The sequence below is a fragment of the Peromyscus eremicus genome, chromosome 8a, assembly GCF_949786415.1.
Source record: "Peromyscus eremicus chromosome 8a, PerEre_H2_v1, whole genome shotgun sequence".
Lineage (NCBI taxonomy): Eukaryota > Metazoa > Chordata > Mammalia > Rodentia > Cricetidae > Peromyscus > Peromyscus eremicus.
This window is the reverse complement of record NC_081423.1, coordinates 56479129-56547785: the sequence shown is the minus strand read 5'-3', so window position 1 is coordinate 56547785 and position 68657 is coordinate 56479129. Positions and strand designations below refer to the sequence as shown.

General features: G+C 53.2%; 3 protein-coding genes across 7 annotated transcripts in view; all 3 read right to left on the bottom strand.

Annotated features, from left to right (window-relative positions):
• The window catches only part of Camkk1 (calcium/calmodulin dependent protein kinase kinase 1), a 22990-nt gene extending 10552 nt beyond the window's left edge, over positions 1-12438 (bottom strand). The window contains exons 1-9 of the mRNA XM_059271145.1: positions 12333-12438; positions 5537-5937; positions 4851-4898; positions 4193-4246; positions 3779-3830; positions 3436-3569; positions 2951-2987; positions 2015-2036; positions 321-409 (exon numbers count right to left, since the gene is read on the bottom strand). Of these exons, the coding sequence (XP_059127128.1) occupies positions 321-409; positions 2015-2036; positions 2951-2987; positions 3436-3569; positions 3779-3830; positions 4193-4246; positions 4851-4898; positions 5537-5896 (796 nt within the window). The 5' untranslated portion in view covers positions 5897-5937; positions 12333-12438. The remainder of the gene's footprint in view (positions 1-320; positions 410-2014; positions 2037-2950; positions 2988-3435; positions 3570-3778; positions 3831-4192; positions 4247-4850; positions 4899-5536; positions 5938-12332) is intronic.
• A 3480-nt stretch (positions 12439-15918) lies between these two features.
• On the bottom strand, positions 15919-30908 carry P2rx1 (purinergic receptor P2X 1). 2 transcript variants are annotated; one of them, XM_059271143.1, is made up of 12 exons: positions 30503-30908; positions 22389-22536; positions 22071-22142; positions 21609-21678; positions 21359-21455; positions 20970-21050; positions 20593-20734; positions 18536-18663; positions 18130-18220; positions 17690-17755; positions 17194-17295; positions 15919-17060 (listed from the first exon to the last, which is right to left on the bottom strand). In XM_059271143.1, the coding sequence occupies exons 1-12, from the start codon at positions 30637-30639 to the stop codon at positions 16995-16997; spliced, it is 1200 nt and encodes a 399-aa protein (XP_059127126.1). In that variant the 5' UTR covers positions 30640-30908; the 3' UTR covers positions 15919-16994. The 2 variants fall into 2 exon arrangements, with proteins under 2 accessions (XP_059127126.1, XP_059127127.1); XM_059271144.1 differs by lacking the exon at positions 30503-30908 and adding an exon at positions 30277-30396.
• A 6179-nt stretch (positions 30909-37087) lies between these two features.
• Atp2a3 (ATPase sarcoplasmic/endoplasmic reticulum Ca2+ transporting 3) lies at positions 37088-68219 on the bottom strand. Of its 4 annotated transcripts, XM_059271139.1 has the most exons (23): positions 67968-68219; positions 59634-59651; positions 59292-59374; positions 57863-57967; positions 57569-57707; positions 57219-57299; positions 57042-57127; positions 54871-55335; positions 53230-53318; positions 52972-53074; positions 52037-52168; positions 51556-51681; positions 49925-50143; positions 49493-49828; positions 48156-48376; positions 47913-48044; positions 47247-47449; positions 46545-46630; positions 42470-42603; positions 41952-42069; positions 41390-41507; positions 40953-41025; positions 37088-38311 (listed from the first exon to the last, which is right to left on the bottom strand). In XM_059271139.1, the coding sequence occupies exons 1-23, from the start codon at positions 68083-68085 to the stop codon at positions 38248-38250; spliced, it is 3249 nt and encodes a 1082-aa protein (XP_059127122.1). In that variant the 5' UTR covers positions 68086-68219; the 3' UTR covers positions 37088-38247. The 4 variants fall into 4 exon arrangements, with proteins under 4 accessions (XP_059127122.1, XP_059127123.1, XP_059127124.1 ...); XM_059271140.1 differs by lacking the exon at positions 40953-41025; XM_059271141.1 differs by lacking the exon at positions 47913-48044.
• Between the last annotated feature and the right edge of the window lie 438 nt (positions 68220-68657).

Here is a 68657-nt window from a genome sequence, read left to right as displayed (position 1 = left end):
AGCTGGACACAAATCTCTTCCAGCCCACATCTCCTGAAGCCCTTCGGAGAGGGGAAGCTTGGCTAGAATCCAGCAGAAAAGACCGGGACAGAACACCCGGAGACAACACAGTGGTGAACGCGAAGCACGGAGAAGGACCTAGCGCATGCCTAGTGAAGCGAGCTATGGCCCCGCCCACACCTCCCCGCCCCCATCCCCACTAAAGCGGATTGGTAGACCAGCGCTGACTGACAGGAAGGGCTCAATGGCTGTTTAGCGTGGGCACAGCCCGCTCCTATGTCCTCTAGCTCCAGTCCCAGTGGACAGGCTGTCTCACTCACAGTACTCGAGGCCCAGGATGATGTCCCTCAGGTAAAGACGAGCTTGCTCCTCCGGGAAGGGCTTGTCGCAGGGCACTTCCATGACCGGCCTGTGGGGAAAGAGAGGAGGGCTGTTCAGCAGAATCTGAAACAGAGATTGCCTGCCGCAGGAACGGGGAACAGAAGCCCTCCAGGGAACCTGGTGCTCGTGGGTTCAGAGAACTCAAGATTCTAGCTTCTCCCATATGCCCAAAAGTTGTAACCTGTCTATCCCCTTTCAATCATGTTTTCAAGGCAGCTTTATCTCTATTTCCACTGGCTTGTAGTTCTTGCAAGAATTAAGTTTAGCCAAATAATTACAAAGATGCCATTTAACTCAATGGCTTTAAAATTGTGGACCCAGACCCAAGAGTCATGAAATCAATCAGGTGGGTCTGCTTTTCTTTTTCTATTGAAATAGACTGTTTCAGAATGTATAGCATGTGAAAAAGATATACATTCTGTTCCAGATTATCAATCACAGACATGGGGCAATGCAAACTTTTACTTTTTAAACCTAGCGTGGTGGCGCACACCTTTAACCCCAGCATTCAGGTGGCAGAGGAAGGAGGATCTCTGTGACCTGGAGGCCAGCCTGGTCTACAGAGCAAGTTCTAGGCAGCCAGAGCTACATGGTGAAACTCTGTCTCAAAACAAAACAACAAAAAACAGCCTGGTGTTATGGCAAGTGCCTGTAATCCCAGCACTTCAGAGGCAGATAAAGGAGGATCATGCATGAATTCAAGTTCAGTCAAGTCTAAATAGTGAGATCTTGTCACCAAAAACAATAAAATAAAATAAAAATAAATAAACATATACTTGTTTTGAAACAGGGTCTCACGTAGTCCAGGCTGGCCTGGAATTCACTATGTAGCTAAGGATGACCTTGAACTTCTGATCCTCCTGCCTCCAGCTCCTGATTGCAGATGTTAGCTGCCACCCGTGGCTTTATGCAGTGTCAGGGACTGGACCCTGGCTTGGTGCATCCTAGGTACTCTACCAGCTTAGGTACAGACTCAGTCCCTACTGCTTGATTTGAATGCAGGTGGGTTTTTTTTGTTTTGTTTTTGTTTTAATAGTCTTTCAGGTAAGCACTAGCAAAGAGAAAGTTCACAGCCTTCATTACAGGATTGGCAGTGAGGGGTCGGGTCCTGTGCCCACTAGTCTATGTCAGCTGCTCTGCAAGTGGTCTGCTAGATCAAACAGGGCAAACAGACAGTGTCAGAACACCAGGCTTCATCAACAACTTGCTTTGTGACCTCGGGCAGGCCATTTGCCTTCTCTGATTCTCAGGCATTTCCCTCCCATAATCATGAGTTGTAGTAGCTCAAAGACCCCTTGGTGATTTAAATACAAGTATGAATTGTATCCCGTGTGTACACTTTTGCCTGGAAACATTCCCCTCACCCCCCATCCCATCCAAATACCTTCCTGGTTTTTCAAGGTCTGGCTCAAGGCCCATCCCTCTCCCAGCCTGATTCCCCAGCCTCCACAACGCCCACCAGCCTTCACAGAATGGTCCCAGGTCTCTTATTTACCCCTGAGGCAAGAGTTCTGAGGGCAGGTGCACAGCTCTGCTTTCTCCTACACTAGCTGGCCCCTGGGCAGGGAGACAGAGGGGAGGATAGGGAGACCTGGATTAGAAATGACCTGCCTGACTGGGACGGGGAACTCACCCCTTTCTCAGGAGGTCAAACACTGAAAGAAAAGAAGAGAAGGAAAGGTGTTGTAAGGCTGTAGGATGGCCGTGCCAAGGTCCCTCCCTGTTCTGGAGAGGGGCAGGGGGACAGGGCAGACGGAGTGGGCTCGCTGTGGGCCTGCCTGACCTGATCCTTGGGTGCTAGATGAGACTGTCAGCCTGGACCCCTTTCCCAGGGAGGACCTGAGACTTCATGAGAAGGGGCAGACATGTTAACACTCCTGACTAAAGCCTTGCCTCTTGATGTGGAAGCCAGCTCTCCGGCCCCACCCCCCTTCTGTGATGCAAAGGGGGCCAGAGTCTTGCTCATGCTGGGCAATCTCTAGAGCTTCACCTCCAGCCCTCCCTATCCCATTTCTCCAAACCTCCTCCAGGAAGAGCCCAAGTAACAATCAGGATAAGGAACTTAAATAATAACATTCATATTAATAAGGATAATTATAAATGTGCACATTTCCTGACATCAACCTATAAGACACATACCACAATTATCTCATTTTATTATTATAAATATCGTATTTTGAAGGGCTGGGTATTGAGCTCAGTTCCCCAAGCATGCTGGGTAAGTGTTCTACCACTGAGTTACACGCCCAACCCTATTATCCCATTTTATAGGTGGGAAAACTGGGGCAGGGTCCCCAAGCTCACTGACTCAGCCAGCTTCTTGTACCTACTGAGTACAGAACCACGCTGACTGGGACTGGTTCAGGGCAGGGAGTGGGGCCCAGGAATAGGCACTGAATCTGATTAATCTAACTCTCTTTCTGCAGCGCCGCACAATGGAGTCCAGGGCTTGAGAGTACAGGAGGTCAGAGCCTGTACATGGCCACCTGAACATCCCGTGTGTTCCTGGGGAGCCCTCACTGGGACCAGCCCTAGGTAAGCTGCTGTGAGAATGAGCTAGGTTACTCACCCAAATAGAGATTGTCCTCGGCAGGGTCATCCAGGACCTGGTCAGAAAGAGCAGACATGGGCACAGGGCTTGAGGAAGCATGGGGTTGGGGAACCCAGGCCTTCTGTCCTTTCCTGACCCAAGATCTCTACTGTGCCCTGCAGCCACCCTGGACACAGAGCAGGAACTGTACAGGTACCAACAGAGGGGCCTCAGTATCACTGACACCCCACCCCCACCCCCACTCCCTCGAAAGGCCTTCCATGTAACACTGGGTCCTTCTTCCCCCGTGATGGAGAAGGGATTCACAGTTACCTCCAGGACTGCCCCTCACTCTCAGCAAGAACACCCCAGATCAGCCTGAACTGCCTCTGATACCTCCACAGCTCCAGCCAAGGCTGGTCTGTGCCCAGTGCCTCACCCACTTCTGCTCCCTAGGCCCTGGTAAGGCTGAGCACCCGCCTCACCCACCCACCAAGCTCCCGTACCCTCGCCATCCCCCCTACCTCGATCAATTTGACTACGTTCACGTGGTCCAGCTTCTTTAGGATGGCAATCTCCTGGTACACACGATCCAGGGGCAGCAGCTGTTTGGCTGGCCCTCCCTGGGCAGCTTGAGACCCTCTGGGAGGAGGACGACCTTTGACCAAAAAACAAGGTAAGGCCCTGGTCCAGGAGAAAGCCCCTCCCGAGGCTGAGATCTCATTCCAGCTCACCAAGCCTAGTCCATTCCCAGGCCATGGCTCCTGTTTCCTACCATCCACCCCCACTCCTAGGCAAAAGCAGTTAGGGACCGGTCCCTCCCCCTCTGCCCCAAGCCTACAGCTCCCAAAGACAAGGCATACTTACGGGGAAAGCCATACTGCTTCAGTAACTTCTTTTTGGAGAGAACTTTCATTGCCTGTGGAGAAAGGAGCAGAAATATCACACGCGCAGCCACCAGGGGCTAGGAAAGGCTGGTTACATGGGGACTACAGTCCAGATGGGCACACTGGCAGCTGCCACTGGCCCCGAGCATGTGGCCAGGTATGTATCTGCTATGCCATAGCTGAGTCTAGGCCTTCCCTCCCTTCTCCCTTCAGGGGAAGCCAGCCTCTGCTTGTGTATCCCAAAGGAACATTCAAGCTCAATCCCTTAGCGCACCCCAGGAATAGGAACCTCCCCAGTAAGAGGCAGCCCTAACCCCTTCCCCCAGCACTTCTGCCTACTACCCAGGCTTCTGGGGCCTACCTAGGCAACCCCCCTTCCCAACCCCAGACTCACATAGTGTCTGTCTTCACTTTCGTTGTAGGCCAGCCTCACCACACCGTAGGCACCCTGCAGACAGCCACTGGTCAGTCCCACCAAACACAGCCACCTTCACTCTGGGTCTAGCTCAGGAGATGGCAGGCCTGACAGCTCTGGCCCCAGCCTTTGTACCCCAACCCCACCCTATCTCCTGCCACCTGGTTCTTGGGTTCACATTTCAGAGATGAGGAAGGGACCCCTGTGCCCTAGGAACCGCCCTGCCTCACAACTCCAGGTCCTTCTTTCCCTTAATCTCTATCAAGAGCCCTGGGAGTTGGGGGCTGGAGAGATGGCTCAGAGGTTAAGAGCACTGGCCGTTCTTCCAGAGGTCCCGAGGTCAATTCCCAGCAACCACATGGTGGCTCACAACCATCCATAATGATATCTGGGGCCCTCTTCTGGCCTGCAGGTGTATATGCAGACAGAACACTGTATACATGATAAATAAATAAACCTTAAAAAAAAAAACAAAAAACCCTGGGAGTCAGGAATCCAAAGTTATCTCCACCCTCCTCTGGTGATCTCCCAATCGGGCTGGGGTGTTCTTGGCTCTGCTCCCCAGTCCCATCAGAGGGAAAGAAAGATGCTCAGAGAGCACTCTGCAACCCCCTCCCCAATCCTGCCCAGGTCCTACCTTGCCAATCTCGCTCTGCAGCTTGTACTGGTTCAGTTTTACACAGTCCTAGGGGAGAGGGGAGCATCAAGGACAGCTCATTCAGACACAACAGTGCTCCCATCCTGGGAGACCCTTCAGGGCCCAGCCCTACTTCCCAGACCCCCAGCTCTCACCAGCCTTTCAAATTTGGATCGGGGAAGATTGGAGGGTAGCATCGCCACCACGGGAGACAAGAAGCCTGGGGTGATACGTGAAAATATGAAGGGTGGAATCCTGGCTATGCTGCGCTCCCACCAACTACTCAAGTTCACATTCAGATCCAAGCCCGTGAAAGGCCAGAAACTGGAAGCACACTGCAGTTTTTAAGTCAGAGCACTCTTGGGGGCAGGATTATGGCTCGAGCTTGGGATGATGCGGGGATTGGGACGTGCATGATCTATTTCCAAAGCTCTAAGAAGGCTTCTTAGGAACAAGAGAGGGTCCTCTGTCTGGGCTGAAGGTGGGAAGAAGGCAGGAGGTAGCCTTTGCTTTAGATGGCTCTTCTCTGGGTAGGAAGAAACCCTTCTGGCTAGGTAGTGAGCTTCTCTGCTCTCAAAGTATGCAAATCAAAGAAAGCTAAGTATACGGGACAGATGGTGGGCAAAAAATCCCGGGTTTTCCTGGCAGGCCCATGAACAACTCCTACCTAACTCCATCTCACCAACCTCCGTGTCTGAGATGGCCACATGGTGGGACTCGATGGTGGGTCTCCGCCAGGCCCGAGGAGAGATGTGAGTGGCAGGGCCCGTGGAGTAAGGCCCAACCTGGGCCTCCAGACAGCTTCCGGCTGGCCGTTCCTGCAGGGAGAACTTTCTAGCTGAGAGGCTGGGCCGCACTGGGGTGGGTCTTGAAGCACTGCCAGGGATCACAGAGGCAGCTCTGGCCCGGGGTGGAGGGTCCACACCATTCCTGGCAGGCTCTGGGCCCTCATCTGCCTCTTCCAAGTGAGTCACATTGATGGCTGCCACCCGATCTACCAGCTCTGCCCGAGGGTCCTGGCAGCAGACGGCCGGGCCACTCTCCATCACTTCAGTCAGTGGATCCTCTGTATAACCTTGGTGGGAAGCTGAGAGAGGAGAGAGTGTCACTCCTGGCCGGGCAAGTGGATTGGGCCAAGCCACAGTGCTATAGACCCACCTCCCAGTTGTTCCCTGGGCCTGGCTTGCTGGCACATAAATCCAGGGATTCCTAGTAGCTCACCTGGCTCTGCTGCATGCCAGCCCTCTAGCCCCTAGTGCCCCTGCCTGTAAAATAGGTCCAGTCACTTCTACCCTGATGGCTTCATAGAGAAGTGTGTAACAAAACTGATTCAGCAGTCAAGACAGGCAGACGTGGCAGACCTGGAGGTCTAGCCACACTAAGGCACAGAGTCCCAGGTCAGATCAGTCCCAACCATCCAGGCAGCCCAGTAGCTCACCAGTCGCCATACTTGCTGGCAGACCATTACAATATAGCCCCTTACATGTAAGCAGGCTGGGCACTGGAGCTGCAGACCCAGACACCTCCTCCAGGAAGGCCTTCTGGATATCCTAGACCTTCACTCTCGTCCCTCTCACTGTTTTCAAGAGCACTTCCTGAGGTCTCAGGCCTCTGTCACCTCCTCTCACTATCTTCAAGACCCCAAAGCAAAGCTAACCATTCACCTCCCTGCTGCAGTAGAGCTCCTAGCCCAGAGGAGGATGCACTGGGGGCCGTTCTGCCACACAAGACACTAGTGCAGCTTCTGTCTTCCTGTTTTTTCCTCCAGCCTGCCCATGTGACAGAACGTCCCTATGGCTGCTTTACTGCGGCCGACTGCTCCTGGGTCTGGCTCCACACATACCTTGCATCTACTGCTGTCTATGTTTCCCCAACCAGCTAAAAACCCTAGCAGCAGCCCTGGCTTGAGCCTCAAGTCAACCCCCAGCCTACATGCTGAACCCCTGACTTACTCTCAGACCAGGACAACCAGTCTCCGCCACAGCCCACATTCTGGCTCCACCTCCACCCCAGGCTCCCTCCTGGGCCTCACTCTGCATCTTCTCAGAAAAGGAAGTAAGTGGACTCCTGAACCCCTGCCCTTCCGGTCGATTTGGTGACTTCCTCTATCCTGACTGCAACTCAGAGGATACAGGTCCCATGGGCGACATGTGCTCACTCTATCTGAGGCTCTCCATCCTTGGCTGTCAACGCTGTCAAGGTGGTAGGGCTGGCTGGAATACCCTATCCACAGGTAGGGAAGCCAGCCACCTCTGCTGCCAACCTACCACGGGTCTAGGGCAAGCCAGGCTTCCCCCTCTGTACTGTAGATGCTATGCCTCCCTAGCCGCCCTGGCTACCATCAGACTTGGAGGTAGACTGTAACAGGGCAAGGGTCCGAGCCTCTGCTTGGGACCACCTGTGCGGAGTGACTGGGAGCCAGGAGGCAGCAGAGCTGCTGCTGACGTGAAGAAAGGAAGAGGATGGGGGAACTGGTGAGGCTGGAGCCCTGAAAGGCCTCCCTGGAAGAGGTGAGGAGGGGGAGGGGGGCTTCAAGGCTGAGAAGAGCCTCCCCACGCCTGACGAGTCCTCCACCCTCTCTTCCATTCCCCATAGGGCAGGCCTCCCCACCAGGTCCTAAGCACTGAGATTAGCTCTTCGGTCTGCTTTGTCTCCCTGTAAGATCACTTGTGTCTTCAGCAGTGCCTGGCACATAAGAGCTTGATAAATATTTGCTGAATACAAGTGGTCGTCATAGTGATCTCTACAGCCCTGTTCCCATTACATGGATAGGAAAGCAGCCTCAGTGAGGGAACCCCAACTAGCCTCAGGCAGTAGACCACATCAGGGGATGGAAGACAGTCAGAAGTTCCCGCCCTCTGCTCTCAGGGGAGCCCCCAGCAGACAGAAGCCACAGGCCGCCCTGGCCCATAACATTTGCATATAATTTCCCTCAGATTACAACTCCCCAAAACAACTTCCTTTTAGCTCCCTCTCTCCCTTTCCTCAGAATGCTCTGGGGTCACACAGCAAGTGGGTGCAGAAGCCTTCCTGTTCTCGTCTAAAGACTGTTACCTGGCTTGGTACCCGGGCTGGGATGCCAGGCTGCCCACTTCCTGGCTCTTAGAGGTGGGGAGGGCAGATAACTTTGGGTATTTCTCATCAGTGAAACGGGCCACAAGGCAAGTCTCACACTCATGTGGTTGTGAGGTGTAAAGATGCTGATGCCTGGGAGGGACACAGAACAGCGCCTGCCACTAACAAGCCAGAGAAAGAGTTGTGATTGCATGGGATGAGCTGGGGCCCAGATGGATGCGAGGGTGGCGGTGGGAGGAGGCTGTGAGAGCTGACGTCAGGCTCTCCATCCATGCCTCCCTCTTGCCTGGATCAAATTCAGGTGACTAAGCAGGGCTTGGCTGGAGGGAGGCAGCAGGGAAGGCCCAAAGTTCCTGCCGAGTGAGTGTCCAGGAGAAAGGGCCTTGCGCCTGACCCAGAGAGAACATCCTGGAAGAGGCTGGGGGCTGTGCATCCTTGTGCTGTGGCTCTGCACCTAGGAGCACATCTGTGCAGACAAGCAGTTCTTGCTCTCTGAGGGCTCCCCCTTGTACTGGTTGATCGTGTGCACTTCTGGCCCTTTAGACCTGCACATGCGTGTAGCCAGGGCCAGGGGAGCGGGACTCCAGAGGTCAAGTCTGGATTTCCCCACACAGGCCCTGTCATCACCAGCCTGGGACTGGTGATGGTTTGTAAGGCTGGCCTGAGGGTCCACTCCTCCTTGGCAGCTCACACAATGGGTTTTCTCAAGGCCCCACCCAAAACTAAAGCCTTGAGAATGCTTTGTAGAAGCTGACTCAGCAGGTAAGCAGGGGTCAAGCAGACAAACAGAAAGATGGACAGACAGGCTGAGACCCACTCCCAGGGCACAGCAAAGACTCTTGTTAGTGTGGAGGGCGGAATGTCAGGGGGTCAGTCCCTCCACTGACCTAGATAACAGCCCCAGCCACAGGTCTTCTCTCATTAGGCAAAGTTCAAATCCTGTTCTCCCAGATGGGAGCTGTGCTGCCTGGGTTAGGACACTAAGCTTTTTGTTCTTATTTTTATTTTGTTTTTTTGAGACAGGTTTTCTCTGTGTAGCCCTGACTGTCCTAGAACTCCCTCTGTAGGCCAGGGTGGCCTTGAATTCAGAGATCTCCCTGCCTCTGCCTCCCAAGTGGTGGGATGAAAGGCCTGTGCCACCACGCTGGGCTAGGTAGGACACTAAGCTTCTTGAAGCATCAGTTTTCCCACATCTGAGTAAGATAGACCGTTACTGTCCTGTGTTCTCTGGGAGCCCTAGAAGGAAGTGGAGGGATCTGTGGACACAAAAGCAGTTTGTGCCTGAGTAATGTGTGGCTAGAATGTGTGTGTATCTGGAAGCAACTCAGAGTGAGCCCCACTTTACCAAAAACAACCTACTTTAGGTGCTTGGCTCTAGACTGGCCTGGCTCCGGCGTCTCCTCCAAGCTGCGCCCCACCCTCCAAGTGTCTGACACTCCCATGTACACAAGCTCTTGGCTTCAGAAGCCCACTGCGTCTGACCTCCTTTTGAGGACATGCCCCATCCAGCTAGGTCCGAGAGTCTAGAAGAGGAACGAGCCAGGAGACCCTGCTGTCACCTACACGGGCTCAAGCAGCCCTATCTACAGTAACTTCAGAGACCAGTGACTTCAGATCTCATTCTGAGTTCTGTTAGAATGTTCCAGAGCCAGGCTGAACCAGGGACCAATTACCATCCAGGCAGAAGATGAGCAGCCCTCATCAGCAAAGGACTGGTGGGGGGGGGGGGGGGGGGGGGATGCAAGGAGGTAGTAGCCTTGTGGGCTACACACCAAAGTGGTCGTGACATCCCAGGGATGCTTCACTGTAGCCTGTTTATGCTTCTGACAAGGGTCTGATGGCTCTGGCAATGGTGCCCTCTGCAGCTCCCGCCCCTGCCTGGGATGACTCAGTCCCCTTGAGGGAGACCCAGGAGTCTGGTGCCAAGTCATGCTCAAGGATGCCTGCTGTGAGGGTGGCCCTCCCACTACCTCTGGGGATCCCCCGAACACCCAGGTGGGCTCATGACTCCCCCTTTGCGGCTGTCCTCAAGGCATCCCTCGGCCCACCTGTGGAAACTGACATCTGTGGTCCTCCTCTTCTGTGCCAGCTCTCAGCCTCCGCCCTCTTTCCAGAGAGCTCCTCCCCTCCCTGTTCCTGGGTAGCTCAGCTCCGTCAGGGACCCATCCAACTCAAGCATCATCCCTGGACTGTTTATCCTCCTCTGCCCCCATCACAGAAGTGGGAACTCCATTTCCCCAGTTCTCACAGTGCCTGGGCCATGGAGGCAAGAGTCTCAGAAGGATTATTCCCCCTTCTCCCCTCTCTCACCGCCGGCCTACCTCCTGCGGCCCCCTCCGGCTGCATCGCACCACTTCAAGCTTCCCCAACCACAGGCTCTGTGTCACCAGGCCTTTGCACACGCTGTGCCCTTCTGCCAGGAACACGCCTCCCTTGGCTTCACTTCCTGAAGACCAGTTCAGACATCACCTCCTTTGAGACGCCTCTTTGATCTCTCCACTGCTGGCTGGATGAGCTAAGTTGAACCCCACAAACAGCAGAGATTCGGGGATAAAACAGCCAGATCCTGACCTCACTGTTCTTTCCCTACTTCCTGGGGTCTCCCTACCTCCAGATTCAGATCCCACTCCCCTCCTCCACACCAATTGCTAGTGGGAGGATTTCTAACATGCAAATATGTTCAGAGTTTGCCCCGAGTTCTTCAGGGGCCTCAGAATCTGGGGAACAGACAGGCACAGTGACTCCTGACATGCAAATTCAGAGCCATGCATCCTGCCACAACTATTCATTGGGAATTTGCTATATAGGGACTGGGAGATAAACCAGCGAACCTAAAAGACAAAGTCCCTGCTCCCACCGTTTGCTTTCTGATAGAGGCAGGAAGTAACAAATAAGAATGCTAGGACTGAATATGTGATAGGTTACGTGGGATATCCTGGGAGGACAGCTATTGTAACAAGACAGCGCAGGAATAAGACAATAACACTTGATTTCAGATGCAAGATCTAAGCAGCTATGAAAGGACTAAGGCAGTAAACAGTGTGGACGTCTGCGGAAGAGCATCTCTAGTCAGAGGGACTGGCCCATAGAAGCAAGTGCCATGAGGTGGGAAGGTGCTTGCTCTGTGTGAGGGTCCCTGATGGAGGGGTACATCTGGAGAGAAGCCACGGTCTACTTACACTGGCCTCGGGGGTGTTTCCTGGAGGGGGTGACACTGAAGTTCTTTTTTGACCACTAAGCAGGATTGGGGGTTGGGGATTCACCCTCTGCCTAAGAGAGATCCCTTCCCAAAGTGGGACTCAGGGCTTGGTGTGGGGTTGGGCAGGCCTTTGTAGACAGAAACCAGAAGGCCTCCAACACCAGACAGGGAAGCAGTTCTGTTGGATGAGGTTTAAGATGATCCCCATTTCTGCTGTGAAGATTGAGTGTGGAGGGACAGAGGAGCAAGCAGTGGGTTCCCTGAAGTGTGTGGGTCTAGAACAGTCTGACCTGTGCACAGTGTGTGTTGGATGGAGGAGACAAGGATGTGGAGAAGGCCTGGCCTCTTCTCTTTCCCTGGAATTTTCAAGGACACAAGCTGTGTGTTTCTCTCACATCCTGAACCTGGCCAAGACAAAGAGGCACTCACTGGAACACAGTCCTGGGACCCAGGGCATGTGACAGAAAGCTCTGCTCACTCTGCAACACCCTCAAGACAAGCACACACCCCTTCCTTGACATATATAACCCATGTCCTCGTGACCCGTGCTCACACACCACTCCATCCTGAAACGCAACCCCCAAGTACACAAGCACACTCTTGGGTCCACGTGACGCATGCACACCCGCCTCCAAACACCACACACAGCTCCCCGCGCACGTGTGCACCCTCGGAGCCCCAATCCTGTGCCCACCAGAAGCAGAAGCTGCATCGCCCGCCTCCGCCACCCTCAGCCAGGGGACGACTACGCAGCAGCTGAAGCCGCTCGCCGCATCCGTCCCATTCATTACCCCGCCCCCAGCTCTCCACGGAAGACTCACGGGAGGGCCGTGGGAGGAGCGCTCCGCCGAGATCCACACGTGGGTGCACCCGTCCAGGCCCACTCCGCATAGACACGGCCTCCACCCAGAGCCGGGGCCCGGGGCACCATGCGTGGGGCTCCTATGCAGTCCCGCAGACAACATCTGCGGAAGGGACGTAGGTGGCCGGGCGCCCGCATAGCTGGCTTAGACAGACGCAGGCTCGAGGAGCCACCCCGCGGACTTGGCCCTGGAGACACAGTGGGGATCGCTGCACGCTAGGTCCGGGCTGCCCACGTAGACGCGGCCTCGCAGACCACCCCTCTACAACACGCTCGCTGTACAGAGCGGCTCAGCCGTCCGCACCCCAGTTCCCCACTCCAAGTCCCTGCCGCCGCCGACCCCTACCTCGGCACCTCGCGACAGTCTCCACGGTGGGCGCCAGGCTCGCTCCCGCGCCGTGCGCCCCGCCCTGCCCGCTTCCCCGGGCTGGGATCGCCCCGCTCAACCCGCCGGCGCCGCGGCTCCAGGCAGCGCTCGCTTCCCCCGCCCGCCGCCGCGCCGGCCCGCTATCATTGGCTGCGCCGCGCAGCGCCCCGCAGCGCCGTCCAATCAGAGCTCGGTCCTGCCGCCCGCGGGCGGAGGGGGCGGGGTCTCGACGGGATCGGGAGGAGGCGGCTCGGGAGGGGCCCTGCGGTTGGGCCCGGACGCGTCACGCCCCCGGCGCCCGCAGACAGACAGGCTAAGGGAACCCGAAATCCCTCGGGCCACGTCGTGAGCCCCTCAGCCTGGCCTGAAGCGTACGGTGCTTTTTCCCGAGTCTTCAATCCTGTGTCCTGGCCTGTAGAGGCAAGAGCATCCCTTCCTCGGGGCTGATGAGGCCCGGTGCGTGCCAGGGACAGGCTAGGCGGAGGCAGCGGGAGAAGGGCCTGGAGTTGAGTGTTCTCCTGGGGTAGGGAGAAGCCAGGAGCAGGGAGGACCGGCGGAGTGCTGGGGTTGGGCAGCGCTCAGGTTTGGGGAGGAGCAGGAGGCAACAAGCCCCTAAGTGGGGCTGAGGGAATGGAAAAGAGCCCGACAGGACCAAGAGGCCTTGCCTGGGGACTCTGGCCCTCACAGACTCTTGGTTCGATCCTGCTGTTAGTCTCTTGGAGAATCCCACATCACTGCTTGCCTCAAGCCCAGACCCATATTGTTGTCTCCAACTTGGTCTCCCCTGTGTCCCTGTCTCCAGCTGGAGTCCGAAACCGGAAGTTACCACCTGAAAGCTTGCCTGCGTAGCAGGTTTTCTGACCCAACCAGTGTAGCACAAGGTTCTGCCATGCTACCTCTTAAAGATCCCTAAAGTCTACCTACCTCTCTCCACCTTCTGCCCCTCCCTGAGCTCACCCACTAGTCATGTCTCCCCCATCCAGTCTCACTTCCCGCTGGCCAACCTGGACAGGTTTTCAGAAACACCGAACAGCTGCCTCCTAGGATCTTCCATTGTCCCCACTACCTTGAGAATAGGTCTCCCTCAAGCCCTCCACGGTTCACTCCTCACCACCAGCCCCACTTGTCTTTTGGGGCTCAGTACTTCTGCTGCTAGGAAGCCTTCCCCATGTCCTCCTGGATATCCAGAATGGCCAGCAGCCCTTCATAAGCTGGGCACCTCTCAGGGGTCAGGCTGTGCTGGAGAAATCAAGAACAGCCCTTGGTCTCAAGAGTTCCTAGTCCAGATGGGAAAGACTCAGGTGAAGGGCGCTGAGACCCGGAGGCTCCGAGGATCGAGCAGTTGGAGGAATGGATCTATAGGGCAGGGATTCAGAAGAAGGCTGGGCCAAAGAGCCATTTTTGTCCCAGTGTTGGAGATTGAATCCAGGGCTTCCTGCATATTAAGCAAGTGTGCTACTGCTGAGCTACACCTCAACAGGACAGTTTGGAGAACCCTCGAGGACCCACAATCCTAAATAGAGCCATGGAAATGAGCAGATCATCTAAACAAGGCCAAGAGCAAAACACTTGTCCCAAGTAAGATCAAAATTCTGACCTAGGCAACAAAAGTCTCACACGTAAGCCTCGAGAAACGCTTCTGGGTGGATATGATGGCTCTACTCCACAAAAGCCTTCCAGATGTGGCTCTCTCCACTCCTTATACCAGCAAGCTCTGGATATGGTCTCTGTCCTCGTGGTTCTGAATCAGGGCCAGAGCTCCAGTCATCACATACACAATCCAGGTTTTGGAATGGAGAAAAACAACAAAGGATCAACACTAACTCTCTCTTTTTAAAGTTATTTATTTTATGTGGATAAATGGTTTGCCTGTATGTATGTATGTATGTATGTGCACCTGTGTGTGCCTATGGGTGATTATGAGCCACCATGTGACTGAAAACTGAACCTGGGTCCTCTGCAAGAACAGCAAGTGCTCTTAACCACTGAGCCATCTCTTCAGCTCAACACTCTGTTAAAGAAAGTACCCAGAAAGTGCCACAGAACATTCCCCCCATACATCCCACTACCTCAAATTTTGTCATATAACCAGACCCAGTTAAAAGGGATAGAACATGGAAAAGCAACTTCCATTATAGACAGCCATGTGCCCAACCAAGGAGCAAGGGTTGTAGCACCAAGAGGACAATATATATGCATGTATGTATGTATCCAGAGACAATGAGTGATGATAGTGTGTACCAGTGTACCAGGCACTGTCCTGGGCACTTTCATGTGTATCTCTCTTATCCCGACCTTAGCAGAGGTTGCTGAACCCCTAACATACAGAGGAGTCTTGGAGAGAGGCCACTTGCCAAGGACACAGGGTGTGTTGTGTGAGGGCTGCAAGAGGCTTTCTTCCCCTGCTCTCCAGGCCTGCCAGGGAGTCAGGAGAGGCTGCACTGGGCTACCACTGTAAGGAATCTTTGAACAACGGTTAAATGCTGGGAGCCAAGCAAGACGCAAGCCGGAGTATCCCTGTGGAGTTTGCATCAAGGACTCTGCTAGCGACCTTGGCAAGGGCATCTGGAAGTGATGGGGGTGGAGGCCATTTGCAGACAAGGGTGAACTGGTCTTTCTGGAAGGGCGGCAATGAAGAGGGAGTAGGCTGGTCCGCAGCAGAACACGAGCCAGAGGTACGCAAGAGAGGCCGCCTCGGCTGGAGGTATCTGGGCTGGTTGGATACTTCTTTTCTCTGCCACTCAGGAGGAAAGAGACAGGAAGCCCAGGCTTCGGGGGCTGGGAAAGAGGAGGGTGGAAGGTTCTTGGCTGGGGAAGGGGGCAGAAGGCCAAGGTCTGAGAGAACAACTGGTCCATGCTGTCCACTCCGCTAGCCACTGGCTTCATACAGCTATTTGGTGAATTAAAAGTAAACAAGAACTGGGTATGGTGCCAAATACCTGTGATCCTAGCATTTGAGAAGCTGTGACAAGAGGATCGTGAATTTCAGACCAACATGAGCCACATAGCAAGGCACTGTTCAAAAAACATGAAAAAGTGAAACGGCTCCAGGTGTTTATTGGCTACCCTTGGCAAGTGGCCACCAGATTGAAATGTACAGATCCATCAGTATGAGAAATTGTGCCGTTCAGACTGGTCTAGACAGAGCAGGGTGGGGGTCCTCAGAACCCCTGGCTGGCTGTGAGCCCAGGCTGGAGGGCGTGCCCACATGGAGCCTTCTGTGTTCTCCAGCCTCGAGCCTCACTTTCTTTGTGGAAGTGCCCCCAAATCCCCACTCCTGGGACAATAAGCCCTTCTCTCAGCCCTGTTTCCCGAGGCTGCCTCCGGGGTGCCCAACTGCCCTCACAGCCCGGAGAAGAGCTTGCTCAGGCTTCGGTAGAGTGCTGGTGCCCTGTCCTGTGTGGAGATGGAGCTCAGGGACTGCTATGAGCTCACTGACCCAGCTGGGCTCAGGCACCCCTCACCAGCCTGCCCACAGGGAGCTCAGCTGCTCAGCTCAGCTGCGCATCTCACAGGTGCACAGAACTTGAGAAGGGTTTAAAAGGAAAGCAAAGAAGACAGAAAATTTGTCCTCATTTCTTTTTATTGTGCCCCACCCCTTGCCTCCTCAGCCTTCATGTTCCAACCAAGCTGGGCAGGCCACGGAAGCTGGGACTGGGCCACAGGCAAGGAGCCAGGATTCACCAAGCTTATACCTCCACCTGAGGTAGCTGAGTAAGGTTCTGTGGCTAGAAGGGCTGGTCTGGCCCGCCTCCCTCAGGAAGGAGCATCGTCCCATGGGGGTGACACTGTATGGAGACCATGTGTCCCTGCCTGGGGGTGTAGGTGTGTTCAGATGGCTGCACTTGGAGTATCCAAGCTGTTCCAACCCACAGTGGGGGTGGAGGATTGTGTGTGTTAGGGGGTGTGTGCACATGGGGTTTTGTGAATGCCTGTGTGGCGCATGGGCACACTACACACTTGCTGGGTGTTGGAGCCCCTGCTCAGTGCTTACAGCTGCCAGTTGGTGCTGACCCGAGGCTGACGGGGAGCTTACAAGTCCAAAAGCTCCAGGACAGCAATTCTTAAGCCTCAGGAACAAAGTGGCCTGTGTTTCTGGTTTAGGAGGTGGGATGTGTGCCAGGCACCTGCACTGTTGATGAGCCTCCCAGGGAATGCCTTCAGAACTTCCCTCAATGAAAGCATCCTATGCTGTCCAGTGTGGTAGCCATGGGCCACACATGTCCACTTAGCTAGTTCAACTGAGGCATATTTTTATCATATTTTAATTTAAGTTCAAATTGTCACATCTGGCTAGTGGCTTCCATACGGAAGAGCACAAATCTAGGAAGGTGAGGCCCTGGGATGGACAGTGAGAGCTGGAGCCAAAAACACAAAGCTAGGGTCTAGGTGTGTGAGGAGCCCAACCACATGGACCCAGAGTAGCTGAAACTGCAGGGGGCATCCCTCAGGAGGGGAAGTGTGGAATTGGACCCAGAGCTCTGAATTGCAGTGTCTCGCCTATCTCCACTCTGAACTAGAGGGGCAACTTGGTGTCTGCCTGGTAGGAAAGCCCCTGGGAATGGCCTCTGCCCTGGCTCGAAGACACCAGCCCTTGCCGGAAACCACACACTGAGTCAAGTCCAGAGCCCAAGGCTGAGGTCAAGAGGTCCTCATGTTCTCCTGCAGGCCCAGAGTGGAGCTGGTGGCCGCGGGGTCATGTTCACCCTGTGTATGCAATGTGAGAATGCAAGTCAGGCCCCAGAAGTCCCGAGTCCTGCAGGACAGAGCCTGTCACTACAGACCCACGAGCTTGAGGTCTTTGAAGAGTCCTGCTAAAGAAGTTCAGGAGTTCTCTTACCTCCCCAGGCCCCATGTCCTCCGCATACTTGAACTTCTTCTGCTTGTAGTAATGCCTCTTGGGCAGGATGTGGAGCAACAAGAGATCACAAAGAACTGTGGCCTGAGGACAGGGAGGGCAGGGATGGAGAACGGGAATCTGGGGCAGACACAGACCTTCCGTGTCCCAGTGTGGTCCCTACTGACTGTGGTCCTGTCCTAGCTGAATCCTTCCACTCCAGACCCCGGGTTCCTGAAGGCAGGATAAGGTGCTGCAAACCCCTCCTGGGACCAAGTCAGCCTCATCCTACCTCTCTCTTAACTCTGAGCCTTAGTTTCCCCAGGTACACGGTGTGTGTGTGTGTGTGTGTGTGTGTGTGTGTGTGTGTGTGTGTGTGTGTCTAGGTTGATGGAGAAAGCTGCTGCTGCCTCAGAAATGATAGGCAGCTACAGTCACATTTTGGGGGTTCTGCTACTGAATGTAGAGAGGAGTGGCTGAAACCCAGCACAGCACTTACCACTCCAAAGATGCCAATTCCAGAGCCGATGGTAGTCATAGTAGGGATGATGTCAAACTTCCCGGCCTGGTGGCAGGGCCCAGGGGAGAGCCGGATCAGAAGAAGGGACCCAGCTAGAAAAGGTCAAGCCCTTCTCCCTCTGCTCCAAACTATCCCCACTGCCTGTGGCCCAGGGCTCCACCTCTCCTGAGAGGCAGCTCCTGGTCATAAAACCTGGGCTTCATCCCTGGCCTTGCTTCCCGGGACCCAAGGAAATGGAAGGGGAGTCCTGTCAGTGGCTCTAAGCCTGGCCAGGGTCATCCCTCATGTCCATGGTCATTAGAAGCAGATCTCTGAACACACCCTTCCCATCACACTTCATATCCATAACAACAGACATCCGGAGCAGGAAGGGGCCTTCCTTGGCGGGCCTGGGCTGTCCCTTCACATGGGACACTCACCTTGCCATCCACAAGGATGTCAAAGCGAATCCCAAACACCTTGAAGAGGTGACGACGGTTTGTCCCGTTCTGCACAAAGTGCCTGGCAAACCTGGAGGGGGGCGGATAGGCAGGTGGCAGGAGATGGTGCCAAAGTATTAGGAAGAGGCCTTCCAGTATTGCTCAAGGAGAGTGATTAGCCTCCTTCCAGGAGAGTTGAACCCAGCCCTTCCCCGACTCCCACCAGGCAGACCTCCTAGGAGCCAAGACCCAGGGCTCAGGGCTCAAGCCTTTAAGGTCTTGTTTTCTGCTGGCTTTCTGTTTGGCAACTCACACAGGATGGAGGCCATCCAGGGTCCTTTGGTCCCCTCTGGGAACATTTGTCAACCTGTGGCATTCTAGAAATTGGCAGGAGACTTTCAGGTACCTGAAGTTGAAGCCTGGAGACAGATTTTTCTCCCCATATAGTCCATGGAACTGGTAGATGGGTTTGCAGTGCCTTACATGCCAATCCAGGTCACACTCCCAGTCGATGGTGATGCCAACCACCCCACCCTGCCAGAGACACAAGCACATAGGATCTGGGCTTCAGGATTCTAAAACTCCTGTCTAGACTGGCAAGATGGCTTCATGAGTTTAAAAGAGAGAAAACAAACAAACAAACAAACAAACAACAAAAACTGTCTTATAGTTGGTGCCTGCACTCTCTTTGAAAAATTATATTATTAATTTTGAGAGATGTGTATAGGTGTATATGGGTGCTTTCTGAGTGTATGTATGTGTGTGTGTGTGTGTGTGTGTGTGTGTGTGTGTGTGTGTGAGTGTGTGTGTGTGTGTGTGTGTGTATGGGTGCTTTCGGAGCCCAGAAGAGGTCATATGGGTTTCCTGGAGCTGGAGTTACAGGTGGTTGTGAACCACCCAATGTGAATTGCTGGGAATCTAAAGTTGGGTCCTCTGGAAGAACAGCAAGTGCTTTTAACAGCTGAGTCGTCTCCCCATCTCCTAGTTTCTTGAGACTGGGTATTACTGTGTATTCTAGGTTGGCCTTGAACTCCTGATCCTCCTGCATCTGCCTCCTGCGTGCTGGGATCACAGAGGTGTGCTAGCATACCTGGCTTGTCATATGTGTTTTCTGTGTGATAACTTATTGACCTCTGTCCTCCAAGACTGTCAGGTCCAAGGAGACAGGGTCGTCTGGCACTTGTCACTGCTTCTCTGTTGCTACCTCAAGTCGCAGTGGTGTGGAAGACAAGCAAGCAGCCTTTGAACTAGAGTGCCCTGTGCAGTCTGGGAAGAAAACACTTCAGAACGTGAAGTAAGGCAGGACAGGTGGGTGGCTCAGGTCAAGAGCGGAGAGGTGGTCAGAGACGTGGGCAGGGAGCTGAGCAGCTCAGCCTGGAGGCAGGAACAGAGATCCCCACACTCAGTGGGTGAGGGTAGGCCTGGGTTCTAGAAGCAGGGTGGGTTGTAAATCATGATGAACCCACAGAAGCCTAAGCACCTGTCTTAACCACTGTCTGGCTGCTTCCACCTCCGGGTAGCTCTTGGAAGCAAACACCTGCAGACTTCTGCCATACAGAACTGTGTCGTGAGTGGGGCTTGTTGGTGACCTCACGGAAAAGGGGAGGGTTGCCATCCCTGCACAGGCAGCTGCAGGAGCAAGCACAAGAAGGACCCAGCAAGAACAGGATGTAGGATTGCCCCATGCCAGGCAGAACTGAAGTGCTAGCCTACAGGTGCATGCTCACTTGATCCTCTCCCAGCGCCACCATGGGAATGGTGCTATTATTGTCTTCAGTGGCAGTTCTCAGATACACTGAACTAAGAGACCTGTCTGAGGGCACACTCTGATTGGGAGGCAGAGCAGGATTTGGATCCAGATCCTGACGACGACGATGGGACTGTGGTCTTGGAATCCAGGGGACATGTGAAGCCCTGAGGTCCATCCCCACCGCAGTGATTTCAGGCTGTGGTACAGCCCTGGGTTAGGGGTTACTACTGAGCATGCATGAGGCCCATCCTCAGCAGAAAAAAAAAATAATTAAAAAAGAAACTGGGTGTGGTGACACACACCTCTACTCTTCATTAAGTAGGCAGATGCAGGGGGATTAAGAGTTTGGGGACAGCCTAGGCCACATAGAGAGACCCTGACTCAAAACAACAAAAAGGAAGAAATGGGAGACGAAGGAAGGGAGGGAGAGGCAAGGAAGGGAAGGAGAGAGGAAGGAATAAAGGGAGAAGGGAAGGGAGGGAGGACCATTGAATATCCAGATGATGCTGTCTGCCCACATCTCTTCATTCTTAGCATCTCCTCCATGGCAGGATCTGACCAGGCCCTGCAGAGGACCCTCAGGGGCTCTGGTACTAGGGCACAAGTCCAGTGCATACACTTGGCCTATCCCAGGGAAATTTGGGAGGCAGGATGAGACTGGCAGGCCTGTATTGTGACCTTGAGCTCTATGCACCACCCCATCCCATCCATACCTTCTCAGCCAGGCTGCGGAAGTCCTGGCCGGACTCTCGCACCACATAGCCAAGGCTGAAGACTGGGCACAGTGGGTGCAGGGTCTTGTGGTAGAGGCATTTCTTCATGTAGGTGCCATTCACCTCCTCCACCAGGTTGCGCCTGTGTGGAAGGCATGGGTAGCAGCCATGTGCCAGCTGGGAGGGTGCTCACTCCACTCAGCTCTAGGGACCCTCAAGAACTCTAGAGTGTCCCCCTCCAGAGCAGTCAGCCTCCAGGAGGTCGGCCAAGGCTGCTGTCTCCAGAGTGCAGGCAGCGGGGATGGAGGGAGACAGTGTTGAGAGCGGCTGCAGCTGCTACGAAACCACCTGCATCTCTGCCTTCCTTTCCCACGAACCTGTTGACCTTGAAGCGTGGAAAGCTGATGCTGTTCTTGATGAAGAGGGTGAAATTCTCAGCCTCATGGAGAAGAGCAGGGCTGGGGAAAACAGCACTCACTCAGTGCCCCTCCCCAAGAGTGTCTGCATGCTCTGAAAGAGCTTGGCATACAGCAGGGTGCACAGGGGTTCCCCTGGAGCGTGCATTGACGTGTGGTGGAGTTGGGGTAGCCATGCTACAGAGGCACGGGCTTACAGGCTCCTAGACCAGGGAGACTCTTTGGCCTGGGCCGCAGGGATAGGGTGAGGGGTAGGATCAGAAGTATAAAGAACCCATTCTTGCCAGACACAGATGTCTGTGAGTCAGGACCCTGTCTCTAGCTCCCTGGAAGGACAGGACATCAGTTACCTTGGGATCTTGTCATCCACCTCCACAGGACACCAGCCAAAGATCTCACAGGTCTTCACTGTGCTATTGAAGGGCACACACTTGCCTGTGCGAATACCTGTAGTAGGAGAGCAACCCCTGGGGTCCCACCCTATGGTGGACTTCCATGGCATGGGAGCCAGGGTGAGAGCAGGATAGACTTTCTCAGTGGGGAATGACTTGGCGAGATGTGGAGTATAAAGAGAGGCAGACAGGAAGGGGATGGTCTTACCTTGGGCCTTCCTTTCTGCTTTTCCTGGAGTGCAGCCATTATCATCCTGACATAGGCCACCTTCTGGGTTCTAGGGGAGGGGAGAGCTGCTGGTCCCAGGCCCTGTGGTGTGGTCCTAGAGAGTACCCTCTCCTGCTCTGCATCCCCTCCCAGGGCCACAGTGTAGACATGGAGCAAAATCTCAGATTCTGTAGGAGACCCTGCTGCAGCCTCCTTCTCCCACATTTATCCTAAGTTTCTGTCCAGCTGCTGAGAGCTGCTGGCAGGGGACTGGAGGTTGGGATGGAGAGGCCCAATGCCCAACAATGGCACTAACAATGGCGGAGGGTTATTTTGTGTGACTCTCTGTCCAACATTGCATCATAACCACATCAGAAAGCCCGTCCTACATCACCATCAAGGCCCAAGGGGATTCCATCATGTTATCTCCCTGTGGATCCAGGAGAGGGGCGGGGTCCTCACCTCTGCACAGTAGCCTTGAGCCTGCTGAGGGGTCACGATGAAATTGGTCATAACTACAAAGGAGCTGTCCCCCTGGAAGTGAAGGGCAGGGAGATGACAGGCAGAGTTGGTAGAACAGTCCCAAGCATCTAAACACTGCCCTAGTAGGGCTCTTGAGCCCACCTGACACCCAGCAGATGCCACATCCCGTGACATCACTGTGGAGTGAAAGAATTAGTCTCACAGCCAAGGAGACTGAGGTCCAGAGAGCAGGAGCCTCAGGGATCCTTGAGCCACGGTTTGTGGGAGGGAGGATGCTGCAGCCCTGAGGCAGCTCACCTGTGCCGGGAAGACATAGTCAGCCACATCCCAGACCTGGGGCCCCAGGCCCTGGAGCTGGGTCACAGCCAGGCCCTTGAGTTTCACAGACACACTGCTGATGAGGCCACTTGAAGTCTGGTATCCCTTTTCGTAGACAAACACCCACCTGCCGGGTCCGGGGAAGACAGAGGAGTTAGGATTCTGTGCAGTGTCGGGCAGGACATCCAAGGACACAAATGGCTGCGAGAGCCTCTGTCCTTTCTGGCATTCTGGGCTGCCTCTTGTCCTTCTTCCCAGATACGTTTCTGAGCTACTTTCCTGGTAGCAGGACAGCCTTGCCTGTCGCCCCCTGCTGGCCTGTGTGTAAATTCCCACCTCTCCAACTCCGCCACCGAGGCCAATCCATGCAGCTACTGATGGACGTCCCTCCTAATCCTTTTCCCAAGAGCTGTCTGTCAGGACCAGCTGGCCAGCTCTTGACCCCCAGTCCTCCTTCCAAACACCCTGTTTCTTCCCACACGACTTCCAGCAAAGTGTAAGGACTGCCCGGGAGTCTGGCTTTGTCTCCCAGCCAGCCCTGTTCCTCAGTGCTGCAAGGTTTAGAGTGGGTCCTTCCTCTTCATCTTCCTTATCTATAAAACGGGAACAACATCCGTGCTTGTTTATGTTAAGCGAGTTAATGCAGAGAAGCTGGTTAGGATGTGGGCTGGCGTCTAGCCAACGCTGCGCAGAAGCCATCTGTCATTACTGAGCAGAAAGTGGGAAAGAGAAGGGAAGTCGGGATATGGGGCTAGAGACCGTACCTTCCCCCCTTGCAGCATCCAGCCCCCTCCCTCAGGCTGTTGTGTAAGTGGCTCGTGTCGAATCCAGGAGGTTCAGTGGGACTGACCTCACTCCCAGGGATGGGCACATGGCCAAGGCATGCCAATCAATGTCCCGCCCCTCTAGCAGAAGTAGTCTAACTGCCATCTCTCAGCAATAGCCTGAGGATGGAGCCAGGAGATGGAGAGGACAAGATTCCTGACCATGTTGCCGCAACCCCTTGGGGAAAAAAAAAAAGCAAACAATAGTAACAACAATTTCTGGACTTTACTAGAACATGAGCCAACGAAGTAAGTCCCTTCCATTGTGGGAACTAGCTTAGTTTCATTTCGATTGCTTACACTGGGAGTTTTGTATCTCACATCTCTCCAGGGATAGCCTCTTCCTTTAGAAGACACTGTTGAGTCGATTGAGGGTGTGCTGCCCACTGGAGCATATACCTGCAGTCCTCCCCAGGGAGAAGACTGTAGGTGCATATGCTCTGCTCCCTCCCTCCTTTACCTTACCTAGACAAAGAGCTCAAAGTCATCTGCTCTGGGGACAGAATTCTCCAAGCCTTAGTGCCAGAGTCAATGTCATTTCCCTGTCCTAGGCCACAGGGAAACAATCTTGTTGCTACCGCGCTGGAAACCATCCCTCTTCCAAGCCAAAGTGTGGTCACTGCTGCCCCCTGCAGGCCACAAATAGCAACAGGTAAGACACAGCAAAGGTCTGGGTTCTTCTGGGGCTGGCTGCCAGGCTGCCCTGCTGGGAACCCCAAAGGGAGAGGGGTTTCCCCAACTGCACGGTCTCTTTCTGCAGTCAGGACTCTGTCTCACACCCCAGCTGAAAGGGGTTGCCTTTGAGGAGGGGGGTGTTGCACATTCCGAGTCTTCTCTGAGAAGCCACTGGTTTTCCTCTTCACATCTCCATCCCCAGAACCTCAATTTCTCTTGGCCCAATAGCAACACATCACACAATAGGTGGAGAAACTGATGCCCGAGGACACTCCCCTCCCAAAGGTCAGAGGTCAAACAGGAGCAGGAGGAGACCCAGGGACTGGAGGCCTATCATTCGGGGTGTACAGCACTGGCATGGACATATCTCCCCGGAGCTCCTCCCCTGCCTCAGCTGTGGGTCGGGACCAGTACAATTTCTGGGCTATGTCTGTCCCTGTGGCTGCTGGTCTTAGAGGTCAAAAGGAAATGTCAAATCTGGCATTGGTGACCTCAGCCCTGGTAATAATAGCTTTGGCATGATGGCAACAGGCCTGTCATTCCAAAGCTATGTCTTTTAAAGAAGATTTTATTTTTAACTGTGTATATATGTGTGGGTGTGTGGGTGGGTGGGGGGAGTTGAACACTCAACTATAGATAACCATGAAGACTAAGAGAAGGCACTGAATCTTGTGGAGCCAAAATTACAGGTGAGTATGAGCTGCCTGCCTGCCATAGGTGCTGGGAACTGGACTTAGTTTGTCTACAAGAGCGGAACACACTCCTAACCACTGAGCCATCTCCCCTAAAGCCATGTCTTGACCTAGCCTTGTGGTCACCACCCTGGGAAGGCCATCAAAGAGTCTGGGGTCAAAGACATCAGCATCTTCAAAGGCCCCTCCCCTTCCAGTCTCTTCACCCTTCTTGGGGCTCCCTTCCCCAACAGTCCCTGGGAAAAGGACACACAGTGAAGAGGCCCACGTTTAAGTATTAGACCTGCCTTTTGCTAAATGTATGGCTTCAGACTAGAGACTGAACTTCTCTGAGCCCCAACTTCCTCAGTAAAACAGAGGATGCCCCTACCTCGAAGGTACTGCCCACTCAGCAAATCCTTAACAAAACTCAAGACACATGAAAATGAAACTCTCTCATCAAATCTTCCCCATTCCCCCGGCCTCCATTCTCAGCCCAGGACAGAGTTCTGGGTGAGCTGTCACAGGCACACTTGTTCCAAGATCCACCTCCACATCTATGGTCTGCCCTTACAAACTCAGCCCTACACATTTAGTCATTCAATACACATGTATGCATCAAGTCCATCTTTGGTGCCAGGCACTGTTCTCGACACTTAAAGCACAGAAGTGAGCAAATCCTAGGAGCCTGCCCTCAAGAAGTCTGAACAGACTGCTGGCATCTCTGGTCGTTTGGTGTGCTGGTTGATATTGTCAACTTTGATTGCGTCTGGAGTCACCTAGGAGACTCACCTCAGGACGTGCCCACAGAGGATTAACTGAGAGAGGAAGTTAACTCAGAGCGAGCAGTACCTTCCAACGGGCCCAGAGATAAAGAGGCCGGAGGAAAAGCAGTGTGGCCTGCCTGCCTTCACTTCCTCCAGGAGCCTGTGCCCATTGCGGGAGCTGCTGCCACTGATGAAGTTGATATCAGACCCCCCAGCCTCTTTGTCTTCCAATGTGAGCTGAGGACTAGTGACTCTCCAGGAATCTTCCAGTCCTCCAGTGCCACATTGAGATACCCCTGAGGTATCTAGCTTCATGGACCGATCAGCTACTAGGCTCTCAGCTTCTCCAGCATGCAGACAGCCATTGTTAAGCTACCTGGCTTGTACGTCTTGTGTAAGGCAATCTGGTGACTCTCCTTCTATGCTACACATACATTATATCAGTGCTGTTCCTGTAGAGGACCCTTCCTAGCACAGATCTGGGTACTGAGGAGTGGGGCCATTGCTTTGATAAGCCTGACCATGTTAACCTTAGGTCTTTGTGGAAGAGTTTGGAGCTGTGAGCCAGAGAAGCCCTTGAATGCTGTAAGCAGAGCCTAATAGGCCATTCTGGGGGGAGTTTAGGAGACGAGAATGCTAAGAGAAATGCAGATAGTGGGGGCCCCAGATCAGAAGGTCTCACAGGGGAGCAAAAATTCTTTCGGGAACTGGGCCATCTGGGTCATTCGTGTTATATACTGGCAAAGAATCTGGCCTCGCTCTGCCTCTGTCCTGAGAACTTGAATGAGGCTGAAGTCAAAAGTAATAAAGCGAATTGTTGGAGAGGAACTTGAGGCTCAAACTCACAATGTTGCCACCTGCTGAGTACTAGGATTACAGGGATGCACCTCCTTGTTTACGTTCTGGGGATCGAATCTACGGCTTTGTGCATGCTATGCAACTGAGCTACATCCCCAGGCCTGGCAGAAGACCTTTCAAGGAGGTTTTACTGAGCAGGTGACACCCTCCCTGAATGTGGGCAGCACCATGCCATGAACTGAATATAAAGGAAAAAGCAAGTGGAATCCTGCATTCTCTCTGCTTCCTGACTGTGGGCACAGGGAGACCGGCCGCCCCACTCTCCAGCTGCCACAGCCAGAGAGGCTCTCACCACCATGCCTTTACCATCATGATAGATGTGCCCTCAAACCGTGAGCCAGAATAAACTCCTCCACCTTTATCTGCTTTTGTCACAGCTACAAGAGAGGTAACTAATTTATTTGGGGACCCAGATCTGCCTTCCACAGCAGACATCTTGAAGGTATCTCCAATGCCACAGGACAGTTTAGAACACAGCTCTGCAGTTCCACAGAACTTAGAACATGGGCTTTCACTTGACCTGATCCCACTATTAGATATATACCTTGGAGAAAAAAAATACGTCCACCAAAGTATTGGTCCACAAACATTCAGGGCAGCATTGCTTCTGAGAGCCAAAAAGTGGAAACAGCCTAAAATGTCCAACCACAGATACTCTAATAAACAAAACGTGATGAATCCACACATGGAATATTATTTAGCCACAAAAACATTGGGTTACGCCGGGCGGTGGTGGCGCATGCCTTTAATCCCAGCACTTGGGAGGCAGAGCCAGGTGGATCTCTGTGAGTTCAAGGCCAGCCTGAGCTACCAAGTGAGTTCCAGGAAAGGCGCAAAGCTGCACAGAGAAACCCTGTCTCGAAAAACCAAAAAAAAAAAAAAAAAAAAAACACAAAAACCAAAAAAACAAAACAAAACAAAACAAAAAACATTGGGTTACACATTGTAACCAACGTGGCAAGTAAAAGAAGCCAGATATGAAAAGGCGCCTGGTGTATGGTTCTATTTATAGGAAATACCCAGAATAGGCAAGGCAAGCTGTGAGGAGAAAGGGGGTTGATTACTAAGGGATACAATGTTTCTTTTTAGAGTGATGGAAATGTAATTAGAAGTGACAATTATGCAACCTTGTAATAATAATGACCACAGACTTGTGAAGTTTCGTTTTGAGAGAGTATCATCTTGTACCAGACCGGCTTGGAACTCACCATGCAGCCCAGGCTAACCGTGATTTCATGATATGACTGTCTCAGGATACTGAGTGCTGGGATTATAGGTAAATACCACCTACCATGCCTGATTCAGTTCAGAATTTTTTTTTTGTGTATGTGTGTGTGTGTGTGATTTTTTTTTTATGAAGGCTAAGGAATAGCTCAATGGTAGACAGCGTGTTTAGCATGCTCAAAGACGTAGGTCCAATCTCCAGCATTAAATAAATGAAAGACAAGTTAGTTAAAAGAGTCAATATTAAGGTATTTGAAGTCAGTCTCAAGCAAGTTCCAGTACACCAAACAAAAAATTCAGCTGAAGCCAGGCATGATAGCACATGCCTTTAATCCAAGCACTTAGGAGGCAGAGGCAGATGGATGTCTGTGAGTTTGAGGCCAGCCTGGTCTACATAGTGAGTTCCAAAAGAGCCAGGGCTATGTAGACCGTGTCTCAAAAAACAAACAAATACAAAATTCAACTGGACCAATTCTTCTTAAAAAACAAAACAAAACGAAAAACAAAAAACTGGGTCTCTCTGTGTAGCCCTGGCTGCCTTAACGTCTTAGAACTTACTATGTAGATCAGGCTGTCCTCGAACTCACAGAGATCTACCCACCTTTGCCTGAGGTTAAACATGTGCACCACCATACCTGGCCAGACTGGCCCACTTGAACTCACACAACAGAGTTCATTTCCTGTGTCCCCCTGCTTCCCAGCAGGAGGGACCAGACCAGTCCATCTCATAGCTCAACCTCTCCAATTGGAGCATTTTGTCTGTGACATCACCTTAATCTGGGCCAGCAGAGGCTCTACCTTCTGCTGTTTCTTACTTCCCCTACTTGCCTTGAGTCTACAGGAAGAACATGACCCATGGAGACCACAGCCTAAGCTTCCCTCCTCTAAGCCTGTTCCACGTCTTGGCATCTCAGCCTGTCTGTCTGTCTGTCTGACTTCCTAAGTCTCACGGCTGCTTTCTTCATCTGTCCCTCTCCACCTCCATGCTGCCCATTTCCAACATGGGCTTCAATGTCTGGTGCCCAGAGACCGAATCCCTTCGTTGTCCCTCTTCCCCACCCTCCATCTTCCCTGCAGCACCCACAGGACCGGACATCCAGACAAACATCTAGGGAAGAGGAGGATCCTTAGAGCAAAGCTCTTCCCTTCACAAGGAAGAGCATGATCCTCTCCAACTGCTATGTCCCATGTAACCACGGGGAAACTGAGGCTTAAGGTGCTGGGAGTCTTGTCTGTAGGAGTCAGTGTAGCATCAGGCAGGGACCAGATGAGGGCGACAGAGACAGACGAGCCACAGCCAGAGTCAGCAAAAATTCCAGTGGGCAGGGAAGCCTGGGTTTGGGGACCTGAAGACCTTGCCTTCGGCTCCGCTGTATGAATTGGGCATTTTAGTGAGACCAGTTACATCCCTCATCTCTTACACCCCCACCCCTCACACCAACAAGGGCTACATCCATTTGAAAATGATGGACTATATTGGGCCAGAAGAAAGGAAAGAAGGAGGGGGTGAGGTTCCTGTCACTGGAGGAATGTGTCAGAGCTGGGGGGCAGTTGGGACTCATCTTAAGCAGGGCACAGGTAGGTGGACTGTCCCTTCTGTTCCGACAGTCAGGCTCTGAAATCACAGTAGAGAGCCCTCGGGGCCTGAGTGAGGACAACCTTTTTGGCCTCTCCAGGCGAGGAACAGGCTGAGCCTGAGTAGTGACTTCTCTTTCCTGGAGGAACTAGAAATAAGTTAATGGTGGACTTTTAGGCTCCTCTTGTGCTCGACATGTGGTCCTTGGTGCCCATTAGACAGTTCCTTAGAAACCTTGTGAGGGTGAAAAGGGAGGGGCTGATTTGCCCTGGGACCTGGAAATTCCGTGGCTCCAATCTGGGCCTTAGTTTTCCTCCCAAGCTCGGCCAAATTGATCTGTGAGCAAGAGGGAGACAGAGCCCAAACGGCAGCAGGAGGGTCCTGGCCTTGGCTGCATCTGGCCAGCTCTGAATCTCAGGGGACCAGTGGGCAGAGGAAAGGCTGTTCTGGGTGCTAGACACTCCCAAGAGGTCAGCACTACATGGGTAACTCTTCGGGTCCTTTGTCTCAGTCTCCCAAATGCGAATGTGCAGAGCCCTCAGAACCACACAGCACAGCCAACCTGGGGTGCTGGGTGTTGGCAGGCTCTCATCGGGGCCCAACCCTTTCAGTGACCCCAGGGCCTCTGGGGGTTCTTTTCAGCATGACTGAGTAAACATGATACCCCTTACATGGGACACTTCAGGCACCTAACTACCTGAGACCCGGGACAGACAGGGGCACAGCCATACATGCATGTACATCCAGCAATAGATGCGTAAAGCCATTGGTACATGCCTAGACATATAGAACATGGGAAGGGTACAGGTACCTCCGAATGACACCGTGACATTAGCCCACTCAACACACATGCTCATGCAAGATTCTGCCAGGCCTGTTAACTTCCAGGACAACCAGACTGAACTTTAAAATGGGGCCTTCACATGGTTTCCAGGCTAGCCAGATGGCTGAAGTAGACCTGTGCAGCTTTGATCCTGTGCCCGGGAAGGAGATGTCACACTTGAGAATGGAGACTACCTCTTGCTTCAAGCCTCCACCTACATGCTGAGTGTTCAGAATCCAAGGGTCTTTCAGTTCCCAGGTTCCCAGATACCCCAGGATGTCCCTCTTTTAGGGCCTATCTTCTGGCTAGTAAGATGGGTGTTGCCTTGTCTCAGTAGCTGCGTGTGGGAAGTTGGAGGTAAAAGGAACTCTTACAGCGAACACCACTCACTCACTCACTGGAAAGGACCACTCACAATGTCACTTCCTTGGGACCCACAATGGCATTACCTCTTGCTCACCATGCACACAGAGCAGTGTGTCCCATCCTGCCTCAGTGTGTCCGTCTTGGCAGTGGGTTAACAGAGCCTATTCTTTCCTAGTAGCATGGAGGCTCATCAGGAGGGCTTTCCAGTGCATAGAGAGATGAGGGGCTAATCAGTACCCCAGAGCTCAGAGGATTGGCACATGTAGGGGTCTGGTGCCCAATGGTGGCGAGGAGGGGACTCAGACTCACCCAATGACGTAGACCAGAACCACCAACTGGATCAGACGGAAAATGACTCCCACCTTCTTGTTTCGCACCAGCACCATCCGGGGAGTGTCATACTCAAAGAAGAAGGCTGACAGCTCATCCTGCAGCCGCCGTGCCATGGTGGGCCGGGAGGGACTCAGAAATGAGCCCCCACAGGCCTCTGTGGTCAAAGGCAGGCCAGCATCTGCATCCACAACTTTAGCAGTGGAGTGACTGGAGACTTCTCAGCCCCCTAAGAACAGAGCAGGGCAGTTGGGGCCAGAGGCCAGGAGGCAGGGCTTAGTTGGTGGGGTCTGGGTTGGGAGGAAAAACCCTGGGTGATCAGAACAGCTTTTGGTTGCTGGCAGGCAGTGGAGTACCGGCCAGTGGTGCCCGGGAACTAAATTCCCAAAGATAGACAGAGGCGGAGCCAGTGGGGCCACTCAGGCCCAGCCCCACTGCCCCTCTAGGCTCCGCCTGGGCCCCCTTTGGGCCTCCGGAAACAGGAGCTGCTGGCCGGAAACCACCATGGCCACCGGTCACAGGGGCAGAGATAAAGCTAAAGGCTACGCACCTCCCCCCCCCTTCCCAGAACCTGACAGGACAGAACTGAGGGGTGTGGCCGGGACTTGAGGTGAAATCCCTCAGAATGCTACCTCCACCCTCACACCTATGGTCTCAGAGTAGGCAGCTCAGTCCTGAGGACCTGGAGGGAGATGGGTAGAAATGGACATCAGGTCTTGTAGCCTAGAACTGTCCTTGGACAACCCCATCCACCAGTCCCTTTAAATCCAAGCCTGCCTTATATCCATTAACTTCAACATCAGGCTGGCTTCTCCATCCTCAGCCTTTCCCTGCCTCCATCTGACCTGCTTGACTATACCTCCTGACAGCTCCCATCCCCTCCCTACCACCAGAAGGGACATGGAGGTAGATATCTAGACAATACTGAGGTCACATATCTCTATGGAGTCCAAAGACTCAGCTGGGAAAGCCTAATTTTTTTATTAGGCCGTTTTGCCACTTGTTGAGGGCTTGGGGACATTGTCTGGTCTCTCTAAGTCTGCTTCCTGTAAAGTGGGACAGTGTAACACTTTCCTCAGAGTGAAGTCCTTAGGGGATGGGTCCCAGCAACCCCAGAGACAGAATTCGAAACCACTGTTGAGTTAGGGGTTCAGGTCCAGGGCAACCCCTGCCTTCTTCAGTAGTAACGCAGACCCTGAGCATAGGGGTCTCAAGACCCGGATCTGAGGCTGGCTCACATTATACCCCTAGGGTGAGAGGGGAGCAAGCTCGCTCTGGGCCTACTAGAAGAATCGGCTAGAAGCACAGGCCTCTTTGGTAGCCTTCCCTGGCCTGCACCCCAGGCCTGAGTACTGATAAGCAATCTTCTTCCTCATAAGCCACTTGCGGGGAGCAAACAGCCCAGGGCAGGGCACCAAGCCCCTGTGCAAGCAGGGCTGCTTTCTGGATGTCCCGTCCCAGCACCCAGGACCAGTCCCTCCCTCTTGAATAGAATACACACACACACACACACACACACACACACACACACACACACACACACACACACACACTGACATTCCAGTAGGACCCTCTCACAACTCTCTGACGCCGCCGTCAGCAGGGAGAACCACATCCTTCACTCTGTCTAAGGAAGCAGAGTCACAGCGGGCTCCTTGGCCTTGTCTTGACCCCAAACAAAAGGGCCTGTGCCTCTCCCAGCTGATTTCGTGTCCAGCTGTTGGGACAGGAGACCCAGGAAACGGGCCACCTGTGATAGGAGTGAGCGGGTGCTGAGACTGAGCCGTACCTGTGCCCTCTTCCACAACGCTCACATCGTATTCTAGAGAGGGACCAGCTCCAAATGAGGGAGAAGAGAAAGGATGAAGAGAAGACAGGAAGAGGAAGGCAGCCATTGTCCAGAACGCTGCTTCATGCCTCGGCCACCGTCTCCCTTAAGGTCACTTCACCTCTTCCTCCTCCCTTCTCTTTCTTCCCCCTTCTCTTTCTCACATCCTCCTTCCTCTTACTTTTCCTCTTCTACTTCCTGTTCTTCCTCTTCTTCTCCCTTCTTATCCCATCCTCAAGAAGCTAGGTTTATGGCTAGTTGGATAGACCATCAGGCCTGCATCTGTTACAGCCTGGGCATCAGCTGGAAATATGGCAGAGAGGACCATTTGAAGGTACTAGAAGATCCAAGGAGCAGCCAAAGACACAGCTTTCTTCTATTTCTTTTTTTTCCTTCTTTTCTTTTATTTTTTTTAAAATGTATTTTGAGACAGGATTTCTCTATGTAATGGCTCTGGCTAGCTCGGAACCAGGCTTTGTAGCCCAGGCTGGCCTTGAACTCAAAGATATCTGCCAGCCTCTGCCTCATGAGTGCTGGGATTAAAGTCGTGAGCCACCACTGCCCAGCATAACTTTCTTTTCTTGACAATAACCCTGCAAAAGTAAGCTAACCACATGAGACTACAGGGGTAGCTCAGGAGTGCAAGAATAAGGACCCAGGTTCGGATCCCCATCACTTGTGGGGGCCTCTGCAGCTGCATCTGTAACCCCAGGGCTGGATTGGTGGAGATGGGCAGATCCCTAGAGCTCATTGGCCAGCCATCCAAGCTCAATATGTGTGCTCTACGTTCAATGAAAAACTCCGTTTCAAAAAATAAGATGGAGAGCCATTGAGAAAGACGTTTGATGTTGACCTGTGGCCTCCACATGCACACACACACACACACACACACACACACACACACACAGTGAATGTCTTTTGCACTGGTTCACTTTTAGGGACAGACACCTGTGGCCCTAGGCTTTGTCAGCACAGGCGGATAGAACAATTGTCAGAATTCCACCCAATGGAGTTCTTCAGCCTTTTCTTTACTATGGCCCTGTAAAGCAGGTAGTAGAAGCCCATTATACAGATGCAGAATCCGAGGCTCTGGAAGTTGAACACCTGATCAAAGGTCATGGAACAAGTAGTTCTCAAGTTTGCTTGTGGCTGGAAGAGAGGCTCCCCAAAGTCTAAGGGCTTGGCCCAGATCCCACCCAAAGACTCCAGCACTTGAGATCTGCCAGGCCTGCCTTATAAGCCCAAAGGACGTGTGGCCAGCTCTGGTTCTGGGCCGGGCCTTCTAGGGAGACATAGCCCTGCTGCCAAGGACTCGGCCCCAGGACAACCTCCCCTGCTTGGCTAAATTTAGCGTTCTGTGGGTATGGAGGGGGTCAGTGCCCATCCTGGAGCCACTGCCCAGGCCTGGAGGGCAGCCTGAGTCCTCAACAGGGTGGGTGGCATTGATTCCAACTTGTCTCCTTAGCCACTCAGGATACCAAAAGCGTATCTCTGGCAATCTGACTCCCACACTCTATGGTGTCCTCAGGGAGTCACCCCAACACTCAACAGCCCCTCCAATGCTGTTGGAACAGAGCTCTTGACCTAACAGTCAAGGGGAGGTCCATGGAGAAGGCTGGGTACCAGCCACGGCCCCAGGGTTGGCTTTTCCTCATTGTGTGAATTTTCCAGACCTCTTCCCTCCCACTGTGGGCCATGACCAGGCTGGCTCCCATCCTTCAGTGTCCAAGGCATCATGGTCCATTCTTTTTGGGTCTTTCCCCGCAGATCTCTTCTGTCCAGTAGTAAGAGGCTTCTGGCTGACGTAGGTCCCTCTCCTCAACACTAAGCACTCAAGAGGCTTGTTTCTTTGCCAGTTCTCATGGCTGGGGCCCCTCTGCAGCCATAGGTAGCACAGGTGAACTTACCTCTTCTATGGCTCTTTCTTATCTACTATATTTAAGATATAGTTTCGAACATCTCAGACTGACCTGCCTCCACTTCCCAAGTGCTGGGATTATAGACAAGTACCACCAAGTCCAGTTTATGTGGAGCTAGAGGTGAACCCCAGAGTGTTGTGCATGCCAGGTAAGCGCTCTACCAGCCAAGCTACACTTCTGGCTCCTTTTTTAAAAAATCAAACTAAGTTGAGGTAGAATTTCCTTTTTTTGTTGTTTTGTTTTGTTTTGTTTTGTTTTGACAGTCTGATGAGTTCTAACAAATACATGTAGCTACTCTCCGACCCATCGTTCTAGAAGGGTCCCTCCTGCATCCTCCCACTTTGGTGTTTCAAGACAGGGTTTCTCGGTATAGCCCTGGCTGTCCTGGAATTTGCCCTGTAGACCTGGCTACCCTCAAACTCAGAGACCCGCTTGCTTCTGCCTCCTCAGTGCTGAGATTAAAGGCGTGCACCACCATCTCCGGCTCCTCCTGACGCTTTGCGGTCACTCTTTCCCCAGGACCTACACCCAGCAATCACGGGTCTGTGGCCATTTAGATTTGCCCTGCCTTTTGGGGAAGTTCATGCATGCACACAGGATGAGCTCTCTTTGTATCTTGCCTCTTGAATCCAACACGATGATTATTTCTTTATGTATTTGAGACAGGATTTCACCTTGTAGCCCAGGCTGGCCCAGACCTTGCTGCAGTGCTCCTGCGCCCCAGATCTTTAGTGCTGAGATTTTTAGACGTGCACCACCATGGCTGACTTATCACAGTGGTTTTAGGCTACATGGTTCTATATGTGTGTGGTCATGTGTGCGTTTGTTGCTGAAGATTTTCTGCTGTACAGACATGTCATGGGTGGTCCATCCATCTACAGACGACTCTGTAGTCCTGTAGTATCCAGCCTTTTGGGCTCAGGTCTCTGGATGTCTATATTCCCTTCTCTGCTCTGTCTTTCATTTTGCTCTTCCATGTCTCATAACACAGCTCCAACCTGCTCCCTCTCCTTGTAGAGGGGGCCTGGAGAGCACAAAGTCCTGGTTTCCAGAGAAGCAAGGGGACCCTGGGGCATCTTGGCAGCTGCCACCTTGGAGCCAGAGAGGAGTATCCCAGGAGTATTGCCTGGGAATTCCCTCCTGGGTGAGGTGAGGAAACCTCTCTGTTTACCTTGGCTGCCCAGCCTTGGGTTGTAGACTCCATGCTGCGTGCTGGACAGAGATGGATTTGGGCAGGCCCTGGTGGGGGTGGAGGCAAAATGGACCAGGCTACCATGCTCCAGAGATTGCTAGGGACTCCGGAGCCACACACCTCTTCTGAAAGTACCCTTAGGGCTTAGGCTATCTCATTTCCACATCCTGTCACCATGATGAAAGCCAGATAGGCCCTCCCGTGGCTTCCTCATTTGTTAGCTGGAACCCCAGCCCTCGGCCTGCCCCTGTCATGGGGCTCCTTTAAGACCCTAGGAGTGCAGGATTTTATATTTGAGAGGCCTTACAGAGGTCTGTGTGGCCAAGAATAATTCTAACCATTCTGCTGGGAAAATAAATCCTTGGGAGCTCCTCAGGGTGTGACCTATCTCCTCTGTCACAGCTAGCGTCACAGATGTGTGACTTAGATAACTGCACCAGCCCACATGCAGAAAATCCCTGCACTCGGCACTGGAATTCTGGGTTTCTTCCTTCCCCCCAACCCTAGGGCCTCAAACCGCTCTACCACTGGCTTCTATTCCCATCCCAGTAGTACCCTGGGCTTTTATTTGTTTTGTTCCTGCTGGCTGGAGTCCAGCCCAGTTCAGTAAGTAATTTGGGGGCCCCTGGTTTTCACCTTGCAATGGGCTCTGCAAATGATGTAGTCAGTCCTGCCTCCTTCCCTGTACAACAGGGCCCGGGTATCCAGGTCTCCATCCCAGGACAGCTAGATAGAGGATAGATGCTAAACTTTCATGGTGAGCCTTCTCTTTGGAGACATGGTTAGTTCCTTCCTACAGCTGCCTCCCAGGACCACTTGCAGAGGCTGGTTCATATTAGGCACCATTATAGAGATCCTCTTGGGGTGGTGGGAGTTGAGGGAAATTCTGGGGAAAGGGTAGAAACCTTTGAGGTGGGATAGACTGCTGGGGGCCCAAGAGGATAAAAACATAACAAGCAAGAAAGCCCAGGGAGAGTAACACACAGCATTACCAGAGCCCACATTTGCCAGGGATTCTGAGGTACAAGGGCTCCTGAAATGCAGGCTCCAGGCCCAGCTCTGTCTCATCCCACCTCCAGCTCCTTTTCCTCTGAGGTGACATGTTATTCATAAAACATGCGATTAAACTGTTGAGCGCTGTTCTTAAACTGCCAACCGGTAGAGCAGTAAGCAGGCTGCCCATTAAGGCTCAGGCTCGCCCCACTTCTGCTACTGGGGTGTGGTTCTGGTCTTGTGATTCCAACTGAGTGTTTCTCAAAGCCCCATCTTCGAGTAAGAGATGGACTCTGGCAACGTGGGGATCCCAGACTTTGACTTTGCTGGTTCTGGGTGGATGGGCCCCTGGTAGCCACAGAGATAGGAGGCCACAGTTCAGACAAGATGCTGACAGCGCCAATCCCCCAGACACACATCTTTATTCCTCTACCAGAAAGCACGTCAGCAGGTGGGCACAGGGCTCTGCTCCTGCCAAACCATCCCTCCAACTCTGTTTCTCTCTAAGGCCCCTCTAGAACCCGCCAGAGGGAAGGGAGGATGCGCAGGAGAGTAGGCTGCCAAACATGGAATTCATCTGTCTGCAAGGCAGGCTGAGGGGGCTTTTGTTACGGGGGTGGGGGGGTGGGGTCAGGACAGTGATGTGAATCTTGATTTACATATAAAATAATCACATTGTACACACTCAAGGAAGAGCTAAGTCACGCAGACAGACACTTGCTCTGGTTTCTGGGACACCTAGCTAGTTTTTGTCAAAGGGGCAACAGCAGTGTGAAGAAGAGGAACAACAACAACAACAGAAAAAAAAAATAAAACCAAGTAACACCCAAACCAGTTCATCTGATAGATCCCCATGAGATGCTTTCTTTCAGTGGGGAGGTAGGGGTAGGCAGTCCCTCATGGAGCATCCATCCTAGTGATGCCTCTTTGACTCAAAGATGGATGGTGGGAGGAAAGAAAGGCGAAGAGTAACACCAGCAGTTCAGGTGATTCAGAATCACCCAGCCCGGCAGCAAGTGACATGGCCTCCCACCATGGGTAGCAGGACAAGCTGACACGGACCTAGGGATGTCTGGAGTCTCAGGCACCAGGGACATGGACAGTCAAGCTGGCCTCTGCTTTACAGACCAGGTCACCCCGAGCCAACCTGAGCCGAGGCAGTGAGCCGAGAAGTGGGAATAGGCCTGAGCCCCGTCAGCTAGCCCAGGCTGCCTCCTGGGAAAGGGAGTCCTGGTCCAGCCCTTCCTCCTGCTTCTTGGGTTCCTATCTGTCTGTGATCCCTCAACCCCCTAGGGCCGGCACATATATAAACAGACACAGGCTCCCGCTCTCAGAAGTGGACTTGGTGGAGGCAGAGCCAAGTGGAAGGGGCTGCCCCTCCTTGTGGTCACAGCTGGGCCCAGATGGTCCCTTCTGAGTCCTCTTTCCCACAGCTGATCAGGCTCCAGACTCAAACTAAGCAAGAGGTCAGAGTCCGTAAGAAGGCCCGTGAGTCCTCCATCAGGGCAGAGGCACTAGTTACCAAGTGAGCAAAACGTCCAGCCTCCAAGCAGGGAAAAGGTTGTAGAGCTGTGGGGGAATATGTGGTGGCCCTGCAGCCAGCTCCGGCTTCTTAGCCGCCCCTCCTGGGCTCAACTTCTGGGCCAGAGCTGCAGGGAGGTATGGAAATGGAGACAGGAACCTGGGATTGGGCCTAGAGGTGGTCACTCTTGTTATGTCCGACAGGGTCCAGTAGACACGTGGCTGAGTGTGGTTGGCAGGGGTGGGAACGGGGATGAATGCTTGGACACTGTCAGTCTGACGGCCATACCGGAGACTCCTCTCGGATCCCAGGACTTACTTCGGGTCCTTTTTTTCTGGAGGAAAAAAAAAATGAGAAATCATATTAAGACGAAGTGTGAGATATGTAGGCTGCTCTTTTCAGCTCCCCTTTCATTTGTCCTCTTACCCTTCATTTCTCCAGGGCCAGCCCCCACTTTCCATGGCCTGGGACCTTCCATACCTGGCCCATCCCTAGCCTCACTGAGTCCTAGCCCCAGGAATCGGGCTGCTCTCTGTGTGTCCCCCAATACTCCCACAGAAAACGCTCATATTTCTTTGGAAAATGCCCCTATCACTGTTAGGTTCATAAGCAGGGGATCCTCCCTGCCTCCTCCCTATCCCACGTGGTCTGATTTCAACTGAACACGCTCAAGCTGACCTTTACCTTTGCAGCCCATACAAGGACAGAGGCCCCACTCCAGTCTGTCTGGCTTAACTACCTCCTTCTGTTGTTGGCATCATACAAATCCCCCAATCTGGCCCCATCATCCTTTCCGTGGCTCCACTTAGAATTCTGGATCCGCCTTGGACTCTCCCAGATCCATTCCTTCTCAGCTTCTCCATCCCAGCCTATGGGCTTCCTGACAGCCCCTCAGTCACACCTGAACAGTGCCAAGGGTGGGGAGAGAGGACCCCCCAGTCCCAGGGCTGACCCTACATCCACAATTCTCCCCAGGACACATCCTCGTAAATCACAGAGAAACCACAAGAGTCCAGCCTCAGTAAAACTTCCCTAAAAGGCCACTCAGCTGGCTTGGGAACGTAAAGGGTCCCCTCTCTCACCCCCGCCCTGTCCGGCTTTAGGAGGCCCAAGGGATTGTGGCCGCCTGCCGGCTCAAGGCAGAGCCGTCTGGACTTCCAGCAAGCACATGAGTCCCCAGGGGCAGCCACAGGTGCCCAGCCCAGGTCCCTCCCGAAGACCTGTGGTCACTCCCTTTCAAATCAAACTTCTCTGAGACCATGGTGGTCACCATTCCGGGTCAAGAAGGTTGGTAAAGGTGTGGCTTGGGGCCCGTTCACTCTGGGTCAGGATTTGGTTTCTTCCTCAGGCCACCTTAGCATCCATTTTGCTTCTATTCTAGAATCACTTCAGTATGTTTCTAGTTGTCAGAGCCCTCCCAGATCCTTACACACCTTTTGTGGTCCCCACTCCCTGAGAATAGCCAGGACTTTGTCTTGGCATTCCAAGCTTTCCGCATCCTCTGGGCTCCCTTTCATACTCCGGGTACCAGCTCCATCACAGACACCTCAGCCTCTACCCTGCCAGATTCTACTCTGTCTATGGAATCTCATCTAGAATCTTCTAGCAGTTTCCCTTAGCTCCAACTGGGCAGTTCTCTAATCTCCCTCATCTAACCCCCCTCCTCCATTAGGCCCAGGAATCCAGTGTGGAATTGTATCCCAGACACAGGGTTTCCCCCAAGGGAATGAGAAATTTTAGCCATGGGGAGAAATTTTTCATTTTTAAATTTCCTCAAGAAAACATGCTGAACTCCTTGGCTGCTGTGGTCACCAGGGATGAGAGTTGTCTCTCAAGACAAAACAGCCTCCAGATGCTCATGTGTCTAGGGGGCAGGCTTCACAAGTGAGTTTGTGTGGTTGGGGCTGAGTGTGGAGGGAGGGGTTTCCTGGAGACTCTCCTGTGCTGTCTGGCCACAGATGGGTTTCTTTCTTTCTTTCTTTCTTTCTTTCTTTCTTTCTTTCTTTCTTTCTTTCTTTCTTTTTTTTCTTCCTTCCTTCCTTCCTTCCTTCCTTCCTTCCTTCCTTCCTTCCTTCCTTTCCTTCCTTCCTTCCTTTCTTTTTTCCTTTCTTTTTGGTTATTTTTGAAATAGGTTTCTCTGTGTAGTCCTGGCTGTCCTAGAACACACTCTGTAGGCGAGATTGGCCTCAAACTCAGAGATCTGCCTCCCTTTAGAATCTTTCAGAGAAAACCAAGATAAAACATTATGTAAATATTTTAGAGAAGAGACAAGCTTTCATTACACTGCCCAAATGGGTCTTGAACTCTTGTTCAAGTGATGCTCTGGTTCAGTCTGGTATACATGAATACAGACAGCTGCCACAATGTCTAGCTGATGTGGTCTACCTGGCACATGTGGTATGGGGATGCTGGGATTAAATGAGTGTGCCACCCCTGCATAGACAGAGCTGGAATTCTGACATTCTAGTATCATACCTATTTCTTCGAGGCCTCTCCCAGGTCCACCCAGGGTGAGCCCGAAAGAACCATATATGGAGGGGCAGAACGGCCTAGTCCAGCTGCCCTCAGCCCCACTCATGGGCTCTTTGAGTGCAGCCATTCCTTGTACAGACCTCTGAGAGGCCAGCTTCTCCAGAGAAGGAGGAACAGCTCATTGAGCCCCTTTTAAAAAGACAATTGTTTTCAGTACCCAGTCGATTTGGTTAGCATGGGGGTATAGGGACCTTTATGGAATGACAGGCACGGGATTTATTTATAGCTTCCACTATTTCCTGGATCAGGGGGTCACATTCCAGCTAGAAGTGGCCCCCAAAGTCCCAGCTGCCCAAAGTAAGTCTTAGCTGGTTGCTGGGCCCAACCTCTCCACAGCAGTCTAGCTTTCTTCTCTGCACCCAGCCCTGATACTGTCCATCACTCCTGGATGAAGACAGACCCTCCCCTTGTTCCCACCCATAAGGTGACCCCAAGAAGCCAACCCGGTGTGGTATGGGGTCCTGGAAGTGGTCGGTGGCTGCCTACTCCAGGCCTGCACAATTGTCCTGAGAATACCTGGATAAAGACAGGCCAGTACAGGCAGGTCAGAGATCAAGGCCAGGACTACAACAGCATCTTCTCCACATTATGTGTGTGTAAGGTGGTGGGGGTGGGGGTGGAGTGGGGGATTTACAGCAAGTGAGGAGAGTGAGGCAGCGTGGCCCTGAGCAGTGTTCCCAATAGGCCCAGTGCGAGACACCTCCCAGCAACACCTTGGATTATAGCCACCAGGACCCTGTATGTCCTTCATTTCATGATCCAAAAACAGCTCTCCTCCCATGCACCTTGCATCCACTGTAGCATGGGGTGGGGGTGGGGGAGCAGAGGCAGGCTGGAGAGAGCTGGTGAGGATGTGGAAGGGGCTGGGCCTCTCACTTACCATCCATGTGATTCCTGGACAGATACTTGAGGGCCTCGTCCAGCAAGATGACGGGCAGAGACATCTGGAGCACCACCCCCCACTGCCGGCCACTCAGTGGGGTCACCTGGAAAATGAGCTGGTGGGGGCAGGGAGACCTGGTTACAGGCTGCCAGCCGCGTATCTATGTCACCCACCTGAACTCCAATGGGCTCTTCATGGGCATGTCCTTGGAAGCCCTCCTGCCACACCTTACCCACTAGGTTTCCCCAAGATAAAGTGCTCTCCTCTGCCCACCCAATCCTTCCTAGGCCCTGCCTAACGCTCAGGCCCAGGCAGTACCTTCAGTGAGAGGGCTCCACCTTTTCTGCCCCCTGAAGGTGGGGATCTATCTGGGGGATGATGGCTAGTTGTCATCTAGCTAGCCACATCTCTCTGCTGTCTCTCTTGTGCTTCAGGTGGCTTCCATTAGAGAGGCCTAGGAAGGCCCAGCACTCAGTTGGGACCCCTAGTGTCCGAGGACTGCTCAATGTCTGTAACCCAAGAAACTAAGGGAGGAGGAGGAGGCTTGGGAGCGACTCACAGGCAGGGGAGGCACCAGAAGAATGAGGAAGTGTAAGGCCATGGACATGACCACAGCCCCCAGCAGCCAAGGGTTCAGCCAGGGTGGCATGCGCAGCAGTGACTGGTTCTCTGAGACGCTACCAAAGGCACAGGGATTCACTCAGGACAGGTTGTCAGGCCGTGGTGGTCCCACCCACCTCAGCAACCACCTCTCTACCTAGGTTGTAGAGCCAGCGTGGATATTTCTTCTGTACACCCCATTCACCCTAGAGGCCCATCTCAGGGCTTGAGTCCGCTTTCTCTGTCCCTCAGATTCAGTCCTGGACCTCCATTTCATCATACGCCAGGCCTTTCTCTCCTGGATCCCAATTCTGGCCCCACCGACTCTCAGAACCCATTATGGGCCTCTATGATCCGTAGACCTCAATCTTCAATCTACTTGGATCTCAATCCTGGTCCCTTTTGACCTTAGACCCCAGTCTGTCTTGGACTCCTCTGACCCTTAATCCCTGCCCAGGACCCCTTTGCCCAGCTCACCTGTTGAGGGCGTTGCACATTTCAATGGTCACAAGCACAGATAAGGCCATGGTTGTGGGGAAGCGGGACTCAAAGACCTCACAGTCGATACCAGCAAAGAGTGGGTTGTCTTCAGAGCACTTCAGGAAGTTCCTCTGAGGACAAGATGATAGGGCCCAGGAGGACAGTTGTTACTGAGGTGCTGGACAGAGGAAAGGGAATCCTTGCCCCAACTTTGGACACAACTGGGGATGACTAGTAAGCACTAGTAAGACAGACATCACTCCAGGGATGGATCAAATTGTGACCATCGTGGGGTGGTTAGGTGTGGATCACAGGAGTAGCTGGCATTAGTCTGGGGAAGGCACTGGGAAGCCAAGGGGTTGGGGAAAGGCCCAGGCTGAGCCTCCTGGGTCTCTGAAGTGCAAGTGTTGGGGGGGGGTGATCAAAAGAGACCTCATAAATACACAAATGCACATCAAGATCGATCCAACACAATTATGCTTAAAGAGAACTGACCTCAGAAGTAGACAAAACCCACGTGTGCCCTTTTCAACGTCATTACGCAAGGTTCCATTCCTACCTCACTCCCTGCTCCCTGCTCCCTGCTTATGACATAGAGAATGAATTGCCAGGGCTCAGTCCTAACACACACTTCCTCTGTAATTAGCAAACTGTCAGCACCATAAGAAAGCCCGCCCCTCTCCATTCCAGGGAGCTTTCTTTCTGCTCACTGGCCTTGCTCAGGGTCTCCTGCAGCAAAATGCCAAACTGAGGATGTCTGGGAGGACCAACCTGTCCTCTCCCACATCACGGGGATAAGTGCAACCATTCACAACTGTTAGTCCACCTGGGTCTCCCACACTCCCACAAGAATAACTCCATTCTTAGAAGTCTCCTCCAAATCTGAAGGTCTTTAAGGTCAGGGCTTAGTAATAGGCATTGTACCGTAGAGATAAATCCTCCAAGAGAGGTCTGTCTAGGGACAGATGGTCTGACCTAGCAGTAAACACAATTTTACTGTGCATGAGCCTCTGCTGTCACACAGGAGAAAAACTATTGACAACTATGGCTTGCTTAGATCCCTCCTAAAAGCTGAGATCACATGCATGTGTCTCCCACACTCAGTTTACAGAGTGCTGTCAACCCAGAGTGTCATACACGTTAGGTAAACAATCTACCAACTGAGCTATGCAAGCCCAGCTTTGGAAACTGAGTTGGACCCTTTATGGGGTCACATGAGTATGGGTGTGGTTGTTAATTTTAACTGTCAACTTGACGAAACTTAGAATCACCTTGAGGGAGTCTGTAGACCAGGTTGGCTTGTGGATATGTCTGTGGGGCACTGACTTGATTATGTTAATTAATATGGGGAGCCCCAGCCTGAAACCAGGCAACAGCAATTCCTGGTTCTGGGTCCTAGACCATATAAAAGCAGAGAAAGTGAGCGCCTCCAGCTCATTAGTGTGCACTTCACTTTCCTCTTTAATGGTGAAATGATATGGATACCAAAGACATGGGTTTTGTTGCTGGTTCTGATTTTTAAATATATGTATAATTTTATGTCTGTGGGTGTTTTGCCTGCATGCATGTCTGTGCACCGTGAGTGCCTGATCCCTCAGAGGCCATCAGATCCCCTGGAACTGGAGTTACAGACTGTTGTGAGCTGTTACACGTTCGCTGAGACTCTGACCCAGGCCTCTGCAAGAGCAATCAGTGTTCTTAACTGCTGAGCCATCTCTCCAGCCCGTTTTTGTTTTTGTTTTGAGACAGGGTCTCACTATGTATCTCTGTCTGGCCTACACCTTGCTATGTAGACTAGACTAGCCTTGAACTCACAGGAATCTACCTGCCTCTGCCTCCTGGGTGCTGGGATTAAGGTCCCAGCTGGTAGAATTGTTTTAAAATATATTCCTTATGATATATTATTAATAAGTAATTGACTTGTGTGTGTATTTTAATACCTATATAATTGAGGTCATATAAAAATTTCTTGGGTGAGAATGGGCTGCAAATAGAAAAAGTTTAGGAAGTCATGAAACAGGGGGCTGGAGGGATATCTTGGTGGCTAAGAGCACTTGCTGCTCTTCAGAGACCCTAGATTCGATTCCTAGCATCCACATGGTAGTTTACAACTGTAACTGACTCCCTCTTCTGGCCTTTGCAGGCACCAGGGACATATGTGGTATACAGATAGACACACAAGCAACCAAAACACTTCTACACATAAAATTAAAAACAAACAATGCCAGTGGTGGAGCACACCTTTAATCCCAGCACTCGGGAGGTAGAGGAGGCAGATCTCTGTGAGTTAGAGGCCAGCCTGGTCTACAGATCGAGTTCCAGGACTGCCAGGGCTACATAGAGAAACCCTGTCACAAAAAACCAACCCTCACCCACCCCACCCCCCAAAAAATATAAAACAAACAAACACTTTTTAAAAAGTCATGAATCAGAGTGTTCTCTTTCAGGAGCTTCCTCAAGGATCCCTCTCTTGAAATTTGACAACTTGAGGCTAAAAAGATGGCAGGAGACAGGCAGACTCCTGGAGCTCAGTGGCCGGCTAACTTAGCTGAATCTATGTATCTGTGAGCTCCAGGTTCAGTGAGAGACCTTGTCTCAAAAAAATAGGGTTGAGAGTAATCAGGGAAGACACCCAATGTCAACCTCTGGCCTCTACATACATGTGCACATGTACTAGGGAGAGGGGAGAGGGAGAGGGAGAGGGAGAGGGAGAGGGAGAGGGAGAGGGAGAGGGAGAGAGAAACACATGGAGGGAGACACCAGTGACTCTAGCCTAAAGTTCCACCTAAACCTCCCACTAAAGCACTTCCCACCCTGAATAGGATTCCCCGTTTCCACGGCCCCTCCCCCAGACTGTCAGTTCTTTATAGAGACCCCCTGACCATCAATCCCATAGCCTCAGTAATTTGTGCCCAGGCCACAGTGAGTGTCTGGTGGCTGAATGAGAAAAGGAATGACCTAAGGAGAGTTGAGAAGAAGACATCACATCAGGCTGACTAGGTTTAAGGAGATGTCTAATGTGACTCCTAGGTCTCGGCTTGAGTGACCAGGCAGACAGTGTATCTGAGATGAAATAGAGGAGAGAGATCAGTGTGGAAGGAGGCATGGTGTGGCCTTATGGTTTGCAGGGGACCTATGAAAACTGCAGAGGAGGTAAACAGCATTTATGGGGTGGGATCTCAGAAGAGAGGAAGGAAATCCCTGGAGAGCTGGGATCCTTGGCCTAAAATAGTGGTTCTCAACCTGCAGGTCATGACCCCTGGGTCGAACAACTCTTCCAAAGGGGCCACCTAAGACCATCTGCACATCAGATAGTTACATTATGACTCATAACAGTAGCAAAATTAAAGTTATAAAGTGGCAACAAAAATAATTTTATGGTTGGGGGTCACCACAACTCGAAGAATGGTATTAAGGGGTTATAGCATTAGGAAGGTTAAGAACCGCTGGTCTAAAGGATGGATGTAGACACAGGGATGGGTGGAGGCACAGTCTCATGCTCTATTCCAAAGCTATCATGGGAGCTAGAGGTGCTGAGGTGATCAAGGATGATCCCTGGCTGAGGACAGGAAGGGAGGGAGGGATATTAGCCTTCGAAGGAGACTGGGCTATGCTCTGTATTGTGGTGAACCGGAAGAGATGGTCTCTGGGCTTGAGAGCTGCTGAGTGCCAGAACATGGCCCTGGGGCTACCTCCTCTCCAATAATGCAGGTGGCATCCATCAAGGAAGGGCCCCACCTCCCTCAGCTACCCTTGTCCACTGTTCTGTGATATTTGCTTGAAGCTAAGGGCCAGAAGGACAGACAGCAGCTGAGACATGTCTGGCTTGTTTCCAGAGTTGAACTAAGCTAAGGTTGTTCCACACTGTGCTGTGTAGTGTTTCCTTGAGCTGGGGGCTGTACTAGCCCCTGTGGGCTTCCAGGGCCAACCAAGCTACCTCCCTGGAGGATGGTATTCACACCTGGAGATGGGAAAGGACAGCTGCAGGCCAGCCACTAAGGCTGAGTCTCTCTCTGGAACTCCCTCAACCACGTAATCTATAAGCCCACCTGCCTGGCTTCTACTTGCTCACCAGCTGATAGAAGGTGACTTGAGGTCCCTCAGCATCATACAGGAACCACCAGGTGGCGGCAGCCACCGTAGCCAGGCCTACATACACTGTTGGCAGAGGAAGAGGAGACATTGCAGGCAGCAGCTGAGGTTCTTAGCCATCCCTGTCCCCTTCCCAACCATCCCTTGAGTTTTCCCCTCCCTCCATAAGCCATGGCCTACTAACATTTACTCTGTGCCAATGGCGCCCCTGAGTGGCAACCTCATCTGCCACACTCTTAGGCACAGTGACTGGTCTAAATTTGCACTAATAAAAACAGGCCTGAGATTTTTATAAAAATAAACCCCAAATCTCCCTGGGCTGTGGAGATGACTCAGTGGACATAAGCATGAAGATCTGAACTTGGATCACCCAAGTAAAGGCTGGATGTGGCTGTGTATGCCTGCAATCCCAGCACATGGGGTTTGTAGGGAGACAGACAGGAGGATCACTGGAGTTTGCTGGCCAGTCTATCCAGCACCTCCCCCCACCACCAAAAGGCAAGCTCCAGGTTAGTGAGAGACCCTATCTGAAGGGAATCGGCAGAGTGATAGACCAGCCATACCCTGTGCCTAGTCTTTTCAGTCACACGAGCCCACAGAATCTGTTAGCAGAAGCTGGTTGGGTGGCACTGTCTGCAGTCCGCAAACCTAGGATGCTCCTGAGGGCAGGAGCCCTGCTTACCTCCAATAGCCAAATACCGGAAAAAAAGCCAGCCACTGATGAGAGCCTCACGGGGGTTCCGAGGCAGCTTCTCCATGATATCCAGATCTGGTGGGTTGAAGCCAAGTGCTGTGGCAGGGAGGCCATCTGTCACCAGGTTCACCCAGAGCAGTTGCACAGGGATCAGGGCTTCGGGCAGGCCCAGAATTGCTGTGAGGAAGATACTAAAACCAGAGTCATGGGCTCTAGCCTGAGCAGGCCAGCCACCAGCAGAGGGTCCAGCTCCACCTCTCACCCCAGGCTGGAGGAGGGGCCCTCCACAGCTTCCTCTGCAGCCCAAGAGTGATGTGAGTATACTGGGTACATCTGTCCTTTAGGTATAACAAGGACAGTTGGGTGTGTGCACACATACCACATGCCAAAGCATCAGACATGTGCAAACACCTGACACCTGTCACACAATCACATAAACACACAAATACAAACAATCACCCATGTGCTGGCCCCAAAGTGCAATGATGAAGAATCCGCATGCATTGAGTACATACGAGCTCATAGCATCCAACAGGCATCTCTCCCATGCAAACAGAAATGTGAACATAAGCACACTCCGGTATACATTCTGTTGGTGTTTATGTCCAATGATGCTTAAAAGCACACCTGCATTCCTAAGCATAGACCTCTCACCTGAACATACTATACATACACACACAGATCAATGCATGCATACACGTAGACACCCTGTTGCCCTGTGGTGAAGCTGCTTCTCCGGTCTTATGGGTCTCAAGGTTGAGAAGTGATGAAGAGGGAAGACCATGGCTGGAGGGATGGTAGAGGATGCCGGAGTGTACCACAATCTGGGAGTAGCCTTCTCAGGGACAGAGAGTTGTTCGGTACAGGGGCTTGAGAGGAGGGTGCATGGAGCCTCACCAGACAACCTCGCCAACATTGGAGGAGATGAGGTAGCGGATGAATTGCTTCATGTTGTTGTAGATGGCCCGGCCCTCCTCCACTGCGGCCACAATGGAGGCAAAGTTGTCATCGGACAGTACCATCTCTGCTGCTGACTTGGCCACAGCGGTGCCTGAGCCCATGGCGATGCCAATCTCTGCCTTCTTCAGGGCTGGTGCATCATTCACCCCATCGCCAGTCTGTGGGCCGGGCCAGGTAAGACATACCTGAGAAACTTGTCCCTTGTCCTCTTATCCCAAGCAATCCTACTGTTAGGGGATGTCCCCAAGGACTCAGACAGATAGACAGAAGAAATGGTGGAGTCAAGAATGAGCTTAGAGAGCCAGCCTGTAGTCCCAGCCACTCATAAAACAGAAGCCGGAGGATTACAAGTTCAAGACCAGCCTTAGTAACTTATGGAAACCTGTCTCGAAATGAAAATGAAAAAAGGACAGGGGGTGTGGCTCAGTGATAGAGTGAGGGCCCTGAGTTCTTCTATCCCCTGTATCCCTACCCTCCCATTCAAGTGCGCGTGTGTGTGTGTGTGTGTGTGTGTGTGTGTGTGTGTGTGTGTGTGTAAGGAAGGAAGGAAGAAAGGAAGGAAAGAAGGAAGGGAAAAATAGACATGATCTTATACATTGGTTTAAAGACGAGATTAGAGAAGACAAGGGATGTGGGCTAGGGTGAAATTGGACAAGACCAAGCCTAAGTCCCGAGAAGATGATGAGTCAGCGACAGAGATGAGGTGGACCCACACTGAGGACGGGCATGAAATTCAGGTTGGATATGGAGTAGACATCAAACTGAGATTAGAGAGAAAGCTGACATCAATTCAGAGATGACGTCATGGTTGTGGCCCAAGTCAAGGGCCGGGTACATACTAGAGTCAAGGTGAGCACAGAATCTAGATAGGACTCAGGCTGAAGGTAAACAACACAAACTAAAGTAGAGGTCAGAGTCAACGTTATCGTCCTCATGATCGGTGACATCATAGCCAAATTTGGAGTTGTAAGGTCAGGATTGGAGACCAGGTTAAAATCGAAATCAGCGTAAAGTTAACATTGAACAGTGTTGGGGAATCAGAGTCAATGTCTGCGATCAGTTCTAGACCGGGTCAAGGCTTAAATGCATATCAGAATTAAGCCCAATGTAAACAAATAAGAGGGTCAAGGGGGGTTAGCCTCAATGTGATTAACAAAACAAGTTGGAGATCAAGGTCAGTGTAAAAGTCGAAGGTGAGAGCAAGAACAGGGTTACAGCTGTAATCAATTTAAGCAGCTCCCAGGCTCTACTCTCCCACCCCCCAGTAGCCTCACCATGGCAGTGATCTCGTTAAAGGACTGTAGGTTCTCCACGATGCGAGACTTATGGGCGGGCTCCACCCGCGCAAAGCAGCGGGCCGTGCGGCAAGCATGGCGCTGCTGCTCCGGGCTGAGGTCATCAAATTCACGGCCTGTGTAGGCCTTGCCCAGCACGTCCTCTGTGTCCCCAAAGATGCCAAGTCGACGGCAGATGGCCACAGCTGTGCCTTTGTTGTCTCCTGTGATCATGACGACCCGAATGCCCGCCCGGGAGCAGCGTGTGATACAGGCAGCCACCTCTGGTCTCGGTGGGTCTAACATGCCCACACAGCCCACGAAGGTCAGGTCTGTCTGTGGGGTAGGGGCAGAGGCAAGCACAGCCTGAGTCTATCCTTGACCTGGTTCGTGCCCAGCTACTGCAAGAAGAACCTGGCTCTCAGCACCCACCTCGTACTGTACAAACTGACTGCAGTCATCCAATCGCATGTCCTCCTTCCTTGGGGGCGTGTCCCTGGTGGCCAAGGCTAAGCAGCGCAGTGTGTCAGAGCCTGAGCCCCAATCCCGGATCTTGGCCAGAATATGTTCTCTGGAGGTGGTGTTCAGGGGTACTGTTCGGCTCCCCACTCGGACTAAGCTACAGCGCTCAATTACACTCTCTGGAGCTCCCTGCAGAGGGAAGGGGAGAAGAGTCAACTCTGCCAGCCAGGACCCTGGCCCTCCTTGCTGCTGGGTAGAGGAAAGTGCAAGCCTCTGTGGAGAAAGGCCAACCAAGAGCTCAGACAGATGGGAAGAGCCTTTCTTTGTAAGCTCAGAGGGGGAGCCTGGTGGGTCTCACTATGAGAAAACCTGAAGGGATGGGCAGGTGAGGTCACAGACACCCACTGGGTGGCCCCTGCCTTTACCAGCCCCCAACTGAGAAGGCTTGCTGCAACATTTGGAGGTCTGATTGGGATCTGCATCTCCCATGGGTACCTGTGTCCCTCTCTGCTTGCCTGGTCCCACCGGAATCCCCATTTTATAAGGGCTCCGCAGTAGCAGATAGGCATACTGAGCCCCACCAGAGGGCAGTAGGAAGAGAGGCATGCGGTGTGGCAGGTGCGGCCCTGGCAAGGCGGCTTTTGGTGGAGGGGTGACTGACTCATTTCATCAGGGTCTCATCTGGGCCTAGGACTGGTTTCTGGCTAGGGCATCAGTGGCAGGCATCTTCCTCTCCCTTAGCCTAAAACCCCAGGGCCTGCCTTCTCTAAGAGGCCAGGGTTCCCAGGATGGAAGCGCTGTCATTTCATAGGCACTAAGATCTCCACTGTGGGATAAAGCTAGGGATGGGATCCCTGGAGAGCTGGGACGGGAGCTGCTCCTTTCCCTCCCCAGGTTTCAGCTTCCAAAAAAAAGGAGCACCAACCACATCACCACCAGTGATCAGAGGCACAGGGCTTCTGAGAGCTTTTAGCCCAACTTTGTCATTCCCCATGGGGTGCCCAAGATCACAGAGGAGCACTGATGACCCTAGAGTCCTGTGGCAAGACAGTAACCCTCAGGCCAGAGCTAGGGACCACGGTCCCTTAGCTACTGGATGCTGCTCTCAGTGTCCTATTGGGTGTTGACCAACCTCGCTCCAGAGCCATGGCTTTGACAATGGGCCTCCCTACTACTGCAGTCTGTGGGGCTTTTATTTATTTATTTTGTTGTTGTTGTTGTTCATCTGCTCTTCTTTTTTCTTTCTTTTCTTTCCCTTCCTTCCTCCCTTTTTTTCTTCCTTCCTTTCTTTCTTTTCTTTTCTTTTTTTTTTTTTTGAGATAGGGTCTCATATAGCCCAGACTCATGAACCCAAACTCACTTATGTAGCAGATCCTCCCACCTCTACTTCCTCAAGCGCTGAGACTACAAGCATATGCCGCTATACCTGGTTTTCGTCATTCTAGGGAACAAACTTATGGCCTCTTGTACTCTAGGCAAACACTCTACTAACTGAGCTATGCTCCCCCTGGTTTTCTAGACACTGGAGACCAGATTGCTCCCTACCCCCCCGCCCCCCCCCATCCCAGAAATAACCCCAGGCCTCACAGGCAGGCCCCCACCTTCACGAACATCTTGCTGCCCTGGACCTTGGGGTCAGAACGAGTAGGTGTGCAGTACACAGACATGGACTTCCGGTCCCGGGAGAACTCGAGGGTAAACTCCTTCCGCATGAGTTGCTTGATGACCTGCAAGGTCCAGGTAGGTCAGGGCATGAAGGACAGAGTTCGCAACTCTTGCCTGCTTCTCACTAGCCACTCGGGAGAAGATTCTTGTTCCTTGAGGCCTGCTAATCTATACTCCTCTGACTCTGGCATTCAAGGTTCTCCCCTTCTTCTCCCAAGACGTAGTCATTTCCCATCTGGAAGCCTGTGCCTACATTCAGCCTTTTCCTCTCTCTGCTCCACAGATACATCTTGCAAGCTTGAGGTCCTCCCCTCTTCCTTGAAGCCCACCCCCAAAGCCTATGCTTTTGTCTTCCCCATCTGCAGATACTCCAGAACTCCAGGCTGTGCGGACAAGGCTAAGCCCCGTTCTACTCACCGAGTTGCAGGCGCCAGCGCGCTCCACCCGGGACAATGCAGCCAGGTCCGTGTCAAACACATTCATCTTCTCTACCAGGCAAGTCAGGGCTGTCTCCGTGGCCTCTCCTACCTTCTCGTATACGCCCTTGGCCTGGGGGGTGTGTGTGTCACAGTGCATAGAGAGTGAGGGCCTTCTGCTGTCTTTATTGATTACTTTTGAGACAGGATCCTGCTATGAGCCCAGGATGGTCTCAGATTCACAACTGACCCTCCTGACTCAGCCTCCTAAGAGCTGGGATTATATGAGTACTTCAGCACACAAGGCTTCCGGGTTCTTCTTGCTGAGCCTCAACCCTGCTCCTTCACCACATAGGGCTCCCTGGCTCCTGTGTTCTTATCTGTCTATGCTACTGTACATACAGAGCATCTTTGGGGGAGGCAATGTAGTCACACAGGTCCCCTGTTCAAAACCCTCTGGTGGCTCTCTGCTTGCCCTTGGCTTGGCAGGAGAGCTGACTTGTCTGGCTAAGGGTTCCTGGAAGACTGGGGTATCCTCCAGTATGTTCCATCCCCTGCTTCAGTCACACGAATAGCAGCATTCAATGTGTGTCAAATCTAGCTTTTGCAGGATGAGCCTTTCCCACGTCATGCCTTCGGCTTTAAATGTCCACATTTGTCCTGTCCCCCACCCAGTGTCTTCCCAAAGCATCCCTGGCCTTCTAGCTTCTTACATGGCAGTCTCTCAGGGGGCAAGGTTATACAAACAATCTGAGCAGAATGAGGAGGAGGGTTGGAAGGGAGGGTGTACATGGTACAGGGTGTACCATGCTCCTGGAGTGTGGCCCGCTGAAGCAGCAAGGAACACCAACCTCAAACAATGAGACTCTGGACAAAGGAAAAGGGTCTGTCCTCAGAAATGGAACCTAGGGAGGTCATGGAAAGGAGGGGGCCCACCTCATTGTAGTCCAGTGCTGAATCATTGCAAAGGGCACAGATGGTCGCTAGCTCCACAAGTCCATCAAACTGCCCACAACGCACAGGCTGCTCCCCTTGTCGCCTGCAGAGAGAAAGTGGTCAGCCCAGAGCCTGGCCCTGCCCCTGAGAGGTGTCCTGCATTGACCCCTCCCCCAGAAAAGCACTCCCACGGACCCCTCTGGTGTCCCATGGTGCTCCACCCACTTGACCCCACAATACCCTTGCTCCCACACTCACACTTCGCCCTCTGGGGTATATGTGGTACCCGAGATGGTGAATTCATGCAAACGACAGGAGCCTGCCTCTGCTTCAGCTACCACGAACATCTGTGAGCGCAAGGGCGGGTTCAGGCTGCTGGATGGCTTCCTTTCTCCCTGCCATCAGCTTAAAGAGAGTCTGCCCCAGGAGGATGTTTGAGGCACCCTCCCCGAGAGTCACTGAAGGGCCTTCCTTCCCCTTTCACTAGAGTGAAGAAGTGAGCCCAGGCTAGGTCCAGGCTAGGCACCTGGAGACTCTGCTCTGTCCAGTGGCATCTGGCTCTCACTGGCCAGTGCTCAGGACTCCTGAGGGTTCTGTAGCCCATCTTTCAGTGCCTGAGATGTCTGCCAACATGACAGGGCCCTGAGTTGAGCAGGATACCTGGGCCCTTGTTCATCTCTCTGTGTGACCCCTTTCGAGCATATAAGCCTCAGTTTCTCTACTGGTAACATAGGGAGAAAGTGAGCCCAGAGCCCAATGGCGAGGGTTGAATTCTCTGTCTTCAAGGAAGAAACCCATATCTTGTGCTGAGGCAGTTCCCTCCAACCCACAGGTGACTCTAGAGAATGAGCTTCTGCTCTCAGGGCCTGCTGGGTCATCCAGCCCCTACCTGCACTCTCCCCTACCAGGGCAGCCCATTTCCTAGTCCATCAGCCCACTGAAAGAGACTTCCTACAGCTCATTCTTAAGCCAGTGGCCAGTCTAGCATCCCGAAGGTACTCCGAACTAGCTCTTCCTTCTTGTCCTTTCTGTTCTGGGGCAGTCTTCCAATGAGCATAGTCCATTACCCAGCATGCTCAGCCACCGCCACTTCCTCACACCACGCTTTTCCAATCTTTAGTTAGGGAACACTGATACGATCCCGCGAGGGATTTTACCAAGTCAGAGGATGCAGGACAGCAGAGCTTGCCCATGCCTCTCCCCTGCATCAGACTCTGAAGCACTTCCAGGGGGCTGTAAGGTCTCAAGAGCCCTAAGCCAGCTCCTAGGGCACACTAGGCAGACTGTGGGAGCAGAGGCGAAAGGGGCATGGCAGGTGCCTGAGGTAGGAAACCCACAGCTGTCACTATCTCCCCAGCTACCTCTCTGCCAAGGCAGAATGGGCCTTCGTCCCTTGGAATTCCAGCCAGAATCCCTGGCACATGCGGACAGTGGACCCAGGATATGGGATCAAGTGCCCTAGAATGAATAATTGCTGCCCTAGCCTTTCCCAGGTCACTGGAGCTAGCGTATCTGGTGACAGGCGTCAGGTGAACAGTCAGGACAGAGCAGGACAGAACTTGGGTCCAATGACATGGGGACTGCACTTGACCCTCTCTTGGATCCCTTAAGGTAGTTACTGGCAGGGCTCACACCTAGCTTTCAGATGAGGAGACTAAGGTCCACAGACTGGAAACAGCCTGCCCAGGACACTGAATGACACTGGGCCCCAGTGATGTATCTAGACAGGCACTGATGCAGCCTGCTTTACACACGGAAGACCTCAGTCTGCTGCTTCCCACTGCCAACTGGGAGACAGAGCACAGGTTCTCCATTCCTTACCGAAAAGGAGGTCAGGGAGCCAACCTAGCCACCCAGCATCACCTAACACCAGTGGGTCCCAACCCAGCTGCCACTCACCCTGCAGACAGACATCTGATTGGTGGTGAGCGTCCCTGTCTTGTCAGAGCAGATGACTGAGGTGCAGCCCAGGGTCTCCACAGAGGGCAGGCTCCGCACAATGGCATTCTTGCGTGCCATACGCCTTGTGCCCAGTGCCAGGCATGTAGTGATGACTGCTGGGAGGCCCTCGGGAATAGCAGCCACAGCCAGGGCCACAGCAATCTTGAAGTAGTAGACTGCACCACGGAGCCAGGATCCACCGTGGGCTGGGTCAGCAAAGTGGCCGATGTTGATGACCCACACAGCCACACAGATCACAGAGATGGCATGGGACAGCTGCCTCCCAAACTCATCCAGCTTGCGCTGCAGTGGCGTCCTCTCAGGTTCCACAGCCGCCATCTGGCTCCGAATCTTGCCCAGCTCTGTGTGCAGGCCTGTGGCCACGGCCACACCCAGGGCTTTGCCTGATGCAATATTGGTGCCCTAGCCAGAGAAGGACAAGGAAGTGCAGCTCAGCCTCTGGCCAGGGCCGGGAATCCCTGACTCCAAGCCAGAATAGGCTCTTCTGTGTGGCCAGTGTTTCCAGACTTACATAGTCTGGTATTTACTGGATTGTTGCTCTATGAAGGCAGGGATTTAGAGGGTCACCACATGTCCTGTGCCTAGCATAGTGCTTCAGGACTGATATCAGCCGCATGTCTCAAGTCCAACCCATAAACCCCATCAAAACAGGACTCATAAACAGCCACTATGGCCACACAGGAAGGAGTGTGGCTGACAACGATCTCAGGCAAGTAGTTTGTACATATTTACTGAATCCTCAAAAACCTGAGACTCCAAACTCCCATTCCCAAGGCCCTGGGGCAAAAGACCCAACTCCTAGTGTAGAGGACAGGTGGCCTCATACCCCAGTGTCCTGGTCTGCAAAATGCCCCCATAGACCCGAGATGCAGTCTCCATAGAGGCTGCCTGGTGCCCCTTCGGATGGGTGTGGAGGGGAGCTGGTAGAACATGGGTGTTACTGGCAGCTCTGCCTCTCCTTCACCCAGAGCAATGTAGCTGCGCCCCCAAACTAAGGCAAAGGCCCACAGCAAGCCACCTCCCTTCCATGGGTGACATGCCTCCCTCCCCACCCCAAGCAGCTCATCTGCCCATGCACTCAGGCAGGGCTCTCTGCAGAAGCTCCGAGGACCCATGGTGTTCTCCGTTCCAGTTCACTTCCAGGGAGGCTCTTCAGCACACCCTCTGCCTGGGTGTGCTGGGGCATGGTCTGGCTGAATTGCAGCTAGCTCTATCCCTTCTGTACCCTCTCCTGACTCCCATCTTCCATTGAGTGACCCAAGGCAAGCCTTGTACCTCTCTAGCTAGAAGCACAGTATCCTAGCAGGAAAGAGAAATCCTTAAGACCCGGATGTCTGAACTTACATCTCAACTCTGGTGCTTATTCACTATGACCTTGGACAATTGACTTAACCTCTCCTAGCCTGTTTCCTAACATAGATAACAAGATATGGACAACCTTATTCAGCGGCTTGTTGTGTGGATTAAATAAACTATCAAGTTTAAAGGGCTTAGACCAATGCCAAGCAAGCAGTCCTCAATAAACACAAGCTATTATAATTACTAAAAATTTGCATGTATTATTGGTAACCAAAAGATCCATTCCTATAGGACTCTGAAAATGTTTTAAAAAAATTTACATGCCAGGAGTTGTGGTACATGCCTTAATCCCAGCACTCAGGAGGCAAAGGCAGGTGGCTTTCTGAGTTAAGAAGCCAGCCTGGCTTACATAGGGAGTTCCAGGCTAGCCAGCGCTACACAGTGAGACCCTGTCTCAAAAAACTAAATAAAAATACACTTAAAAAAAAAATGACAGACAATAAAGTTTTTTATTACATTTTTGTGTGGGTGGTGGTGGTGGTAGTGATGGTGGTGGTGGTGGTGGTGATGGTGGTGGTAGTGATGGTGGTGGTGGTAGTGATGGTGGTGGTGGTGGTGGTGGTGAACATGCATATGCCACCATATGAGTGTGGAATCAGTTCTCTCCTTTAAGCCTGTGAGCCCTGGGGACCAAACTCAGGTCTTCAGGCTTGGTGGTAAGTACCTTTATCAGCTGAGCCATCCCACCAGTACACCTATAGGACTATTATTACTGTCCAGGCTAAGCCCCGAGCATCCCAAGAACTTACAGAAAACAGCATGTTCTTCTTGTCCTGGTTCACGGCTCTGGGGTCCGGGATGGCGTCTGTGTGCTTGGTCACAGACACAGACTCCCCTGGTTACAAGATGAGATATGAGAAGCCCCACCCTGAGACAAGCCCATCACCTGGACCCACCCCCACTCTCCCGGAGCCCTTGGGCCTCACCTGTCAGGATGGACTGGTCCACTCGAAGGGTGGTGGACTTGATCTCAATGAGGCGGAGGTCAGCAGGGACCTTGTCTCCCACTGCACAGGGAGAATGGCAGGGCTGAGAGGGGCCCTAACCCCAGCAAAGCCAGAAAGGCTCCCAGAGGCAAGGCTAAGACTAGAGGCAGGGTCCTGAGCTATGATCCCTCAGGCAGATCCCAGCCACTCTGGCCACAGTCTCTGGATCTGTCCAACAGGGCTTTGGAAGGTTCTACTATCAGTCCTCCGTAGCACAAGATAGAAGCAAGGAGAGAAACAAGGCTCCCTGCTGTCACAGAGTGAAAGGAGAAGGGCCTGGACATACCCACCTGCCACTTCCACAATGTCCCCAGGGACGATGTCCCGGGCTCGGATCCTCTGCACACCCTTGCGGTCAGAGCGGATCACCTTACCCATCTCAGGCTCATACTCCTTCAAGGCCTCAATGGCACTCTCAGCATTGCGCTCCTGCGGAACGTAAGTGGGCAGGTGGTCTCCCTTTGCTGCCCCAGGAGGCCTCCCCTGGAGACTAAAACCTCTGGGACTAGGATAGATCCGAAAGCAGAAAGCACACCTAGCAGATAGGAGACCCCAGGGACCGGCCCACCCCCAGCACCTCCCACCTGCCACACTCCCACGATCGCATTGGCCACGAGGATCAGCATGATGACTAGGGGCTCCACAAAGGCTGTTGTGGTCTCTTCACCCTCCTCGAACCAGGCCAGGACCTGCAGGGACAGAGCTGGTCAGCCTGGCTGTGCTGAGGGCCCCCCTGAGATGAACTCCTTGCCTTTTATACCCTGCATTCTGTCTGTTCCCCTGGGGGACCCTGGGCTTAGAGAGAAGGCCTTGGTGGAGGAAGGATACCCACCTTCTAGATATGTGGCCACAGCCCTCCTCCCACCCAAACCTCTGTCTCCAAGGAAACAGAGGCAGCTGGAGACCTCTCTCTGCCTTCCTTGCTTTTCACTGTAGTCCTCAATCAGTAGCCTCAGATGTTCCTGGGGACTTGTTAGAACTGAAGTTCTCGGGCCAGCCCAGACATCCTGAGCAGAAACTGCTAACAAGCTTTTATGATTCTGGTGAGTGTTCATGGTGAGGGTCCTCCAGTCAGAGGAACATCATTCCCACCGCTGAGTCGAAGCCTTACTGGGACTCAGGTCAAGTCCCTCATCCACCTCTTGGCCCAACCAGGGACTTGTCACCTCCCTCCAAAGTCCTCACTGTTTCCATCTGTTCTTTGAAGGGTAAAGGTATTCCTTTGGCTTTGCCATTTTAGACATCTGCATGGATTTTTTTTTTTTTTATTGTTCGTTTTTCTTTTCTTTTGTAAGAGTTCCAGTTTTCACAAGGACAGTGACCAGGAGAGCCAACCACCACTGGACAGGAAAAGCTAGTCCCAGCCAGTACCATGGGGCTCGACATTCTGAGTCACCAAGATGAAGTCTCCTCCCCAGGAGCAGAAATCATACCTGCCTGCCTTGTGTTTGCTTCTCAGACATGGAAGACAGTCATTGTCTTCCTCCCCATTCCCTCTGGGCCCAGGACCTGTGGTCCAGAAGGGGCCCAGACAGCAAAAACGAGGAAGGTACAAAGAAAGAGAAGCCAAGATAGAGGTTAAAGTCTGTTTGAGGAACCCAGGAAGGGACCAGGGGCCTTCAACTGAAGAGAGTTTGGCCCCTAAACAGACATCTACCAATGTCTGAAGACATATTCGATTGTCACCGGGAGATGCTGCTGCCACCTGACAAGGAGGCCAGGGATGTTCAACATATCAGACCACCCTCAGCCCTCTGCAGAACCATCTGGTTCAAATGTCAAGGGTGCTGAGGCTGACAGACCCTGGCTAGGGCAGGGACAGGCCAGGCAGGTTTGAGGTTCTGAAAGCCATAAATGAGGGCATAAATGGGTTAGAGGAGTTCAAGTGGGAGCCCTGAGTTCAGTGTGGGACAGCTGAAGACAGAGGAATGTCCCTGACTGACAGGAGAGCAGCCAGGGGCCCTGAGCACTGGCAGGACCTGGCTCACAGGGTGGCAGGGAGGGCTTACTTACAAAGGAGACCAGGGCTGCCAGCAGCAGGATGCGTACCAAGAGGTCATCAAACTGCTCCAGCACCAGCTCCCACAGGGACTTCCCTGGAACAGGAGAGTGTGTGAGGTCCAGACCCCTGGTCATCACCCCCTCCCCGCCCTGCCCCCATCACCCTCTCCACTCAGAACTAGGGACTTTTAGGGACCCTCTCCCTATTGATCAGAGGGAAAGCCCGAAGTCCTGAAGGGTTCATCTGAGGGTTCAACAAGACATCTATCTGGGAATGGGGTGTTGCAGCCTGAAGGTGTCTAGCCTGGGGGAGGGTATTATATCCTGCAGCCTTCCCAACCCACTCGGCCTCACCTTCCTCAGTAGGGAGCTCTGCAGGATCCAGGCAGCCACGGGAACAGGATGAAAGACAAGAGAAAACTGGTTACTAGTAGGCCCTTCTGGAGTCTGGAAGCCCCTCCCGTGGAGCGCATTGGAGCCCACCATGGCGTCTCACGTGTCCTCCCAGCTCTGAGGGCACAGAATCAAAGTTCAAGTTCAATGGCTACCCTTTACCCCACCCAACTCTGTTAAGGAGTCTAGTATGGCCTGGCTCACCTTAGGATGAGACCAGAGGGGAAGGGGAGCTTCCATCCCCACCCCCTTTCATAGAAATAAAATTGAGGCTCAGAGAAGAGAAAGAACCCGAGGTCACAGAGTCCACAGTTCTTGCAACCCCATCGCATTGATCTTCCTTGTACAGCTGCTTGCCAGCCCTGGCCAGAGCCTCCCTGCCTTAGCAAGTTCTCAGTGCTCCTTGTAGTCCTCAGGAAAAGGCCAGCTGGGAATCCCACCTACCAACCTCCCTGGATACCCTTAGTATTTCTAGACATCAACCAACCATCCATCTTCAGGTCCTTCTTGGGGTCCCTCTTGGAACTCCACTCCAGACACACTCAAGGAAGATGGCCCTCGTGTGTCCAGTCCCATACAACACTGTGAAGAATGCTGTCTCTAAACACCAGTAGCACCCGCCTCAGTTTACCCGCCAAACTTCTTTAAAAAGTTCATTTTTCATGTTTATTTTAGTTTCCTTTTTTTATGTGTAAGAATGTTTTGCCTGCACTTATGTATGTGTACCACATCCATGCCAGAAGAACGTGTCAGATCCCGTGGAACTAGAGCTGCAGACAGTTGTGTGCTAGGAATTGAACCTGAGTCCTCTGCAAGAGCAGCCAGTGCTTTTAACTGCTGAACCATCTCTCCGTCACACCCGCCAAACTTTCTTCCCCACCTACAATTCTAGAATTAATTTCACACCCGCTGTAAGATTACTGGCTGGCTGCTCTGGGTCCCTGGGATCTTTAACTTGCCCTAGCAGCCTCCAGCAGAAGCATGTGGCATGCCGGGCCTGTCTCACATCTGCAAGGACTGAGGATCGGATGGACAAGCAGCTGGAGCAAAGTTCCACAGCAAATCGGTGTCTGCGCGGAGCTGTGCCGGTGGCAGAGCTGAACCCCAGAGTTGGCGTTCTGGTAGGCTCCCCTCTTTGCCGGAGCCCTTCCCCTGCTGAAGCTAACTGAAGCCCCCCATGTGGCCAGTCTTTCTGAACTGTCCCTCCTCCTGTCCTCAACGGCTGCTCAAAGGCCAGCGGCCTCAGCCGCACCCAGGACCCACTCCCAGCCCAGATCGGAGCCCCCCCTTTCCACTCCCTGACCGTGGCCCAGTTCCTCACATCTCTCCACCTGTTCTTGGCCCAAAGACATTTTTTTTCCTGTGGGAACTCTTTCCCCAGACTGTGCGCCGCAGAGGTTTGGGGATTGCACCTGTCAGCTGAACCACGGACAGCAGCAACCACTGGCCCTCGGGGCTCTGAGAGGGAAACATATAACCTAAAAATATACTTTCTAGCATTTTCTCTAAAGGCCTATTTTAGGCAATGGCTGACATTTTCCACGGAAAATGTAATCTCCAGTGTCCTGTGTTGAGATTAAAATCAAACAGCCTTTCCTTTCTGATCTGTTTAACTGGAGAGAACAGGAAAGGTAGGGGGGAGGTCCAGGCCCAGTTTCTGGGCCAGTTCTCCAATGGAGCAGAGTCCCTTAGAGGTCATCTTAGCTACACCCCTGCATCAAACAAAGCGGTGCTCACCTCATAGCACATATCAGCAGCTTCTGCTGGGCTCTACCCAAGAGTCTCTCACCTCGCCAAGACTCATGGCCAAGAGAAGGGCTGTTAGTCTCACCCGACTCCCTCATGCTGATTCTCTGGTCTTTTGCTCCGAGGCAAGCCTCCCCCACCCCCTCCCCAGGCTCCATGCCTTCTGTGATTATAGATTGGGCAGGATGAGGCCTGGGGTTAGGACACATGTCACAGGCACACGTACCAGTTCTAGTCTTCAGGCTGCATGCTGCCTGCCCGAGGGGTGTCTTTCTAGAAAGTTCACCTCTTCTACCTGTCTACCTGGATCTCCCCTCTGGCTCCCTGACCCACAGTGACCCACTCTTTAAAAGTCATCCCATTTCCCCAAATACTTCTCCCAGCTTGAGGCCACATTGTTAACTGTGCGTTTCTCAGCCCATGAGAGTTTCCAAAAAAAGGATGTGTGTTAGTTCCCAGTCGGCGGATGAGGCTTTTGGTGCAGCGCTCCCTGGAAGGTCACCGTCCCACGGACTGCTCGGTGAAGATGGAGGGAGTGTCTCTCCCATCTGGCATAGCTGTCACCAGCTACATGTGGACACGGAAACCTGGCCAAGTGGCTAATGTGCCTGAGGGTGACATTTCTAACTTTATTGACTTCATTCATTTAAACTTAAGCAGTCACATGAGGCAGTTAGCCGTCTGTCACCGTGGACGGCATGGGCTGGGGTACTGACCCTCCACTATAGTGGTGGTAAGGCACGGGTCTACTAGCTGCTCTGCTACCCTTTATGCATGCATGCTATTCTCTAGAATTCTCCTCAGCTTGAGGAGATACTATTATTATTTCCATGTCATGGCACCTGAGCACAGATAGGCTGAGTCACATCTTTATGACCACACAGCTGGGAAGCATCAGGAAACATTTCTACACCCAGGCCATCTGACCCTCGACCTCTGCTCTGGGCCTCCTGTGCTAACCCCCAGGTAGTCCTGCCTTCCTTCCCCTGGTCCCTTAACTGCCCAGTCAAAGCCACCTGAAAGACCTTGGGATCCTGCATATTTACCTGGATGCCCATTCCTTTGGTAGTGAGCCCAGATCCACCTGCCCAAATTACCTGGTCCAAGAGGGTTTGCTGTCCTCACAAGTGGGGTTTTGGGGGCCTCTACATCCTGCCCATTCAAGTCTGGTCTATTTCAAATGCTGATTCCACTAAAACCCCTGAAGGACCTGATTCTCTTTCACATGAGCGAGTCACAGGGTCACAGAGGAAGCCCAGGTCTGGAAGAGTCCCCAGTGAGGGGAAAGAAGATACTGGCTCTCCGACCTGTCCCTAGCTGATCCTAAGGACTGATGTGATGCCAGGCCTGCCTTGGTACAGACATCCTATTTGCTAAATGGAGGGATGCCTGGTCTCTACCACAGTGTGGACAGCTACACAGGGCAGAGGCAGTAACCTGGTAGGATCCTATCCCCACTGGACTGGCCCAGGCATGGGACCCCCTGAGTCACACACAAAGAGACTCAGAACATGGCATCTGGTCCCGAGGGCATGATTTGCATCCCGCTCTAATTGTTATGCCAAGGCCACTGGCAGGCCCAGGGGCCCGTGTCTGTTTCTCTGTCTGCACAAAAGCTGTGGTGACAGGGATGCCTCTTGAAGCTGACTGAAGGCCGAGTGATTGGCAGAAAGCTCCTGAGGGGGACAGCATAGTCACCAGGCATCGGCACAGTGACAGAGATGGACCATCAGCCCCACAGCATCTCCAGCACCCAGAACAGCGCCTGGCACACACCATGGAGCCCTGCCTCTGCCCCACTGTGAGCATCAAAGCCCAGGAACAGCCTCTGAGGCTTTCCCTGATCTGCCCGGCCTGCCCTTCCAGAGGCACCCCCCCATCTTAGGTTTCTCTACAATCAAGCGAGAGGCCTCATGAGGACCACCACCTTCGTTTTCCTCCATATACCCTTCTCTCGTCACCTCATCAAGACTCCAAGAAGCCAGGGGCCCTTTCATCCCAACCTTGTCCTTCCCCACTCTTTGACCGGGAACTAGCACTGAGCCTTCCACCACTGGACAGGAGCCCCAAGGCAGGCTGAGCCATCCCTGGAGCCATACTGTGTCCTCCACCCCCAACCCCAGGGTCATTGTTGAGTCAGTTGCTCAGGCCTCCTGCCCATACCCTGGAGCTATGGAGCAGAGGGTACAGAGCCAAGCACACCACTGGGCTGTGCCCCCACCCTCCGACCTGTCTACACCCCAACCCTGGGCTCCATGCACCACCTGCTCCTCCAATTTCCTCCTCCTCCAACTCCTTCCTTCTCTCAACATTGAAAACTGGAATTTCGGCTTCTAAATGTCAGTTCCAGCTGGGAGAGGCGGGCACTCACCAAGGTCTTCCTCCAAGGCAAATTTACAGAGCAATTAAATTGTCACTTGTGGAGGCAGGGAGAGGCTCTAGCTAGGCAGGGCCCGCCCAGCCCACCTGGCTCTGCCCTGTCTCCAAGGTCCACCTAGAGTGGATAGCCTGGCCTGGCTCTGAGGGGGACCACTCAGGGGGCCAGAGGGAGGTAGCTCCCGAGCTGCAGAGGGGCACACCAGCCTACCCAGAGCTGGTAGTGAAAGGGTTGTCAACACCTGTGTGTCTTGCCACATCACAGGGCAGACCCCACCTTGCTCACTGCGATTCAGCTGCGACAGGACTGCCACTGCTGTTTGGCAGACCTCAGGGAGGGCCAGGAGATATGACAATTAGAGTCAAGCCCCAAATGGCTACCGGTAACACGGCACTCAGCAGAGGCAGTTTCAGATCCTGAAAGGCACTTAGGAGATGGGGTTGGGGGGCCTATCTGTACTAGGCTGAAGAAACTGGGACCCAAAATGGGTAAGTGTGCCAGAGGTCAGCCAGAGTGTGAGGTCACACCTGCCCTGTCCTCATGGTTTCTGGGGGTCACGCATGTGGGTTTCTCCTGTTCGGTGCCAACTGGGGCCTGGGCTGAAGGCAGGAAACAAGGTCACAGTCGAGGAAGGCACTGTTGAGCCCTCTTGGGATTTCGCCCAACCCAACATCCTTGGCTCTCCAGGGTCCTCAGGGTGGGTGTTTTCGTCAGGATGAACCCAGCACACAGTCTAGCCTTGGGCCTTGGCTTATGCTGTTTAGGGACACAGAGACATCAGATGGCTTCTGAGCAACCAAAGACGCCAAAGCTGACTTAAAAACAGAAAAAATGCAAAGAAAGGTCAAATGTGCGCTTGGACACCACCGTCTGGGCGGCGGAAGTGGACAGGTCGTCTGCATCAGCCCCGTGGACAATGACCCAGCCACAGCCCCTCCACGTGAAAACACTCCTGTTTTGCTCACCAGTTCCACTAGGTGACATGATGTGAGGATGGGGGGGGGGGCCCTAGTAATGCTGTGAGGAATAGCAAAGGAACCAGCCAGCTGGGAAGTGGCGTAAAGAAACTGCAGCCTGCCATGATGAAACCCTGTGAGGACACAAGGAAGCCCAGGGGCTGCTCAGGAGATGTATCCAAGAGTTCTAGCCAAGAGGACCATCACATCTCAGGAGATGTATCCAAGAGTTCTAGCCAAGAGCACCATCACATCCAGGCTACTTCCTTCCCTGTTCAACACATCCAGGCTCTGTGTAAAACAACCCTGGACCCTAGATACCCCCCCCACCCACCCACACACACCAGGTGTGTATCCAGGAAGGAGACTGGTGGCTGGGAATGGCATTGGGGAGACTTTACTGTATACTTTTTGTACCCTTTGAAGATTACACTTCATATAACTTTTTATTAAAAAAAAATTTAGAATTAGGGACATAGCTCAGTGGTTAGAAGGCTAGCCTGGCCTGTGTAAGGCCCTGGGTCAATCCTGAGCATCACTAAAACAAAAACAAAGCATCACTCAGGCTGAGCATGGTGGCACAGGCCTATAATCCCAGCACTCAGGAGTCTGCAGCAGAAAGACTGTAAGTTCCAAGCTAGCAGGGCTATGGAGGCTGGTGGTGTCTTCATGTGTGTTGGACCTCTTGGCTGGTCTGTTAGTAGCTATGTGAGGCTTCTATCCAGCTCTGAGGTTTTCTATCAGGGAAGGGAGGGGGGAGTTAGGAGGGTGGCCCCCACCATTTCTCCGCCCCAGGCAGAATTTGCAAACTTTGAGGAGTTAAGCAAATGACTTCCTTGTGGTTTCCAGCACTAACGACTGCAGGTGCATGGCTGACTAGGGTAGGGGGAACACTAGTCCCTGGGGTGTCCCCTTTGCCTGCAAACCCTGCCCATCCTACCGCCCAGCTCCTGGCCCAGAGCCCAGCCCCACCTCCTGGTTACAGGGCAGGGTGACTCTATGTAAGTGACCTCACTAACCGTGCACAAACAACCCCGACATGGGTCCTACTATACCCTCCTAACACAGACACCAAGGCAGAGCGTCCATCCAAGTGGCCTCCTTAGGACAGAGCAGAGCTAGGGTGCTCACCCCTAACTGTTCCACTCCAGAGGCGGAGCAGAGACTGGAGGACACCCAAGCTCCCCCCGACTCACACACACACAGGCAGAGAGCAGGAGGCAAGGAGAGGCAGCTGGTTCCCCTCTGCTCACCTGACAACTTCCAGAGCCCTGGACAGCTTCCTGAGGAACGAGCCAATGATGGGAGGGACCCGGAGGGCTGAGGAATGAAGTAGGATTGTCTGCTGCCCAGACAACCCCAACACCTAGCACAGGCACTGGCACTGGGGGCAGACCCTGTGTCTGTCTGATGCAGTCAGGAAAAACTGAGGCCTAACGACAAGCCCCACCACCAACGCTACCACTGATTGTGGCCTTGCAGGTCACTTGAGCTTCTGGTGTCTCAGTCACCTCCGTGAAACGGGCGACAAAGTCCTCACTTTGGCATGGTTCAGAAGAAGGAATGAGTTAATTGATGGAAAGTGCCGAGAGCAGGGCCTGGCATGAAGCAACTGCTCAATGAAGTAGGAGCTTCTATTAACACCATCCAAACAGGCACCCGGAACACCCCTGCCAACCTTTCCTACCATGCCCTCACGTACCATGGCAAGCCAAAGTCCTCTCCCATCATCACACTCCAACACCCTGAGACTCCACCACCACCAGGCAAAACTACTTGGTGTAAGGGGGCTGGGGCGCCCTCTCTCCCAGTTATCTCCTCTGCTGGACCAATGAAGTCATGAGCCAGAAAAGACAGTGAACTAGGCCAGAGCCCTCAAGGGACAGAGTCTGTGTGACCTGGGACAGAACTAAAGGCTGAGTCTCCAACTTCATATGAGAACCAAGATTCCTAAGCTGGGGACCACGGTCCCATCAAATAGACCGTAGACCCCAGACTTGCCTTCCACTCCCTCAGGGTCGGGGGAAGACCCTGCTTCCCTGTCTTCCTTCAGCAAAGGACACCCTCACTGCCAAGTCATTAATGGGAGATATTAAATAATATTTATCTCCTAGTTCCTCCCACAGCTCAACTAAATATAGCAACTAATTTTTTTGAAAAAGGATTTCTGCTCCAGAAAGATAATATTTACATAAGAGGTGGTTTTCATAAACCAATACAAACCCCAAAGCACCCTTTCTGACAGCTCTTCCTAGTTTCCCAGCCTGAGCACAGGGACACCCAGGCCAGAGCACGGTTCCCTCAACTCTGAAAGGGTGAGGCCCTCTAAAAAGATACAAGTTTGGGATGGGTGGGATCTCTCTCTCTCTCTCTCTCTCTCTCTCTCTCTCTCTCTCTCTCTCTCTCCTACAGGTGCTATGTCCCTGAGCCAGGAGTGACAGGTCCTGCTCACAAGGACACTGCAGGGAACCTTTATATGTCCACTCCCAGGCTCCTAGCAATGTGTGGGCCACATCTGAATGCAGTCTACTAGCACTGGCGAGACTTTTGGCCGGAAGGAGAACCCCATGCTCCTTTGAGGGAGGTGAGGAAGCCATACCTCTCCCAGTAAACTGCAAGGGTGCATGGGCTCCCTCCATGCCCAGAAATGGGCAGGTACCACTCCAGACCAGCTGGGGAAAAGACTCCTCTGGGAGCTCCTCCAGACCTCCGACCTGCCCCTCCAGGAAGGTGGGTCTTTGCCCCAGCAGTTCAAACCCACATCAACGCCCCGCCAGCCACATCCGCTTGGGGTTGCAGAAAGAGGAAGACTGGGGCTGGGAGTAAGCACCAAACATGACAGCTGACAAGATGCACCTTCTCAGGCGTCTTATTAAACCTTCCGGGGAAACATCGGAGCCAGCTGAAAGGCTGGGCCTCGGAGACCCCGGCTAGCATGTCTTAGAGTCTGCACCTGCTGGGTGCCAGCGGATCGCACAGCATCGCGGGCACCGGCATTCAGCGAGGCCCTCAGATAGGATTGGCTAAGACTTGCAGGGGTGCACAATGACAGGGAGTCGGGGACTAGATCCTCCGCTTCCCGCGAAGGAAGCCGTGAGGCCCCTTCTAGCCAGGTGCCCCACTAGCATCTGCGAAGGCTTACAGAGCCCTAGCTTCCTGCCGAGAGCCGGGAGGGGGACAACCGCTCCCCACCGCGGGGCAGGGACCCGCGCTCACCGTTGGGGCCGTAGCGCTCCCGCGCGTCAGTCACCTGCTCCGGGCTCAAGCCGCCCTCGGCTGTCACCGAGAAGCGGCGCAGCACGTCGGCAGCCGGGAGCAGGTGCGCCTCCTCCATGCTGCCCGCCTAGCCGTCCGCCACGTCCAGGCCGCCTCTCCTCGGGGCTACTGCGCGGGGTGCTGAGGGCTTGGGCCGGGGCGGGCACCTCGCGAGGCCATGACCGCGCTGGGACCTTCCCCGACGGCAGTGGCTGAGGCGGCCCGGCCCGAGCCAGGATGCTGCGCCCCGGGCTCCGTCCCCTGGGCGGGGCGGCGAGGGACCCGCCCCCGCACCCACACCCCTTCCGGCCGCCCAGGCAGCCACCGCCCCGCCCCGCCCCATCCCGCCCCGCTGCGGGGACGGAATCCCCGCCAGTCCTACCGAATCTGGCACTGAGGCTGCGACCAGGGAGCCTCGAACCCGGTCTGCAGGGTTGGGGGGGGGGGAGGGGGGACGTGCAGCTACCACGTCGCCGCCTCTTGGTGCCCTAGGGGCGGAGCGGGCCTGTGCAAACTGCAGCTGTCTGTAGGGTGGCGTCCCCTTCCTAGCACAGCACAGCGGACCCCGGGTCTGGTGGGAAGCAGACGATGTGCATTTGTCGGTCTCCTGCAGAGGAAGCCACCTGATGCTTTCCTCGGGTGCTGAATGCG

What these genes read in the sequence shown, in the direction of transcription:
- P2rx1 (XM_059271143.1), bottom strand. Translation starts at nt 30,639, where the DNA reads ATGGCACGGCGGCTGCAGGATGAGCTGTCAGCCTTCTTCTTTGAGTAT. An exon ending in ACATCCTTGTGGATGGCAAG is followed by an intron (nt 17,756 to 18,129) that starts GTGAGTGTCCCA and finishes CCCTGCCACCAG; the next exon opens with GCCGGGAAGTTTGACATCAT. An exon ending in AGGACATGGGGCCTGGGGAG is followed by an intron (nt 17,061 to 17,193) that starts GTAAGAGAACTC and finishes TTGCATACACAG; the next exon opens with GGTGAACATGACCCCGCGGC.
- Atp2a3 (XM_059271139.1), bottom strand. Translation starts at nt 68,085, where the DNA reads ATGGAGGAGGCGCACCTGCTCCCGGCTGCCGACGTGCTGCGCCGCTTC. An exon ending in TGGCAGCCCTGGTCTCCTTT is followed by an intron (nt 57,968 to 59,291) that starts GTAAGTAAGCCC and finishes CTGTCCCTGCAG; the next exon opens with GTCCTGGCCTGGTTCGAGGA. An exon ending in GCGCTGGCGCCTGCAACTCG is followed by an intron (nt 51,682 to 52,036) that starts GTGAGTAGAACG and finishes TGGACCTTGCAG; the next exon opens with GTCATCAAGCAACTCATGCG.